This window comes from Phocoena sinus, chromosome 10 (genome assembly GCF_008692025.1).
Source record: "Phocoena sinus isolate mPhoSin1 chromosome 10, mPhoSin1.pri, whole genome shotgun sequence".
Taxonomy (NCBI): domain Eukaryota; kingdom Metazoa; phylum Chordata; class Mammalia; order Artiodactyla; family Phocoenidae; genus Phocoena; species Phocoena sinus.
Window position 1 is genome coordinate 34,065,143 of NC_045772.1, and position 72,089 is coordinate 34,137,231.

The following is a 72,089-nucleotide window of genomic DNA, read 5'->3' on the forward strand; positions in this document are numbered from 1 at the left end:
AACTAGCCTCAATTCAACGTGCTTGTTAAACATGAGCCAAACATAAATGGTAAGAAATACTGATCAGCAAATGTATTAGTATGTTTGTATCTTTTTTAACATTAATAATTTAAATATTTTAAACCTTTGTTAAAAATCAAGATTTGTCATTCCATAATATTCTCTGAAAATTACCACAGATTAATTTGAATCGCTCACATAATGCATTTCAAAGGAGAAACCAGATTTCAGGCTTTTATTTTGGGTATTAGTAATATTTGAGGCAAACTCCAGAGTCTTAAACCAATAAACGATTGCTCTTTGTAACATTTTTTAAATGCTCTGAATTGAAGGATATTCTAATTATTTCCTGTACTCAGCATACAAATGTAAACTCTTTTTTAATATTTACTGATAATATCTATAACCCAGTCAGACCTGAAGACTGACAACCAACTTAAATTTTTCACAAGTAATAATTCTAGCAATTTCACGTGTGAATAGTTGAGGAAGTGAGAAAAGAAGAGGTGATTCCAATTCTGTCTAGAACAATCCAACCAAGAGGATAATTTTAGCCTGAATCATACACACCCCAAGTGGTAGGGCCCGCAGGGTGATGGAGCTATCTTTTATTGACCATGTGTAATGGACTTGGAACGTTATCTCTGTTACTACATTAATTTTCATGATAATCACATTAGGTATGGATTCTATCCATTTAGGTTAGTTAGGAAATTATATTACACGACGAGAGTTCTCTCTCTTAGAGCTTTTGAGCCTTCCCGAAAGGAAGGGAATATTGGCTGGGAGCTTTTATTACCAGTATGAACCAAGTCTTGAGCACCCACTGTTACAGTTTTCTGTTTACATCAGTCATAAGATGGGACATACCAACAGTCTGACACTTTACTCAGCCTCTCTCTTTTAGACATACATACCACGTTCCTGAATTATTTTTCTCCCCCATTTAGTTCATACACAGAAAGCATGTCTTTTATCTCTATAATCTTCCAGGTAGCTCTACACTGAAAAACTATTTACCAAATGTCAAACTGTGTATGATTTAATTGTTCTTGACTCCATATCATTCTCTATTTCCCCCTGTGCTGACAGGGTTAGACGCATACAAACTATATTTCTGAGATGCTTTGCCAAGCTAGTGGCTTCAGTGCCAACTTTCTCTTAAGTTCTCACATTGAGAAATATGGGCAGAAGTTTGGAAAGTAGGAGGAGCTGAGAGATTTGCAAATGCTGACCCAGCACTGTTGGAGTTTTCACCTGGAATAGTTGTAACAGTAGTGGAAGGCTGAAGAAGTTTCTCCAACAGCTGAGAAGCTGTTGCTGGCTCATGGGTTTCAGCACAAGCACGGTAGCAGCTTCTTGGTATTCTGCTTATGTTTCTCCATTCTTTTTAACACCCCTGTAAACAATTCGCTGCATCAAATCTTGCTTGGCTTGAACGATCTAAAGTGATGTTTAATATCCTGACTGGAAACATATGGTATCACCTTTTCTTATCCATTCCATTTCATATTTACTAAAAGAGAGTTCCAAATTTCAAAATTATTGTCTTTGACACATTAAAATTTGAAGAGTAAATTTCTAGTAATAAGCATAACATATATCTCTATAAGACACTATTTTTTCAAGGAAAACTCTGCTAGTGCTTCAAGAGCAAATGAAAATTCTTGTCACTGGATTAAAACTATTTTCTTTCTTTATAAACTGTGAAATAGATGTAGTTTAGGCCTGTGAGATTTGAACCCAAGTCATTTAAATGCTTGCTAATAGATTAAGCACATACAGTTATATAATTTTAAAAGAATACTGAACTGGGGGCTTCCCTGGTGGCGCAGTGGTTGAGAGTCCGCCTGCTGATGCAGGGGACACGGGTTCATGCCCCGGTCTGGGAAGATCCCACATGCCGCGGAGCGGCTGGGCCTGTGAGCCATGGCCGCTGAGCCTGCGCGTCCAGAGCCTGTGCTCCGCAACGGGAGAGGCCACAACAGTGAGAGGCCCGCGTACCACAAAACAAAAACAAAAACAAAAAAAAACAAAAACAAAAAAAGAATACTGAACTGGGAGAACAGAGTTTCAAGCCTAATATTGCATGAAGTATGGAAATTAATTTATTCTCTTTTGCACTTAGAGTCCTTGGCAGTAAAATGAGTCCTTGCATGGATGAATTCTAAGGTCCATGTTAGGCTCTATATTTTTTATTTTGTTCTATTTTAATGTTAATTGGAAAGGTATATCTGAGTTATTAATATAGCCAACAAGGTCTGTTCTTGGTTCTACTTCATGCTAACATATGTTTTTGAGCAAGTGCATTTATATCTGAGTCTTGTCTTCTTTATTTACATAATGAGAGAATTGAAATAGAGGGTATCTATGATTCTTACCTACACTAAAGTCATCGTTTGTTTTTTTTTTTGCGGTACGCGGGCCTCTCACTGTTGTGGCCTCTCCCGTTGCGGAGCACAGGCTCCGGACGCGCAGGCTCAGCAGCCATGGCTCACGGGCCCAGCCGCTCCGCAGCATGTGGGATCTTCCCAGACTGGGGCACGAACCCGTGTCCCCTGCATCGGCAGGCGGACTCTCAATCACTGCGCCACCAGGGAAGCCCTAAAGTCATCTTTGATTCCAGTTTGTTCTTTGTTTTGAGTAATAGTTAAATCATCACTTGGCTCTATACCTCAGTTTTCTTATTAATAAAACTAAAATAATATTTTCTCTTCTGCTGACCATAGTGGAATCAGATATGAAAATGCTTTGCATAAAGCACCAAAACACATTATAACTCTATTATTTTATATAGCAGGTGAATGTATATTTGAGGGTGTTTATATATTCATATGCACACATTTTATTAAAGTATCTTTGTTTCACAACACTTTCTTTGAAGTTGAGCGATTTTTTTTTTAATTTTTGGCTGCTTTGGATCCTCATTACTGAGCATGGGCTTGCTTTGTTGTGGTGTGTGGGCTTCTCATTGCAGTGGCTTCTCTTGTTGCAGAGCATGAGCTCTAGGCACAGAGGCTCAGTAGTTGCAGCATGGGAGCTCAGTAGTTGTGGCACACGGGCTTAGCTGCTCTGTGGCATGTGGGATCTTCCCAGACCAGGGATCAAACTCATGTCCCCTGCATTGGTAGGCAGATTCTTAACCACTGTGCCACCAGGGAAGTCCCATGAAGTTGAGCAATTACTAGTAGCAGCCTTCCTTATATGGATTTGTCACTTTATCTCATTTAGAATTAATAATAGCCATGGCTACCAAGTGAAGAAATTTGGCCTTTTATTTAGGACACAGGTATCTGGCCAACCCCCAACCAGCCAGCTATTCAAATACTGTTTAATTAATTAAAAGCTTGGAGCCACCTATTAGCTGGATGACTAATTAGACATGATTATGTAAATCCTACAAAAGTTTAGACGGCCATTCTAAATTTTGTTTGGAGAATCAAAAGAGTACTGCCAGTAATAGAATCCTAGAGCTGAAATGGGATCTCTGCTTCTGGGCTTTTCCTAAACCATTCAAAATTGTTATCTCTTCCTTGCTCAAAACTTTTAGAGAGGTTATTTCATAACCCATGACACCTACATTCATTATTTAAAAGATTCTGTGAGAAAAAAAATACATCTGTTCCACTCTTTAGACATGTTTTCTATTTCCATGAGCAATCTTAAGATAGGAAAGAACTTTAGAAGATAGACACTCATTGGAATAATAATAACAGCTCTGGAATTCAGTTTAACCGTATCCTCCACTAAGTTTTTTGAGATTTTCTACCTTTTGCTATAAACAGCTCTGTTCTACATGGTGCCCTTTTGCCACATCTTGATTGTCCAAAGATTCTCATTCAAGTTTGGATTCCACTCTTCTGGCCAGTTTTAATTATTTCTGAGTTATTTGTTGTCCAAACAAAACAGGTTCTCTATCTTACTCTTTTCCCCTTAATTGAAAATGGGGTTTTCAGTAAATCAGATAAACTGATTGATTATAACAAGCTCTGTAGTATGTTATTTCCTCACAGATTACTATATGAGTGGTGATAAACTGGCTCAGAGTCAAGTACCTGTGTGTAATCCAAGATCTAGAACCTCAGCTCTGCTATTTTTTTCATGCAGGCCCTGGGGAAAACTGGCTCTTACCAGCACAGATGTGTATGATAATTATACCAGTAAGCCAATTTAATCATTAAAATGTGAAGAGTAAATTTCTAGTAATAAGAATACAACACATCTGTACAAGACAGTATTTTTTAAAAAAGTTAAAATTCTCCTAAACTTACGTCTAATGAAAACTGAGAATGCATTATTATTATCAGAAATCTGAGGCTCAGACACATCAAGTAATTTATCCAAGATCTTTACTAGGAAGTGGCTAGGATCTTTACTATGACGTAGGTCTCTGCGGCTACAAAACTTATGCTCTTAACCCCTATACTTACATCTGCTACCCTTTTAGTGAAGTCATATGTGCTAAAGCTAAAAGTCAGAAAAGTTCATATAATAAAATGTCTTGAGTGTGGTCACTAGAAGTCAGGATGGGGTTGGGGGGAGGGGGAATTGGAGGTAGGCGGTACAAACTTCCAGTTACAAGATAAATAAGTACTAGGGATGTAATGAACGGCATGATGACTATAGTTAACACAGGTATATAATGTATATTAACGTTAAGAGAGTAAATCCTGACTTCTCATCACAAAAAAGAAAAAATTTGTTTTTCTTTTTTGCTTCCTCTTTTTATTGTAGCTATGAGATGATGGATGCTGGCTAAACCTATTGCAAGAATCATTTCACAATATATGTAAGTCATTATGCTGTACACCTTAAACTTATACAGTGATGTATGTCAATTATATCTCAATAACACTGGAAAAATTCGATTTAAAAAAGATTTCCTAGGGAATTCCCTGGCTGTGCAGTTGTTAGGACTCCACGTGCTTCCACTGCAGGGAGTATGGGTTTGATATCTGTTCGGGGAAATAAGATCCCACATGCTGCGTGGTGCAGCAAAAAATAAACAAAAAACCAACAACTTCCTAACATGAAGAGAGGCTATGAATGAACTAGACAAAAAATTGATACATTTGTTATACCTCCTTCAAAAACAGGGCTTTCTATAAGAATACATGTTTTAACACTGTTTAGCTTCTGATAACACCTCAACCACAGATTAAATAATGTTCATTTGATTGAGGAGAACATTCATTCTTTTATTATCAAGTATAATGTACCATCTTCCCTGCTGATTTTTCATGTTAATTTAAATATGTAAGGAAATATACCTTTTCTATTTATTTTGGCTGAGCTGTATACTTAGAGATGATTGAAAGAACATTCTATTTTCTGCCATCAAAACACATTTTACACATAGGGAAAGATAGGGATTGTATAGATAAGTAACCATCTTTCTTCTATGAAGATTTCCTATTGGTTCAGAAAAGGACAGATGCATGTTCAGAGTTTTTCAAAGTATAATTTTCAAAAAACTGCTATTATGAATCTCATACAAATATATAGTGGGCAAGTGTCAAAGATTGACTTATTAATGAGGAACTCAGCAGAATTGTAAAACTGGCCCAAAAGAGGATAGGGAAGACTGCTATATATAGTTAGTGAATTAAAGACAGAAGGCTGAAATAAAACTAAGTTAGATGTAAAATTGGTTGATGTCCTACAGTGCAATAAAACTATAACCTTTTGAGTTATCTTTCTACTTGCATCTTTCCTTTTTTTTTAAACACAACTTAAACCTTAATTTCACAGAGTCTGGGCCTAATCAATAGTAAAGAGTAAGTTTAAAAAATTGCATTCTGCCAGGGGACTGGATTATCTTTGGGAAGAACTATTAGACAAGGCTCCATTATATCACTGAAAGGACATGCAGTCATTAGTTTGCCTTATTTTCACTTTGAGATAATTTTTTATCTACTTTCTACCCTGTAAAGAAAAATAGCCAGTTCCTTGTCTAATACTATGTGTCAACACTACTCTGACCATCATACTGACAGAGCTGAGAATCATCATTTTAAAAATCAGGCAATTTGGTAGATGCAAAATAAAATCTCATTTCAATTTACCTATACAATATCTGGTTACTAGTTTTTTTTTAAACATGGTTTTGTTATTTTCTTTTCAAATTGTTATTTGCCTACTTTTCTATTTAGATATTAGTGCCCATGTTTTTGATTCCTTTCAGCTTTTAATATCTGAGAGATATTTAATTCTTACACATCAAAGAGCTTGTCATAAATAGTATTAATAGAATATTTTATGTGAGGAATAATAACATCCTAAATGAGGTTCATTTGTGCGAACTTGAAACTCAGCATAAGATTATGCTAGTAAAGAAGTAATGTTGTTTCCTCTTGTTCCATTAAACTCCTCTATTAAAAATTGTTTTATATGAAAACTACATACACAAATAATGTTAATAAGGGTGGAGAACCAAAACTACAGGAAATGCAGGGATATTTGTAAATGCAACATTCTTTGCAAATTGGCTGTAGCCATCATATTAATAAGCAAGCAGTATAGCTTTAGGGGATTCTATTTTGAACAACTTAGAATAACTGGGCAAGTTTCCATGATAGTTTAAATCACTTTTTGTGATGTGCTTGTAAAATAAAGTCAAGAACTGAAACTGAAGTACACCCAATATGGTTTTATTTATGCTGCATGTAAAGTGTGTATGTGAGATATATACATTATATATATATACACATACATGTATATATATATAAACATATAAAACAAAATATGTCATTACTACTTACAACTTTCAGTATTTTAAAGGTTTTCTCTGGTACCACTACCACAGATCCATTTAAAAGATGACTGTATTTTTTAAAAAAATTATCCTATCTTCCAGGAGTAGAAAAAAGGTAACTGAATTAAAGCACTGGCTATTGTAATAAATTGGCTAATTTATAACAGTTAGGGATTTTATATATATATATATATATATATAGCTTATATATAATTTTTATGTACAATTACAAATAAACAACAAATTTTAGATAATAATGTTATATAAAATACATATATGTGTATACAGTATAGAGGACTAGAGAAGAGTTATGCTAGTAAATTTTGGAAAAATGATTTTTTGATCTCTGTATAATTCTACATAAATCAGAACATATAAAAATTATAGAAACCTTTAAGACCACTTTTTTTGCTTGCTTTTGTTGAGGGTGGAGGGTGTGCTCCCAAAGAAAATCTGAGCCTTTCGCGTTTCTAGTGGTCCAGAGATCCCCTGTCCTGAAGTGGTATTCAGAGTGAAGCCACAGTTTCTTTTCCCTCCCTCCCTCTGCTACGGAAGCCCAAGATTAGAAGCGCAGCAGGCAGGGCCTGGGGCGGGCAGGAGTTGGGGCGAGCGGGCGGGGGCAGATGAGAGGGGAGTAGGAGGAGGGGAGTGGAAACGGAATCCTAGAAAAAATGTCTTGGGAAGTTTCTGCAGGGCCTCGCCCCTGGACAGCGCTTTCCCACGGCGTCGCGGGGCAGGGGAGTTCCTCCCGCACTGCTCGCTGCCGCCCGCACCCGCGTGCGCTCGCCCAACTCTGCCGGGGCTGCCGTGGGCCAGGGTTCGAGATCACGTGAGATTAGGCGATGCAGCCAGCCCCTCGACCTGCACCGCACACTTCAGTTCCCTGAAGTCCTCGCGGCGCGTCCTTTCTCAATTTACTACTCGAGGGGCGAGAGCCAACAGTTGGCTCTTCGTTCAAACTCCCGTGGTCTAAAAGGGCCAGTAAATGCCAAAGATGCGGCGGGGTCGGGACCCCAAACCCTGGCTGGTTCCTGTGCCAGTGCTGTGATCATTCAGCCCTGGAGCCCTTTGGTCCTTCAGGTCCTCCAGCTTTTGGAAGATGACCTTGAAGAGTAGAGGGACGGAGTTGGGGGATACTCGGGGCTCAGATTCCTCAGGGGTCTGGGAGTCTCCCTCGATCCAGCCTCCAGCTTCGCTCCTTGATGTATGTTACAGCACTGACACCCCGGGCGGGGGATTTTTGTGTCGAATCGCTGGGCAAATACTTCTTGGCCCTCACTCCTGCTTGCCTCCGTCAGATTACTTTTCACAGACTGGAGCTGGATGGGAGGTGGAGGTATTCACTTTTAAATCTTTTATGTGTGTTCACTTCACCCTGTGTGGTTGGGCGTGGAGAGAGGAAGAGGGAGGTTTCCATAACCGAGTGAAATTCCCATTCCGTGGGTATTACCATGCCTGTGGGGTGGCAGCTCTTTTAGCAAGTCTGCAAATAACTATAGAACACAATAGAGTCCTCCTCCCTTCCTCTCGTTCTCTCTCTCTTTTTTTTTTTTTCTTTTCCTTTTCCTGCCTCCAGACGCCTCCTTCGAGGCTGAAGCTGGGCAGGTCTCCAAAGGTGCAGCAGCCACAGCAATCCCGCAGTTCAAAGTTAAGCAACAGTTGCACAACTTCCAGCAGCTCCCTTCAGACGGATACTAATGAGCTGAAAGCCAGGAGAATCTGAGGAGGTGAAGAGGAAGCTTCCAGGTCTCTTCCCTTCACCCTAGAAATCCAGATATCTCCCCCATCCCCAGAGAACTTTGAGATACTGTCCTTGCTGTTCGCTGGCCTGGCGGGCCATGGCTCCCTTTGGAAGGAACTTGCTGAAGACTCGGCATAAAAACAGGTAAAGTCCAGCGTGTGTGTATTCGGGAGCTTCTGTTGTGAAAGTATGCGTTTTGTTGCAGTTAGATTCTGATGAAAATTGCTCCTGGGGAACAAAGCTCTAGGGAGTTAGGGCTAGTGTGTACACTCAACTGGTGAGGAGATTGTTCCAGTAACAATGATTGCAGTGACCAGTTCAAGGATCTCTGAAAATAAAGGATGATTATTTTGACTCCTTTTTTCTCCCTTTGGCCACTTCTGGTTTCCACCACTAGCATCACCTTCTTCTTGTTTGTTGCCTCGCCTATTTGAGAGTAGTGGGATGGCAAGTTTTATTTTGCTTTAGACAGAATTTTAGTATATTATAGGAAGAGTTAACATTTTGATGAAGGTATAACTAGAATTTATTAGCCACTAATTAGAACAGAAAAACAGAGCTGCTGATACAATCCGGAAACAATGCTTTGGCTCCCTTTTTGAGTGGGGCATTCCTAAAACCTGGAAAGTTCCCAAAGTGAAAATACTCTGTAGAGAAACTTTTTGTGAACTCATTCTTTCAAAAATCTTTGAGAAATTTAGGTGATTTTAGGCACTAAAAAAGGATTCAAACAGCTGTCCTTCTTATTCCTTATTATTACTATTTTACTTTGATTTAATTTGCTGTTTTCAAGCCGGCAATGCCCATTGTGTAAATAAACATTTCACACACACACACAGATTTTTCTTGAGTCAGTATGTGTGTATCAGTCCTATTAAATATTTTATTAACTCAAGTGCTACATTTTTATGCCTAAGAAAATGTGAGGATAATTGTAGACACAGGCTTTACTTTTTAAACATATTTATTTTGGCATAAGGGCTTTTCCACAACTCTTCTCTCAATCACACCTGTTTGTACTTGTCATAATTTACTTAGTGTCAATTTAAAAGCATACAATTACATGGTAGGAAATGATACAATTATTTTAGAGAGTCTGCATGACAATATAGTGGTACAACTTTAAAGTAAATCTCCAGACTTTATTTTGGGCATGAATGTCTACTTGAAAAATTCTGTTATTACCTCATTCCAATGTCTTTATGATTTAGTTGACTAGCTTAAGAAACAAAAGCAGCAATAATTAATACTATCAAACTTTCTAAACCTGTTTTATTTTCTAATAATCTGATATGTCACAAATATGGTATTTATGATAATTAATGAAACTGTATGTTAAAATAAAGAAATATGTCTGGGTAGTATTAAAAAATATGGTAGTGATAGTTATCAAAAATAGGCTTGTATTTTCGTAGTGTCTATGCATTAAAAAATATTTCAGACAACTCCCCTTACCAAAAGAAAATCCTTCCTACTTTTTAAAGGATTTTTCAGTAGCATCAATTTTGAAGTGTGTTTGTTTAAATGCTGTAAAAATATATTAAAAATTACTTCAGGAAAGTTCATGGTATTACAAAACAAGTTATGTTTTTGGCATAGTGATCTTTCTGAATACTATCCCTGTAGTTCAGAGTTGTTGTGTATTTGTGTGTGTGTGTTAACTAATTCAAGAATTCTGTCATTGGTATGCCAAATAACAGTGCAATAAAACTGCATGCACCCCTGTGGTTTCTCATATGGTCACTTTTGTTGCCTTAATTTGCCACTGCAAAATCTACTCTGCCCATAAAACTAGCTTTTGTTCAGGGAGGTGAGTATACAAACATTTTAAAAATATTTTTTCTATGCAAAATTATGAAAAAGTGGAAGGAAACAATAAAAGATGGGGAACTTAATAGTATTTTAAGTTGCTCTGACAAAATGGAATGGGGCTTCCTGAAGGTGATGCTTTTTTATGAACGTGTGTTTTGGCGAAAGTGGTAATAGTGAGGCTGTGCATGAGTTGCTGTAATAACTGAGTGCCTCCTTTTCAAGATTTGTATTTTTCCAATGCTTATGGTTGCTTAAACCACAGGGATAGCTAGGGACATAAAAATATGGGTATTTCAAACTAAGCAGTAAATACGCCACATGGTGTGTTGAAATAGAATTAATGTATATTTGTTTTTTTCAAGGTTTAGTTTTGATATAGATGAGATATTTTTGTTTTGTCTGTTTTTTCACCTTCACAAAGGTGAAACTACAGATGAAACTAAGTTACATGATTAAGTTTATCAATTTCATTTCCTGGGTTCCATAATGATTTAAATAATTCCACTCCAAAATATAGAAACCAATAACTTTCATTAAATGACAAGTGATTCATCCTTTGATAGATTCATTCTTCGATTGATGATAAAACAGTTATCTGATAACAGCCAATGCATTCTTCAAATATATCGTATAAAATTCCTTGTAGAATGTAAAGGAAAAATTTGAGCAATATATTTGTATACATTGTGATATAGCATTTATACAGTTAAAAGAACAACTTGAATATAATTGTATCTTTGTCAGCAGGAAAAAATGAGGATTTTTCGAGGGAATATTAGAATTTTGAGAAAGTTTATTGAACTTTTCTGCATCCTGTTCTGTCTTTTCAGTTTTGTTCACTCAGAATATTTATCACCCAAGATTGAACGTCCTAAGGTAGCTCTGTAAATAGTCTCATAATACATGGATATTTGAGAGTTTTAGAGACAGGATGGAAAACAAATGAAACTTCAAAGTATGAGGCATAAAAAACTTTTAGAAAACACACACTGTAAAGGTTAAGGAGGGCAGGGCCATATCTGTCTAGTCCCCATTGTGTTCTAATTCCCAGGGCAGTGCCTGGTATGTGATGGATGTATATAATACAGTTGTTTATATAATTTTATAAACTAAAATTATAATTTGTATTCAAATCAAAAACACAGTAATCATTTTATTCTCTAGCATCATCTGAGATCAGCTGGTATTATATAAAAGTGAATATAAAGGATTGGTCGATATTTGATAAAATCCAAAAACCAGGGAGATGGACAAATAATTATATGGATTTGGACACCAAGCTAATCCTCCCCTGCCAGAAAATATTTTCTAAATGTTAAGAATCATTCGATTTAAAAATCTGGAAAACAGTCTTCAGGAAATCTGAAAATAATACTTGGTCACAAAATGATTTTATTTGGACACACAAACATTTTATGCTTTTCATTTCTTTTTTTAATTATTATTATTGGGGTATAGTTGTTTGACAATGTTGTGTTAGTTTCTACTGTACGGCGAAGTGGAGTTCCCTGTGCTATACAGCAGGTTCTTACTAGTTATCTATTTTATACATATTAGTGTATATATGTCAATCCCAATCTCCCAATTCATCCCACCCACCCCCGCCCTGATGCTTTTCGTTTCTAACTTTCATGCAAATAAAAGAAATGGAGCCAACGTAAAATCTTTACGCTCAGAATTATTTTTTAAAAATTTTCTAATTTTCATAACATTTAATAGGAAGAGTACAATTTTCAGAAGACCTTTTGGTCTCAGGAGATGGATTGTTTACTTTGGTTCCATAATAATGAAATGTTCTGTGACTGAATCCCAAAGATTGATAACTACCTTCTTAAGCAACTTTATGTTCACATGAAGAATAAAAACGTTGGAGAGTCTAGATATTTTCTTTTCAATAAGCTATTCAAGCTTCTGAAAATATTTTCTAAAAGTCACTAGGTGGCTTTTGTTTCTCATAGAAAACCCAAAGAAGGAAATAATGAAGCATGAATTTACTCGACATTCATATGGTCATTCAACAATTGAATTCAGATTATTAACATATTCAAGTATTCACATAAGTTCCATCTGTAGGTTCTATTTTCAAAACAATGATTGCTTTTAAAAGCTAATGCTTCTAAATAGCAATCAGCAACATTTTTTTTTATAAGTTCAGAAAAGTGGAATGTCACTTTAAAGATCTGGGGGATTCTTGGTTGTGAGTTACGATTCCTTGGTGTTTTAATTAATAAAATTTGAGGGCAGAAAATTGGTTGGACTTTTTATCAAACCTTGCTAGGAGCAAAAAATTGCCAGACTAAAGCAGTATTTCATATGTTTGTTGGATATATAAAATCAGAATTGTTCTTTCAGGTGATTCATTGATAATAACAATGAATACGAAAGGATCTAATTTAGTGAATAAGGCCTTATAATTATTGTTAGGTACCATTCAGTCAGCTCTTGGCTTTCTTTTGGCTTTTCCTATACCTGTATCACAGGTGATAACAAGCATTGTCCTAATATCAACTTGAAATCAAAAGTCTCCAAAAAATATATTTGTAATAAAATTATTAGAAGTAACTAACACAGCTCTATTGTTGTATAATTGACACATAAAATCTGCATTTGCTTTTGAATGAATTAGAACATATCTAACCAAGTTGTTTTAAAACCAGGTGCCTCATATCGCTCTCTTAAGCACCTCATGCCGCAGTTACTTCATCAGAAGGAAGAATTGAGTTTTGCAGTCATGGTAGAAGTTGCTGGCAAGCTGGATGTTTTCTCTTTGTAATTAGAAGTATGGTAATTTATGAATTCTGCAGAACAGGAAATTATCTTGTACTGTTTTGTCTAACCTCCAATAAATATTTGAAAGGGCCCTGAAATTGGCTTGAGAAATGCTGGATATTTGAGTACATACATCTTTTTTTTTTTTTTTTTTTTTTTTGCGGTATGCGGGCCTCTCACTGTTGTGGCCTCTCCCATTGCGGAGCACAGGCTCCGGACGCGCAGGCTCAGTGGCCATGGCGCATGGGCCCAGCAGCTCCGCAGCATGTGGGATCTTCCCGGACCGGGACACGAACCAGTGTCCCCTGCATCGGCAGGCGGACTCTCAACCACTGCGCCACCAGGGAAGCCCCATACATCTTTTTAGTTCCCAGGTGTTCCTGAAAGAGATTTCCCCTGATAATACCTGGTAACTTAAGTAGTTATTACTTGACAGAGACAGCGCATTAGGAACAATGATTGGAATGCTCTATCCCTGGCAAAAATATCCTGAGAGCAGTGGCAGCGGTGAAATTGAGCTCTAGGTTAGATCTTGAATTGTCACTCAAAAAAACTATAACCCAACTTAATATCCACTACATAAGATGTTTTATTATGTACCGTATCAATTCATGAAGAATGTCAAGGTGAAAATCTTAAGGATTTTTAAAAAGTTTTTAAAAGTTTGTAGCTGGTTAACAATTTTATTTACATAGCCTCTTTATTAGCTGGACTGTATAACTTAGAAAGTTTTGATGTTATTTGATTGGTATGTCGTTTGGGAGATCTGATAATGGCTCTAGGTAATTCACAAAAGTATGGCTCTCTTCTTTTGATTTTAGTTCTAAAAATGAAAGAAAGTTGAAGTAGGAGTATGAGTTTACCTCTTCCAGGTGAATGTGTATTCCAGTCCTTGACAAGAGATCTCTTTGTCCCTAGCATATTGGCTTTCTAAAATAAGGCAACATGCCATCTGCACCAAGTACATGTGAAAGGAAAAACTTCAGCATACTTCTGTGTGCTAATGTTCTTTCATGTATACTTGCTTAGGAGTTTTAAAAGACATCCCTTTGGCAAAACACACATAACACATACAACACTGATTTCTTAAGAGTCAATTAATTGCTTTTTCAAAATAGATTGTGATTCAATTATTGTGGAGCCTGTTGTAAGGCTACACCTTCTAGAGAAAGTTTGCATATCTGTTGATAGTAATTTAAAGCGATTAGTAATGTGAATGGTCACCCAACGTGACCATTACTTATATGAATGGAATAGAGCCTTGGGGAGACATTTTAGCATTGGCAGTGATAAGAAAAATATTTCAAGAATAAAAATGAGCAATGGGTATTAAATATGCTGACAAAAAAGGCAAATTATTCTCAAAGGTTTATATCTGCAGGCTAGAATGCCCTCTGTTTTTATAAGTAAAGTGACTTAAGATAGCTATTAAAAAAATTGAGTATACACTCAGTGAGATCAGGGACCTCATCTATCTTGTTTCTTTCTAGATAAACAGTGAGTAGATGCTCAATAAATATTTGTTGATTGAACAAATGAATTCAACATATACTTTCCAAATACAGCTGGTCCCCATAAAGCACTTGTGTCAGAGTAGTAAATCAGTATATTTGTGGTGAATGGATTCATGGGTAAGTTAAAGAATGAATCCATAAATTCAAGGTTGATCTCTCATCATCCCTGCTTCTAGGCTTAACTCCTTGCTTTCAAATGGTTAAGGGTCACATTTGACAAATAGATGCTGTAAGAGACTTTACTGGACTTCTGGTAGAGAACAAACCAAGGTGCAGGGTTATTCTTCTCTAGGGAGAATAACTCATTCTTCTCTAGGGATGCTCTCACTTCCTTTCATGCTCCTTGAATGCAACCATGTATGTATGTGAGTGAGGTTTGGTGGATGATGGTAGTTGGCTACTATAGACCCCACTCACTGTTGAATGTGGAACATTTCCTCCTTCTTTGGAGGTAAGAGGGAAATACAGTTGGGGAAATACTTATTTTCTCACATGAAAGGAGGATTTATGCTCTTTCTATAAGATAATTACAGTTATAAGACAAAGGGAAAATGCTAGAAACAGGCAGAAAATAATCTTAGTTAAGAACTCCAGCTCTTTCGTCACCTAGACTTTCGGTCATATCTCAGATTTGCCATTACTAGTTGTATGCACTGGGGCAAATATTTCATCTTTCTAATACGAAGATAGCAATAATAACAACAAGCAAAGGCAAATTTAAGTTTGACAATTGAAGGGGTTGCTCTTTAAAATGAGCAATAGGTATTAAATATGCTGACATATTTAATGGGTATTAAATAAGTTGCTCTTTAAAGTTCTGATTCATAATATCACTAAGGTCGTTATGGGGCCTCGGAATGTGCCTGTGCAAATGAGGAAGCCCTTATGCTTAAACTTCGTTAGCTTCAGGGTAAATCCACCTCTGCTAATACTTCTTATAACACTTACTATGTGCACGGGTCTAAGTAATTTACATAACACTTAAAATTACACTGTGGGGTTTCCCTGGTGGCGCAGTGGTTGAGAATCTGCCTGGTAATGCAGGGGACACGGGTTCAAGCCCTGGTCTGGGAGGATCCCACATGCCGCGGAGCAACTGGGCCCGTGAGCCACAACTACTGAGCCTGCGCGTCTGGAGCCTGTGCTCAGCAACAAGAGAGGCCGCCATAGTGAGAGGCCCGCGCACCGCGATGAAGAGTGGCCCCCGGTTGCCACAACTAGAGAAAGCCCTCGCACAGAAACGAAGACCCAACACAGCCAAAAAAAAATAAATGAATAAATTAATGAACTCCTACCCCCAACATCTTCTTTAAAAAAAAAAAAAAAAAATTACTCTGTGAAGAAGTTACTACTATTTCTCCTATTTCACATGTAAGCCCATTAAGACCCAGAGCAGTGCAACAGTTAGTAAGTGGCAGAGACAGAATTCGAATCCATGCTCTTAACCCTTACTCTGTATGGCCTATTTAGTATTTAGTTTTCTCATCTCTATAATAGAGTTAATCCTAAACCATCAAGAATTTGGATTAAATCTGATTATATATAAAAATTTAGCACGGTGCTAGGACATAATAAAAGCTCAGTAAATATTCACTCCTTGTTCAGGCCTCTTGGATTAAATATGTTATGAAGTATATCTAAGTTTTTAACACCTAAACATGATATTTGTGGCTTCAAAATCTCAACCTTGACTCACTAGAACTTCTGTTCTCTTTTCCTGATCATCACTGATCTCTTTTCCTCCCTAGATACAAAGAGATACATTATAAATTACTGAATATAAAGAGAAATGAGTCTATAAATGTTGTGCAATACTATCCTTGGATCTTGATGAAATATTTCAATTCTGACAGCTTTTATGTTTAATCCTCACACCGCATCTGAGCAAAATTATGAGACTATTAATGATTTTGCAATGCATAGCATAGTTTAAGAGACAGTTCCTTATGTGTCTTTGTGGACTTTTGATGAGAACAAAGGATACATAATTTGAATATTTTAGTGTTATCTTTGTCTAAAAATATGAGAGATTGAATTGGATACTTAAGGTCCCTTTCGTCTCTAAGCTTCTGTGGTTTTAAAATTTCCTCTGCAGAGTAGAATTTAATTCTCTTGTCCTGCTCTTTTTCAAGAAAACTTTAAAAAATAGAATTGAAAGAAGGATTTTTTTGGTAATTTTATTTTACCTAAACATGATGCATTGCCACATAACCTCCACCAGGAAAGGTACCATTACGGTAAAAGTCAAATGTGTTTATTTCCAATTATAAAGACATACGATTAGTTTATAAATTATAATATCTAAGAATTATTGAGTGTTTGCTAAGCACAATTTTAAGTTTAGTAATACAAATATAAGAATGTTAGGAGTAGCTATCTTTTTATTTTATTTCTTTAGGACTGGTAAACTCTGTGTTTTGTATTATACCAAACATGCACCTTGCACCTCTTAAACATGCAAAGACACCACCTCATTCACCTCACTCTTAAACTCCTAATTGAGAAAAGAGCACTATAGTTTAGTATCTCATGCCTGAACTTTTTAAAAAAACACTCTTCCATGGGGAACTACCGTTGACAGGGTAAATAAAGTTATATTTATAATACAATTTATAAAATGAAAGTGTAATGTCTTAGGAAGGCTGTTCCTCTATAGAGTAGGTGTCACTAAATGTTTTTGATTGACTCTAAGTAGAAGTATATAAGAGATAAGTGAATGGAGATAAAGAAAAATAAATGGAGCATCATCACATTAGATAGTGTTTATGAAACTTCCACAGTTAGGGGACAGGCTTGGACAAGAGAAGGGAACACAACAAGGTGCACAGAAAGATGTAGGAGGGGCTGAAGCACACAAAGCTAGGAATGACTCAGGATAATCAAAAGAAAAGAATTCAGGAAGCAGGCAGTAATATGGTCAGTTTGGTGAGAATCCAGAATCTTGCTTGGTTGGTGAAAACAGTATTTTACAATTGAAAAAATGTTAAGGATGTGTTTATATAACAGTAATAGACTTACAGTCAACTGTATTTGACTGCTATTTGTTCTAATAATCCTATTAAACTAGTCAGTGTATCAGCTTATAGAGTTAAGTTATTCTACTATTTTGTGGATCTTTTAAATGGTAATTCCACTAATGCAGATAGTGGTCCAATTTCAACAAATTTTTATTCTTACTAATGATGGTATATAATCGGTAGGAATTTTGTTTCTGGGGTTTACTGATGTACTGCAGAGTGTATGCTTGCTGTTCTCAACCAATGACTAAGACATTTTACAGCCATCTCCAATACCTTTGGTTACTCATTCACCCCTCATTTACTCTGACATTTGTCAATCCTTCTGGAATTCCCTGCAGTTATGGTTAACTGAGAGTACTTTAAGATCTAGCAGCAACACATCAGTTTGGGGGAGACCACAGTCCTCAATAGTAGAAACTGAAGATACCTATTTTTAGCTCTGCATAAAATTACATTTGCGTGGAACCTATGAGAAGTGCTACTGAAAAACCATGGATGTCTTCATGGAGTAGACATACAATAACTACAGTCTCATATGAAGAAAAGAGTTGTGCGCCATTAGAGAAAGCACTTATGAAGCTATACTGGACCTTTGAGATTTCATATTTTTTCAGAGCACAGGAAGTTAGGCACTTTACAGCAGTGGACCACAAAGTATTAGCTTTAATTTCTTGACTTCTTGTTCTTTTACTCTAGTAGTGAAAGTCAAAGAACATTTTCCTAGAATTATTAATAATCGGCATGAAACTTAGACTAAGTTATTTGTTTTTAAATGATCGTTTTTAGTGGTTCTACTTTTAGTTAGGAGACCTTGCTGTAGTCACAGTTTAGAGAATTAAGTAAGCTGGCAGCTTGTGCTATATAGTGCTTTACACAGTCTGAGCATACTACAGTATTGCTTTCTTATCTACCTTAGCATCTTAAAACAAAACTATCCCACCGTATCAGGTTGGGCATCTACTTGTATATATTTCCCTTTTGGGGACTCAAGATAATGGTTATGTGATGATTTTTAAAAATTCAGAAATATCAAATGAACCTCATACTTTGAGGACATTATTAAGATTAAATGTGAATCAGATATGGACCATACTTTAAGGAACTTGTTGATTAGTAGACACACAGACATATATAAATAATTAAAATACAAGGCAGGCATTTTAAAGTATCATAATAAAGTCCATGTGTTCAACAAAAAATATTTATTTACCTTATAATGTGTGCTACATGTTATTCTAGGTGCTGGGGATACAGCAATGAGAAAGGCAGTCAAGGTCTCTATTCTCATTGAGCTTACGGTACAGTGGTGGACGGGCAGACAGTAAGGAAACAATAAATGAACAAGAAACTTCAGATAGAGATTACAGTTATAAGAGTCACTATAGAGGCGGAATTTATAGGAATTCAAAACTGAGTGTATGGGGACAATAGAAAGTATCAGGATGGAAAAAAAGATTCAGTGATAACTACAATTTGGGGTCTGAGTAAATAGGAATATAGTTGCATTATCATAGAGAACAGAAAAAATGGCAAGGGTAACTCGGGGGAAGGAAGAACATCAGGGTTCAGAGTAGAAAAATTCAAGGTGTCACTTGAATGTTTCCAAATATTCCACCTCCAAACACCTGGTGTTTGGACACACTGCGCTGTGAAAAGCAGCCTTTCATCCAACCTACTGCCAGCCCTCCTGACATCCATATGGGACTGATTAATATGGAACACACTGCACCTGGAATGGGACTTTAAAGGCAAAACACACTGGTTTCCCAGCCAAGGCCTTCACGCTGACTAATCCTATGTTAAACCCACTCATTCTCCATGAAGCATTTCACAGCCATCCTCTTAGTGAGCCTTCAGTCATTGCCTTTGGTTGAAATTACTTCCAAACAAGGCCGTGACTTCCATGAGATCATACATTCTTCTGTTTAAAGACCACATTATTTTTACTTTCTTGTCCCCTAGAGAATAATACACAGAACTATTATATAGATATTGGAGTTCAATAACATTTTAGTATTTAAATAAACAAAATCTAGATTTTTGGTGCAGGTAAATCATCTAGGTCAGGAGTTGGCAAACATTTTGTGTAAAAGGCCTCATAATAACTATTTAGGTTATTCCAGCCATAATGTCACAGTCTCAACCACTCAACTCTATCAATGTGGTGTGAAAACAGACACAGGCAGTACACAATTAAATGAGCATGACTGTACTTAAACAAAATTTTATTTACAAAAATATATGGTGGGATAGTTGTAACCGCCAGGCCCTAGTTGACTGAAAAATTCCCTTTATATACCTCCCCCCCAACCCCCTTCCTCCTCTCATGCTCCAAAAAATAAAAGAACATTTAACATTTATTGTCTTAGGCTCTTAGGCTTCAAAGATGAAAGAGTCAGTCCAGGACCTGACTGGCAAACTAGCAAAAAACGAAGGTAGAAAATGCTACCACTCATTGTACAATGGGTTCTGTAGAAGCGTCAAGAATGGGCATCCATTTCCATCTGGAGTGGTGGGAATGAGGTTATTCAGAGATGATAAGGGAATTTTCCTAGAGGAAGCAACATTTGAAACAGAGTAAGAGTTAGATGAAGAAAGGGGAAAAAAGGTGTTTCAAGCCAAGGAAATAGGTTATGGAAAAGCCCAGAGTGAAAAATAAAAGCATGGCAGATACAGTGCAATCCAGTCTAGCAATTCATAGGGTGATAGATGTTACAGTGACAGCCAGTTACCCTCACATTAGATCTGTCAGAGATCAGCAAGATGTTAGGAATAGCTAGCTCAAGGTGTCTATTACAGAGTGCTTGGCTATCAGTTGGAGGAATCAGATCATGGAAGGAATTCTAGGAACAGGCAGGAGAGAAACAGAGAACAGAAGAGAGAGTAAGAGAGAGATAGAGACAGAGAGGGGAGGGGTGATGAGGGAGAGGAAGAAAGGTAAACAAATTGAAAATGCAGGACTTGGAAACCATTTAAGGATTTTAAACAAGGAAGGTACACAGCTAGGTTTGCAGTTTAAAAAGGGAAGCCTGACAGTATTATGGAGCACAAATGTGAAGTGGGCAGGAGTTTATCATAATATAATATGTCCTAACTTACTACAGTAACATTGTAAAACTGGAAGTTGTCCGAATCGTAGTAGTGGTGATAGATAGGAGGGCGTATATTTGAGACATTTGGGAGAAAGAGTAAAACAGACATGGGGACTGGTTGTTAAAGGGGAATGAGATAGACAAAGGAATCTCGGAAGACTCCCAGTTTTCAAACTTGAGAGAAAGGGTGGGGAGATAGTGATTACATTTAGTAAGATGGGAAATCAAGAGGTGGAATAGTTTGAGATATGAGAGGAGAGGATGGTGAATTAGTTTTGATGGGCCAAATTTGAGGTGGCTGTGAGTAACATAATGATCAAATAAACATGTCAAAACAAAGTTTGGAATATTGGTCTGGAGCTCAAGGGAAAAAATAAGTAAATTTGGGAACTATCATCATTCAGTTGGTCAATAAAGTTGTGGGTGATTACAGTCACCCATAAGGTGTATATAATGAGACAAGAAATGAGTCATAGAAACCTGAGGGATGCCTATTGTATCAGTTATCACTTACTGGCAATAAGACATCATAAAAATTAGTGGCTGAAAACAACAATGTATTATTTGCTATGATTTTCTGAGTAAACTGGGGTGGTTCTTCTGAGTTTTACTTTGGCTATCTCACGAGCAGTGGGTTAGTCAAGGCTTAGGTTCCGATGGGACAACTGAGATGGCTGGGTCTCTCTCTCTCTCGATGTGGTCTTTCATCTCAAGCTTTTTCATCAAACAGCAGTCTCAGGACAGTATTACAGGAAGAAGAAGGCAGAAGCTGCAAGGTTTCTTGAAGCCTGGACTCTAGAACTTGCACACATGGTTTTTACCATATTCTATTGGCCATACTTAGTCCCAAGGTCTAGTCGAGCAAAAAGAAATAGACTCCATCTCTCAATGGAAGGAGCTACAAAGAATTTGTGGCCACCCCTGCATGACACCTACATTTACTGAATATGCAGAGGAAGCAAGGCCCATGTCAGAACTGAGAAGAAGCTAGAAAGGGAGAGGAAGAGCCGTGGAGAGTGAAATCAAGGAATGGACTGCTGCAAGAATGGGAGGAAAAGGTCACAATGCATAATATTACAAAGATGTCGAGGCAGATCAGTTCCAAAAATGGCACTTGGGTTTGGAGGTTAGATCTCTGATAAACCTAGGAAGAAATATTTCTGTTGTGGGTGTGTGTGGGGGGGGTGGAAGTCACTTTATGGTGGTTGTTCCTGGAAAGAGGTAAACTAGAGAAACTAGTGTGTGGGTTATTATTTGAGTCTGTGAAGGGAAGATAGTTGAGGTGTGTATGTGGTCAAATGATGGTTGTTATAATGTGACCTGGTAGTAGGAAGGCCCAGAAGTAAAGTTAGAAGATAAAATGAGTTTAAGAAGGGATAAATTATGGAGCAAAGTCCTAGAGGAGGTGAAAGCAGTGAAATTCAGAGCATATTAAAGAGTTAAAAACTTTGGGAAAGTAAATGGATGTAAGATACTTTTGATGTAGATGACCAGTATTTTTCTCTTATCAGTGATGTTTTCAAGTAGCTCCTTTTCCTTAACAAAATGGCATGATAGGCCCTGGTATGTTCTTGTTTCTAAAAGTTATTAATTTTTTGTTGCTCTTTAGGTAATTGATTTGTGACTAATGTGAAGAGCTGATTATTTTCGATGAAGCTTCCAATTGGAAGTCACAGTTTATTACTGTTTATTATAGAGTATGTTCAGAACATGGAAATCAGGGATAAAGGAGGTCATCTTGTATTTTCAGCTATCCTACTGGATAGTTCAAATTCTTACATGTTTCTAGTGCCATTCAAATCTGCCAACATATTTCAGAATACATTTAGAGAGGGAAGAGTAGATGGCTGCAGGCGGATACAAGCTGAAAGTCACCATCATTAGGAAATAGCTTCCACTAAGAAGGCAAAACCAATTACGAGCTTAGCTGCCAAAAGAAAAACTGTTAGTAGCTGACATAACTACAGCTATCGTTAAACTAAATATTCAGGCTAGGTAACTTTCCTTTAATAAATACGCTTTGTTATTATGAAATATTTCTTTACAAAGTATAAATCAATAAGGAAACTTTAGGTATTTGCCAGGCACAGGTAACACTTGGAAGTTAGCCCTAGAATTTCCAATGAGAGTAGATATTTTCTCAGCATTTCATCTAGTAAATACTACATGTTAAATATTTACATTTTGAGTATAATCAATTTCTGGAATCTGAACTATGGGCTTAGTTTACTTAACCCCCCCCCCAGTAGTCCCCAATACACATTCTTTACATATTCCCTTCCCTTTTCTCTGTTTATGGGGATTATGTACAGTATTATAGCTACCCTGCAGGTATGGAATGTCTAGGGTTTTTCTTGTCCTACGTGACTGACTTATATATATTATTACTCCCTAGAAAATTAAACTGGTGTTAGTAGAGCATAAAACTAGTGATTTTTTTTCTATGCGTATATATGTATAAAATTTTAATTTTCAAGGTAGTTTTAATTTTTGACTGCCCCAATTTTTCATAGAGTGATTAATTTTCTGAAGGACTCCAATTTTAAAACTGTTTTAATAAAATGTTAATAGTCTCTGTTTCGTGAAAATTATTTGATAGCATTATTTTCATGCTTCATCTATTAAAAGAGTGATCCAGATTTTCATAGAGACCTAAGGAAAGACTTGTATTATTTGTGGCTGACACGCCCTGTGATTATCTTCCTGAGACTGCAGTACTGTGATCTCAAAAAAATGTTACTTCAGAGGGCATGTGCCATACTCTGTGTAAAATAACCAGAGCTGAGTTAGCTTGTGGGCCAGAGAGTTTCCTCACCATTTGCCTGCTTCATTAATTTTAATTTTGCTTAAACTTTATGTTGTGTGTGTCTGTGCGTGTGTACTTTACAGAAGGAATCAAAATTGTCACTTAATATCGTTTGTTTTTTTTTAATTTTATGCACAGTGTAGAGGAATAACAAGTTTTCCTTGATGCTCTTAAGGTCCCTGACTGGCTCTGAAAATTAAACCGACCAAAACAGACTAACAGGAGAAAAGAATTCAAGTTGACTTAACGTAAGTTTCACATGACACAGGAGCCTTCCTAAGGAAATGAAGACCTAAAAAAATGGTTAAACCTGTGTTGTTTTATGCTAGGTTTAGTGAAGAGTGGACATTCATGGAGAAGTGTGGTAGGTAGGCCAAAGGATATGAAGTAAGCGTAGTAAACTGGGAGACATTTAGCAGGGCCTGTTTGGTTGGATTCTTCTCATCCCTTTGTCTTCAGAGATAAGGACACTCCTTTCCTTCAGGTATAGGAAGGGTATCTCTCAAGTGAGGGTGTTAGGACCTGTTTCAGGGGAGAGGCTTGGGTGGAAAGTCCAAGTGAACTCCCTGTTTCTCCCATTTTCTAAAACACCTTCAGCTTACCATATTCAGTATACCAAGGTGCCATATTTTGGGGTATCATGTCTTGAATCCCGTCAATAGTATATTTGGTTTACATTAAATGCCTTCAGGGTGCCTAAGGTGATCAATTTTTAAGTACAGAAAATAGCCAAAACAGGGGATTTCCCTGGTGGCGCAGTGGTTAAGAATCCACCTGCCAGTGCAGGGAACATGGGTTCAAGCCCTGGTCCGGGATGATCCCACATGCCACGGAGCAACTAAGCCCGTGCACCACAACTACTGAGCCTACTCTCTAGAGCCCGCAAGCCACAACTACTGAGCCCATGTGCCACAACTACTGAAGCCTGCGCGCCTAGAGCCCGTGCTCCGCAACAAGAGAAGCCACCGCAATGAGAAGCCCACGCACCACAACCAAGAGTAGCCCACACTCGCCACAACCAGAGAAAAGCACGTGCGCAGCAATGAAGACCCAACGCAGCCAAAAATAAATAAATAAAATAAATTTTTTAAAAATTAAAATAAATAAATAAAATAGCCAAAACAACTTAAAATAGGTTTTTTTGTTTTGCGGTACGCGGGCCTCTCACTGTTGTGGCCTCTCGTTGCGGAGCACAGGCTCCGGACGCGCAGGCTCAGTGGCCATGGCTCACGGGCCTAGCTGCTCCGCGGAATGTGGGATCTTCCTGGACCGGGACATGAACCTGTGTCCCCTGCATCGGCAGGCAGACTCTCAACCACTGCGCCAGCAGGGAAGCCCAATTACTACATCTGAATCAGATTTGGTATCTTGTTTTCAGAGATAAAACTTAATGAAACATGTTGATTATTGTATTAGGCAATAGGGAGTTCCTCAGTGTGGATTCAATTCTAACTCATTTACCCGAATTATTCTTATTTTCCTTAGTTCCACATTATCCTTATTTTCCCCCACATATTAGCTGAGGGTGGTATTGAACAAGTCCTTAATCTCTTGTGACTCAGCTTTTTAATCTGTGAAATGGATTTTACTATAGGACCTATCTGATAGGTGACAAAAATTATATGAGTTAGTATGTATAAAGCACTTAGAACAATGTCTGGCACATATTAAACATTCAATAAATGTGAGCTATTATTATCTAATGTCTCCTTTTATACACATCCCATTGTTCTTCTCCCTAGTCGCCTTACTATTTTTTTCGAAGTAGCTTTTCCTCAACTACCAGGCCCAGACATAATCATGTTAAGTAAAAATCTTAAAGGGTCTTCCTTACAGACAAGCTCCAAATCAGCATCCTGTCCCAAATGAAATCTCGTGAGGCTCTTTTACCTAATCTGACTTTCTTCAAAGGGTTATGGGAATTGAGAATGAACTGAAGACACTGAGGTCAACTTCTGCATCTTATTATTGTTTATTAAATATTACTCAACTTTGATAATTGTTGTTTTTATTTAAATTTTGTAGCATATTTATACAGAATGTATCTCATGATTTCCAATAATGTTTAAGACGGTCTTGAACTTTTAAAATCTCTTTCTCTCTAAACATATCTTTTCTCCTTCCTATGTATGACACATTTCTGAACGTAAAGATCATCTTCTTTTTTGTTTTTAAATTTACTCCCTTAGTATTTATTCTTTCTTTTTTAATACATTTTATGTGTAATGTGTGATGTGTATACAAGCGTTTTTACACAGAAATGATATAATTTTTACATACTTCTTAATTTTTCAAAATGAATAGTTTTACAGTGTATGAATGTAGATCTTGTTGGATTGTTAATAAACAATGCTGGATGAACAGTTTTATAAGTAAATTTTGATGCACTTTTTTTTTTTCTTATTAGTTATCCATTTTATACATATTAGTGTATAGGTGTCAATCCCAATCTCCCAATTCATCACACACACACGCCACTTTCCCCCCATGAGATCATCTTATTTTCTGTAGCATTTTACCCTCAGCATTTGTTTACATTTACTAAAACTACAGTTCTGTTAAGAAATGAATGTTGAATCCAGTTATAAAAAGTTGTACCAGGGACTTCCCTGGTGGTGCAGTGGATAAGGCTACGCGTTCCCAATGCAGGGGGCCTGGGTTCGATCCCTGGTCAGGGAACTAGATCCCACATGCATTCCGCAACTAAGACCCGGCACAAACAGATAAATAAATAAATAAAATTAAAAAAAAAATAAGAAAAATATTAAAAAAAAAAAAAAGTTGTACCATAATTCAAAAGGACAATTTATTTGGAGGATAACTAACTTAGAATGGATTCAGTTGATTTACGTAGAACTTTTTTGTCAATCGTTTATTTAAACTTTTATCTTTACCAAATTCTGTCTTGAAATTTCCATGTTTGGGTCATTACTTTTCTCTTAATAAAAGCCAATTATAGTACACAAAATATAAATTTTTCTCTTACATAATCACAGTGAAGCTAAGTAATTTATTACCTAAACTCACTGTAGTTGTACTGTGATAATTTTGACTATTGGGAAGAGATGCTATTAAATTTGGAAGTTTGATCTTTTAGTTCGAAAATAGCTGTGACATGTAATTTAAACCTTCACCATCCACACTATTTGTGGCATCCTCAGGATTTTAAACTTCATAATTGGTATAGAGCTGGGTTTGTAAATTCAAATACCAGTTTATAACATTTGGTATGGAACATGATTCAGTAAACTTGCTCTTCATCATCACCCATCTTTATTCTTTAATTAATTATATGCTTTTATTCAAAGCAATGTGACTTTCTACAAGGTATTGTTAGATTTGAGCCTGCAATAAATATACTGAAATCAAATTTCTTTTATTGCTGTTTTATTGCTCCCATTCCTAATCATCATTTCTGAACCTTGCATTGTTGAGTTAGTCTATTCCAAGTGTTATTTACTGACTTTTTTTTTTTTTTTTTTTTTGCGGTACGCGGGCCTCTCACTGTTGTGGCCTCTCCCGTTGCGGAGCACAGGCTCCGGACGCGCAGGCTCAGCTGGCATGGCTCACAGGCCCAGCCGCTCCACGGCATGTGGGATCTTCCCGGACCGGGGCATGAACATGTGTCCCCTGCATCGGCAGGTGGACTCTCAACCACTGCGCCAGCAGGGAAGCCCTCAAATACTATTCTTAATGAAGAAGGAAGATTTACTATTTCTTAATGAAGTCTGTGAATGCAAGTTTTTTCCTGAACTAAAATTAACCCTATTTTGAATATTTGTGTTTCTATAGCATCTTAATGCAAATATTAGTATTCGTAGGACCAGCTCTGGGATTAACAGAGGGAAGTCCAGTTAGGCAGATTAATAATAATAAGCATAAAGATTGGCTATGGAGTGAAAGGAGAAAAAGTTCCATTTGCATTCCATTAAGTAGAATACCAACTTGTATTGTTTGTTTTAGTCTACTTGAGATTGGAAATGTCTCCCTTATTTGTTATTTTTATTTTCATGTATTTTACTCATAGATTCTCCAGAAGATGTAAGAAGAAAAGGCTATAGATAAAGCTGTGATGAAAGTATATTTTGTTGTAAATACGGATCAGGATTCCTCAACAGCACAACTGTTGACATTTTGTCTAGATCATTCTTTGCTCTGCCCATGCTAGTGGCACCCCCAGACCCTAGTGTGAAAAAAAATGTCCCCACACATTGCCAAATGTCTCTTGGGGGGCAAAATCACCCCTAGTAGAGAACAACTGGTTTATAAGGAGAGTATTCAGTTTAAATAATAAGTAATGGTAATAAAAAGGAAACAGAGAACTGTCTTCGGGCATTGGGCCAACATTCAGATATGCCCCCAATATGCCCCCAAAGCTTCACAGGTCTTTATCCTTTAATCTGTTGGAGACTTGTGCATCACTCTTTGCAGACACAGGTGCCACCAATAGCTTGGAACTGAAAAAGTTGTAACTCTTGATTTCCAAGCATGGAATATGATTCTGCAGAGAGCCAAGCAATAAGAGCATTTCAGAATCACTCCTATATACGGCAGCTGGATTGTGTTAGTATCATACTTTCCAGGCTGGCTTAGGAAACAAAGAATTATAACATAGGTTCTATGGAAAGATGCACTCAGAAATCCAAATATTTTCTATAACTACCTATAGATTGCTAGTTTTCATATACTGTGTTTTAGAAGCATATCATAATGTAATTATTCTTAATTAATAATTTATTATTTTGATGATTCTTATTTTTTTGAAAGTAGGGGTCAATATGAAATATTTGTCCTGATAAGTTTTATACATCAAATTTCAATTAAACCTTAATGTCTGTGATACTAGGAAGAAATGTTCTTTGAGTTATTCTCCTGGGCCCCAACTTCAATGCCTTTTATTCTTTCTGGACAACTGAATAAAGATAACCAAATATTATCCATTTTTATTTTTCTCTGCCTTCACACAATCTTTTTTCTGTAAATACTTATTTTGTGGGATCTTCAATTTGATATCAAAATATCCTCCTTAATACTTTATCTTAACACTGCCAGATTTAAATAGTTGATTTATTCCCTAGTGCTTTGTGTACCATACTCAGTGAAAGTTTGTTGAAGAAATATTTAATTGTATGAATGTTGCATTTGTAATTCCTAGCCAACTCATCTTAATTCTGTGTGTTTTTGTGGTACTAAAACTAATTATCACTGGAGAAATATTTTTAAGTTCCTGATTGATAATAGAGTAAATGCAAAAATTCTCACAAAAATTCTCATATATTTCACTCTGTTTCAGAATAAATATGGAAAAGTGCCTGTAAGTGAGGCTGACACATTGTTGAAGAGCTTCATTTGGCATATAAATTTTCTTAATTGTCTGATGAAGATACTCTAAAAAGGCAAAAACTGAATAATGAAATAGTCATAGAAGAATAATCAGATAAATATATAAATGTATGTATATATTTATTTTCAGTGTAATATGCTTCATTAACACACTCAGTCAAAATCAGAGAGCTATAAATCAGAGAAAGATTAAAAGCATTCTCATCTCATCTGTGATCCAAAGATTATATTAATGATCTTTTTAAACATCTCTTATTAGCTAAACAGTTGTGTTATATTGGAAGTGTACATGCAAAAATATTGACTAGTCAAAGCAGGTGAACAAATATTGTGGGATAGGTTGGAAAATATTTATAAAATAATATTGTTAACTACTGTGGCAAGCTCAGTAAAGTTACTGAATAACAATACTAAAAACACTATACTCTTCTCTGCATTAAGTAATAATAACAGTAATTTTACCATTAGAGTTAATAACCTATATTTAGCCAGTACATTTTTCACAATTTTTAAAGCACTCTTTTCCTTTCACTTATCTGATATTTGAAGCACTCTTGTGAGAAATGTGAGTCAGATATATATATACTGCAGTATTACAGTGAAGGGTACAGGGGAGTAGAAAAAAATGATTTATCAGAATTCAAAATGAATTAGTGATAGTTAAGATGAAATATATTTTAAAATATCAAGGATTGTTCCCACCATATCTATTTTGCAAATCTTCACAAATAAATCTTGTTAATGTTTCAGAGGGAAAAAAAAAGAATTTAAAGCATTAGATAAAAATGGATACTGTAGCATTATGAATGTTTTTTATTTTCTTCTGTATATGTAAATAATTTTCAAACATATTTTGTGATTATAAACTATTTTAAAATAAATTAAACAGAGCATGCTAAGCCACAAGACAATTCTTCCATGAGAATCTTAGGATATATTAATATTATCAAATTTAATGAAGTGTTTAAATACATACACAATTTTTAAAAGTATGTGCATGAGAAATGTCATAATATATACTACATAATCATAGATGTAGTATAATATATATTTAGAATGTGTAGTAAAACCTGTTGAACAGTGTTTCAAATTACTTTTAATTCAGTTTCCAATGACTAAAGCGTAGTTAAAGATGATTGGGTACAACAGTTATGTGTTGGTGGGAGTCACAGTTTAGATATCAAGAGCATTTTCTCTTTTCTTATGAACCATTCCTGAAATAAACAAACTAGTTCAAATCAAGACAAAACACAGCCATAATCTTATTCAATTGTTAATACTATTTCATGGTAAAATTTCTTAAGCTTTATTGGTTTTTGTGTGTTTTGATCATGAGCAAAATTTGAGGTACCCTACATAACATTATGCAAGGCATTTTAAAACACTTTATGTCTCCTTTGTTTCTGCCTCCCTGAAGTGGATGTTAAAGAAAATATCCTTGCTATATGAAACCATGACCTGATTAAATTCTGGCTTATCAACTTTCATATCTACTTTCGAATTGTATACATGAACATTTAGCAAATTAACCTAAAAATTTAAACTGGTGTGAATTAAATGTCAGTGTGGTAGTTACTTTATTTTGATTAACGTAGTATTTTTAGGTAAATGCTTTTACCTTATAATGTAACATAGAAGTTATAAATTTTTTTTTTTTTTTTTTGCGGTATGTGGGCCTCTCACTGTTGTGGCCTCTCCCGTTGCGGAGCACAGGCTCCGGACGCGCAGGCCCAGCAGCCATGGCTCACGGGCCCAGCCGTTCCGCGGCATGTGGGATCCTCCCGATCTGGGGCACGAACCCGCGTCCCCTGCATCGGCAGGCAGACTCTCAACCACTGCGCCACCAGGGAAGCCCAAAGTTATAAATTTTGAATCCTCTAATCCAAGCAGTTCCCAATTTGTAGCCAGCTGCACTGTAAATAACCTATACTTGTGAACAGCTATCATATTCCTATATAGCCTCCTATCTCAATGTCCACCTGCTGTTACTTTCTCCAATAGTATCTAGAGAGAACCACTCCTGCAACCTCCATCCATGTTAACCTTACATCTGCTGAGAATCTCTTTGTCTCTACTCCTTTAATATTACAGAATCAGATACATGGGACTCTCTCAATACTTGCCTTTATACTGGGTGTTCAAAAAGAAAAGAATGATAGAGTTGAAGGAACCAAATTTATACTTTACCTAAAAGCATTCAAAATGGGGATTTCATTGATTATATAAGGTGGAATTTTAATTTTACAGGAAAAATGCACTGAGTTTCAAGTAATTAAAAAAAATCACGTTTGAAATGTAATCAGTTCACAAATTGGGAAATATTTGTGAGTGGGTAGTCATAATGGCTATTGTAATTTATTTTCAGGGATTAGTTGTAGGTTAACATCTAAAGCCAGAGTTGGAAGGAACATTTCTACTTTCTAGCTTTGTGACTTTAGGCAAGTTACTTACCCTGTCTTTATCTCAGTTGCCTTATCTGTAAAATGGGGATGATATTAGTAACTACCATGTACATAAGTAAAATCAAGAATGCTGCAAGCCAAGAAATTTCTAAAATAAAAGTAACTTTGTTGGATTGGAAATAGTAATTATCAACAAACATATTCCAACATACAGAAAAAAAATTTAATTTGCACCATTAAGTAACATTGAGTGAGCAAAGCTAAAATATGAAAAGAAAAAAAAAATTAATCAGATCAACAATGAAGTTATTTATAAATGGAACTAAAACACGGATAAAAATAGAAACTAGAAGTAAATTATTGGAATATACGATTATATGAATTAAAGCTTTATGATTTTTCAGTCTTTATGTGGTTATAGTATGTTCTCTGGGAAGTTTAAGATCCAGTAAAAATCTTTATCCCTTCCTTCCAATAAACATACACAGAAGCAAAGCAGAGCAAAACAAAACAAACACTAAGTCATGCAATGGATGTGTTTATTTTTATTTTGTTGCATTAGAATTGGAGGTTATATGTCTCAACTGCTAAATTTGAATCATTAGGTAAGAAGTTTGTTACATTATATTACATAACAAACCAAATTATCTAGTGTAAGTTTGTATTTTTAACCTTTGTTATATATGTGTTTGGGGATGTCATTACTTATACTAGATAGTAAATTTTCAAAGGTTGGGAAGGGAGCATTTTATTTAGTCCCAGCTCTAGAATTAAATTCCTTACTTATATCAGATGACTAGGTTTACATGGATCTGGGACCAAATGAAAACAATTACTTTGAAAAAGTAGTGATTCTATAAGATTCCTAAATTGGTTTATTTTTAATATTTATTTTACATCTTTTATATATTTCTAATTTTTTTAATGAAATAATACCGGGGGTCATCAGTCTAACATTTGGGAACTGTTGATGTAATAAGAAACTTAGCACTAGAACTGACACGTAAGTGTTTCCTTCCCAACCCAAGCAGTGTTTCCCACAATTAGCCAGGGATACTGTCTAATAAATCATACAAGTCTTTCTATGATCCACATTTCCATGACAGTGTCAAACACAGAGGAGGTGCTCGGCAAATATTTGTCAAATGAATGAATGAATAGAAACTCAATTGGAGCCATACTATAAAATAAACACAGTTTTCAAAATCCTAAGCCTGCTACAAAGTAGAATTAAACATGATGAAGTTTACACTAGGTATGGAAGATTTATTGCCTACATTCAAGAAAGGATGGTCATTACTTTTAAACATGCTCAGTCAAGTGGCAGAAGTTTTTGAAAATTATCTGGTTTGAATGATGGTTGTAAAAATTCCTCAAAATATTTAGAAAATAACTGACTCAAGAAAATACAAGGACGTTTAGAGTAGACTTTTTTAAAAAAGGGGTTTGGAACCAGTTGGACTGTGAGGCTATCAATAAAGGCACTAATTTTCTCATATGTCATATGGAAATAATAATATCTTTCTTGATTGTGCATAATGACTGTCAGTGTTACATAATCCACATGAGCTGAAAACTAGCAGATCTCTAGTGGAAGCTGTAATATATAAGAACTTGCTCCTTCCAAAACAAGAGAATCCCAATTAGAGCGGGGATCCTGGAAGTATTGGGGAATTGTCATGTATGTCCTTATTATTATTCTAGTATACATAAGGACTCCCTGATCCCTGCTTCCCAGTCTTCACAGCTGCAGTGTAGAGCTGAAGCCTTTATAACTCATGTGTCATCCTTAGCTACAGACCCAGAACTGATGTTTCCTGAGCCAGAAAATGGAACAGGACGTAGGAATTACTCTAAGGAGATAGCAGTAGGGCTTTTATATACATGAGAGTTTTGTCAGCTAAGGGAGGCATCCAGGCCAGTCAAAATCCTTTATTACTGCATCGAAGCAGGAACAAGATTAATAAGAAAAAGGCACAGAAGGTAACACATTCCACATACTTTTCTCCATGGCCGACCATTGGGAAAAGTCCTTCCTTGACCAGTTAGGTGCTCTAAAGAGGTGCTATGGTTCCATTGCTATCAAAAGCGAATTTATATTATGAAGTTCCTCTTTTAGAAGTAGTTAATGACGTTTTTCCAATTTAATCCACACGTCTAAACCATCAAACTTGTAAGCTTGTTTTTATAGTGTATCTGTTAGAAGTATACTCTGGAGCCAGCTTTCTTCCTTGGGTTGAATCTTCACTTGCGTCACTGCTAACTGTGTGAATTTATGTTCCTATTCAAACGTCACCTTCTTAGAGAAGTCTCTCCTAAGCTCTTTAAATAAACTAGACCTCTCCTTAAGTAATTCTCTATCCCTTCATTCAGTTTAACTTTCTTCCTAGCATTTGCCACTATCTGATATTATATTAATTACACATTTATGTCTGTGTCCTTGTCTCCCTTGCTTATTGCTGTATGTTTAGCATCTTCTGATATGTCTGGCACATGGTTGGCATACAATAAATACTCGTAGAATTAAATAATCACTAATTTCAGTAATGGACTATTTTCAGCTCTATGACTTTAATAACATCCTACTTATGCTTCCATGGTTATTCCCCAGTCCTAAGGCTCCAGCAAAACAGTCTTATTCTACTTCTCATTAATCTCCACTTTGATTCTTGTCTTAACTCTGCCAGTTCTAACTGTAGTTATATTGTGGCTGACTTCTAAAGATAAAATAGCCTCCGCTGTCTTTGATGACAATTTGCTCTTTCCAGAGCCCACTAGGAATTAAAAAGGAAATTAAGATATCTTTCATGGTCTTAACTTTTTTTTTCTTGCCATAAAACTTCTGATTCTTATGTAGTCTCAACCTCAAAATGCATCTCTCATTAATGGTAAAATCTAGAAAGGGTATTAAAGTTAAATCATCTTTCTGAGTTTACACAGGTGATGACAGTAATATAATGTACTTTGTTTTTCTTTCAGATCTCCAACTAAAGACATGGATTCAGAAGAGAAAGAAATTGTGGTTTGGGTTTGCCAAGAAGAGAAGATTGTCTGTGGGCTAACCAAACGCACCACCTCTGCTGACATCATCCAGGCTTTGCTTGAGGAACACGAGACTACGTTTGGAGAGAAACGATTTCTTCTGGGGAAGCCCAGTGATTACTGCATCATAGAAAAGTGGAGAGGCTCTGAACGGGTTCTTCCCCCACTAACAAGAATCCTGAAGCTTTGGAAAGCATGGGGAGATGAGCAGCCTAATATGCAGTTTGTTTTGGTTAAAGCAGATGCTTTTCTTCCAGTTCCCTTGTGGCGGACAGCTGAAGCCAAATTAATGCAAAACACACAAAAACTGTGGGAGCTCAGCCCAGCAAATTACATGAAGACGTTACCACCAGATAAGCAAAAGAGAATAGTCAGAAAAACTTTCCGGAAACTGGCTAAAATTAAGCAGGACACAGTTTCCCAAGAGCGAGATAGTATGGAGACATTAGTTCATCTGATTATTTCCCAGGATCATACTATTCATCAACAAGTCAAGAGAATGAAAGAGCTGGATCTGGAAATTGAAAAGTGTGAAGCTAAATTCCACCTCAACCGGGTAGAAAATGATGGAGAAAATTATGTCCAGGATGCATATTTGATGCCCAGTTTCTGTGAAGTTGAGCAAAAACTAGGCTTGGAGTATGATGAAAACCAGATTCTGGAGGACCTGAGAGAAAGTGATGGAATTGTACAGCTGGAGGAACGACTAACATATTATAGAAAGCTCATTGATAAGCTCTCTGCCGAAATAGAACAAGAGGTAAAAAGTATTTGCACAGAGATAAATGAAGATGTGGAAGGGGCAGCTGCAAGTGAACTTGAAGGCTCTAATTTAGAAAGTGTTAAGTGTGATTTGGAGAAAAGCATGAAAGCTGGTTTGAAAATCCACTCTTACTTGAGTGGCATCCAGAAAGAGATTAAATACAGTGACTCATTGCTTCAGATGAAAGCTAAAGAATATGAGCTCCTGGCTAAGAAGTTCAATTCCCTTCATATTAGCAACAAAGATGAATGCCAGCTAAAGGAAAACAGAGGAAAGGAATCTGAGGTCCCTACCAGCAGTGGGGAGGTTCCTCCTTTTACTCAAAGAGTATTTAACATGTATTCAAATGACACAGACTCGGACACTGGTATCAGCTCTAACCACAGTCAGGACTCAGAAACAACTGTAGGAGATATGGTGCTGTTGTCAACATAATTTGAATGGCTTCTTTCTGACCTACTTTAATGTTCGCGTTTGTTTAATTTAGTAGGAAACGTTAAATATTCCATTCTGCAAAAAAATGTAAATCATGTTAAAGTGTTCGGTAGTTAATAAAAACTAGAGAATTTTGTAAGTTTGTTTTTGATTTAAGAGTTCCAGTGTGACCTAATTATTGCAAGTTCAAACAATGAACTCTTTATTAAGAATGCAGCACAAATAGCTTGCAGGTATATAACAGAGAAATAATTTGATGGGAATTATCATCTCATAGCTTCTGTGAGAAATGATTTATTCAAAACTGCAAACTAATTCTTGATATTAGTCAATATATTGAAACTATACACATGAACAAGTAAAATTAAAATGTACTGTTATATATTTTTCAACAATGTATCATTGGAATTTTATAATCTGTAAAGTACATGACAGCTACTATATTGTAACTGTATTAATTCAAATTCTGATTCTTTTCATTGATATTTAGAATGTGTATCATCTCTGTTACTTCCTGAACCCCTCTACCTGTTAGGCCTAGATGACAGGAAGTGGGAAGGGTTGCTATTGGGACATGTACAAATACCAGCAGTGGATCAGAGAGGAGTACAGAAGCCTAAAATTATTAAGGGATATGTATGTGCTTTCTCTCTCTGATATGCAAAACTTTGGTCAGACCAATGGTCTGTGCAGTTTCATTCCTTGAATGAGATATGGCGTGGGTTACAGAGAAAATCACAGGGTCCTAGTCCTGTTAGATTATACCTTATCTACAAAGGTTGAAGGGATGCAACTTGGGGTCCTTCGTGTGGGTAAAATAGAGTTCTATGTGCCATAAGTATTAATATTAGCATTTTGTCTCTGAACATATAGATAGGACCTAATATGGACAAAAATCTTTTATTCTGCTACACTGTAATTCAGATTATCTTTGTAGTACTTCATCTAAGGTGCAAACTGAAAAAAAAACAGTGCTAGCTCTACTCTACCCCACCCTCAAGCATGATAGTAAATATTCAACAAATTGAATAGATTATTTAGATCCTATCTTGACTGACAGTCATTACCGTGCCAGAAGAGGCTTGGTTTTGCTCCATTTTTAGTTAGGAAGTTCCTTTCTCTTTCTCTCTCTTCTCTCCTGCTTCTTTCCCTTCTTTATTTCTTGCTATTGAACGTATATCATATTGAAAACAGTTTGTTTTATTGTGCTGTTCAATGAATACAGCTGCAGTTTATTTTTTCTTTAGCTAACACCTTTCCCATATGTCAGTGCACATGTAAGTAGAAATATTATTTTACTTAGTTTTAATATGTGGATATTGGTTAAGATTCCCAGTATTTCTCATTTCTTCCCTTTTATCCTTATGTTTACTGTAGTGTATGTTTTAACTCAGTTTCCTAATCTATTTTAAAATTTCTCCATCCCCCAGATTTCACCTATCTTTGGGAAGATATTTAGAACTTTCTTAATATTTCACTTTTGGAGAACATCTAATGTTATTATTTTTCATGCCAAGATATTGCTGAAGGCCTCATTTGAAGTTGGATGGTAAGAAAAGTAGGAATTTCCATTCTAGGGAAACTAAGGTGATAAACAGTAAGTAATAACACTAACATGGGTTTAATTTAAAAGAAATAAGAAGGGAATTGAATAGTCATCTGAGAAAGGGAAGTTTATTTGCCTAATATCCCATTAAATCATTCAGCACTATGGTAAGCTATTGAGATATTTATTGTTCACTACTGGGGATTAAACTCAGAAGATCATCATCAAAGATAAACCAATCGTAATGTTTTTCTAAAGTGAATGTAATCTCTTTGTATTACTCTTTAGTGAGAAAATAATGAAAAGAACATTGTTATCTGCTATATAATTTGATTAATTATCTGAATTCAAAAGAGGTTCTGATAAGAAACAGGGCTAGACAGATAATTTCATTTTAGAAACTGCATTAATGTCTGCCTTTATACAGTTAAGCACAGTGATGCATTCTAGGGGCCAATTCTATATTTTTAGAGTAGATAATGTTAAAAACTCTTGTCAGGAAGCAAGACCATCAAGTTTTAAATTCACATTAGAATTTCTATTTGTTCTTTAGTTATATACAAATGTTTTTGTGCTTTTGATTCATTACAATATTAAATCATCAGTTACCATGGTGAATCTCTAATTTAGAGTAATAATACAAATAAAAATACTAAAATACGATGCACTCATCTCTGGATACTGAGCTATTCTTTATCAAATTAAGTGAGACTTTATATTATGAATTTATAACTTGATAGAAACCTTAATGTTTTAATTATTTATAGAGGCTTTAAAATAAAATGTTTATAAATTCTTGAGTAACCTGACAGGTTAACTATGAAATTGCTATATGCAGCTAGAAGTAGCAAACCAAAGCTGACTAATCTTTCCTATAACAAGACAGATTTTCATTGACTGTGCCTTGTTCATCCTCCCACTTGCAATGTCTTTTTCCTCCATCTGCTATACACTGAAATCCCACCCATTTCAGGTTTTTAACATGTTATCTCTTCTATAAAGCATATATTGTTCCATTCAACCTGTTGTAAATCTCTGAACCCACAAATATTTTAGTGTATTTTTCATAGAGGAACATTTATATTCTAGCTTAGCTTATGTTTATTTATGTACTTATCTAACTTCCCTCCCCCAATGTATTTTTGATTGTATTACTTTGTCTTCTATCTTGTTGACCTTATTCCCTACAACAACCTCTTTGCCCCTACTCAGTTTTGGAATTGAATTGCTAAATTTTAGAAGATTGTAACCTGTTAAAAAAGTTATTTCCATACATGGTAAATGATCTTGTGCATTTTATACAGAAATATGCATTTTAGAAGACAAAATATTAACAGTAATTCTACTTATATATTCTTTGGGGAAAGCACTAAATCTTAGGGTTATTATGAAAAAAATTTTAAAGTAGTGTCAATTTTTCTATTTACTTTTAATCACAGAGTACTGATTTAAAACAATGGAAATAGTCTTTTTTTAAAGCCCCCTCAATGGTTAAATTATGGTATTTTCCTCTGCATCCCTTGCATATAAGAAAAATTATATTTTATAGAACTAGATTTTAAGTGGTAGACACACAAAATAACTCAAAGTCTCTTTTAAAAATATCTATTTTATTTTCTTTTTTAATTAAAAACATAAATGGCCCTCTCAGCGTGCAGAAGCTATTCTAATCCATTGAAATTTTATTTTTATATTTATTTAAACATCTATTGTACATGACAAAATATATTTCTGTGGCTGCATTTCATAATTTTTCTAAGTAGGATTATTGTTTGATTTAAAATATTTTTCTAGTGACAAAGGAAAACCTTTTAACATAGATTTCTTTTAAATATTAGGCTATTTCATTTCATACTACCTGATTGGTTTAATAACCTGATATGACAAATATAAAGTACAAATAATTTCTTCAAGTGTAACTGATTCAGAATAATAAAAGGAATGGTTGTATTCTTTCATGAGATATTGTTTGTTTTTCTGGGTGTGTTACTTGGCTATATTAAAAATAAATTTTGTATCAGTTGAAATTATATAATTGCTGAGCTAACTCACACAAGTTAAGATCAGATATTGTTTCATGACAATATATATAGCAAAAAAGATCTAACAAAACTTTTTTTTTTTTTAACAAAACTTTTTGTTAGGTTTCATACATATTTGTTTCAATTTGTCATGAAAGTGTGTCCTCACTTTGACATTGGATAGCTGGTTTTATGGCCTGGTATGTTGCTTTCTAGAATGAAATCCATTTTAATGTAAAAATACTCAAGTGTAAATCTTACTTGCTATTATTCAGTTTGTCACTACCCTTATTTCTCAAAATAGGCCTTTAATTTTGACTGTCTTTGATAACTAAATCATTTGAAAATTAAGGAAAACTCATTTGCTCCTTCTATAAATGACCATGAAATTACTCTATTAAAGACTGTATATAATGTTCAGTAATGACACATAGAAATAAGTTAACACTATTTTCTTAGCCAGTGTATCTCAATAGTGAGAGAAAACATACAATAGTCATTTTGTTAATCTAGCATTAATTTGTGTTTTCAACAACTGTTGGAATCACAATTTGTAGGTTTCATAATTAATAGTTCCATATCAGGAAGTGAAAAACTAAATGATTACCTTCATATTTAAAAAAAAGCAACTTAAATGTATATTTTTCCTAAATAGAAATATCAGACACCTTTTTACAATAAGACTAAGTCTTTCCTTACATTTCATATGTATATATAATGCATGTGTAATACCACTGAATTTATTTTCAAGTAAAATAGACACATGATATTCAAATTATTATTACTATAACTCAAACTACTCAAAAAATGCTGCACCATGAAAAGTAGTCTCCCTTCGTCCCATGGCCTAATTACCCAGATATCCTCCTCAGAAATATCACTGTTATTTATTGTTCTAGAGATAATTATGCATATACAGATCTATACATATATATTCCTACATTATTCATGTAGAGATTCCTTATTCTGTTTGACTGGCAGCAGGAATTTCACTATATCAATTATCATGATTTTATTTCACCAGTCCTCTTTTGATGGGCATTTCTGTGTCTCCCAATCATTTACTATTATAAACAATCATTTACTATTATCCCATCAATGCATTTCCTGTGAGGCTAGATTACTAGATGTAGAAATGTGTCAAAGAGTGACAAATGGATTTTTAAAAATTTTGACAAACATTGCTGGTTATTCTTTATGGAAATTAACTCTTTTAAGAATGAGTTGGAAATGTACTCCTCCCTCTCACGGTGTGTGCTGTTTGTCTTTTTTATTTTATTTGAATGCAAAAATGTTTTTGAATTTGAATTTATGGATTTTTCTCATTAATAACACATGAGGGTTTTTTTCTTGTTTTTGGTTATTCTTAAAAAGGCCTTTCCATTGCGTGATAAGTAATTTTAAAAATAAGTTTCTATCATGTGTTTTTTATACTATGTTTTATGTTTTACTTTTAAACATTTGAACTATCTGAAATTCAGTTTGTTACAATGTTCAGAAGTAGAAAGAGTTATTTTTGATAGTTACCAGTTATCCCACATCACTTACCAAATAAATTTGTCCCACCTTTCTTTGGTGAACCAATCTTTGGTATGTATTTGGGGTCTATTTCTGGACTTGCTATACCATTCCATTGATTTGGCTGTGTATTTTATTAGAATTTGTGCTATTACCATGTACGGGCCCCACCACTCAGATTACTGAAGAACTTCTCACTTTGGAAGTAGAATACAGTTGACTCTTGACCAACACTGGTTTGAACTGCACAGGGCCACTACACTTACATGCAGATTTTTTTCATTAAATATGTACTGCAGTACTACATGGTCCACGGTTGGTTGAATCAGAGGATATGGAACTGTGGATAGCAGAGAGCAGACTGTGAGGTTATACGCTGATTTTTCAACTTTTGGGTGTCCGTGCTCCTGACCCACGTGTTGTTCAAGGGTCAACTGTAAATGAAATGGCCTGCTAGTCACCTAGATTTACTTAAGGCGATAACTAACATTGGAAAGTAACTTGCAAATATTGGTATCTATCAACAACTCTCAATTATTCACAGCTTTCAGTCAGTACTCCTATTGTTCATAATAAATGGCAAGAAAGTATTCCAAAAGTTATGAAAACACATATGCATTTAGGTTTTATAGTTTTATGAATAATAGCAATTTAAAAGTCCAATAATAGACGAATTATTAGGTAAATTCTGAGGTATTATTTGTGTGAGAAATTTATAAATATTAATTCTGATGTTTAAAAGACCATACAACAGTGAAATTCTAGTTTAAAAGAAAGGAATTAAAAATGTATATAGACCAACCCTGTTTTAAAGAAACCCATGCATACCAGAAAGCAAATCATATAAAAATGGAGATGCATAATTTTTGCTGGGTTTTTATATTAAAGTGATAATTTGGGGCACAATATGCTTCATATATATATATGTATATATAATACATATATATATATATATATAATCTTTATAATTTAAACACATTAAAAATGTTTTTTGTATAAAATAGAATACCCCTCTGACTCATTTCTTTGCTGAGGCTTTCCAGAGACCTTCATGAACACCAAACAGCTAGAGAGTGATGAGTAATGACAAGGTCAACCAACTGGGAACAGAAAGCCTGAGTGCTGTAAGCAAACCATTTGAATCCCAGGATGTCAGATACCTACCTATAAAATAATTTTAAAAATATATATTCCAAAGTTTGTGAAAAAACATATGCAAAGTTTTGTGAAAACACACACAAACTATGATATTTATCCTAGTTTTAGGGCTAATAACAAATTAAAAGCTTTAAGAAAAAGAAAAGTTAAAAAATAAATTAGATAATCCTTAAGGTTTTATTTTAAGCTAGGTTAAGTTATGTAAGGTAATGTGTTCAATGGATTTGGTACATGCACAACACATGTTAGATATACATTTATTGTTCTTGGCTCTATTCTCTTTTTTATCTCTGGCAGAGTCTACAAAAGGTTAAATTAAAGTAGCCCACTAACTGACAAAAGAGGAGTTAAAACTCAAAACTCTGCCTCTCCCAACGTTTTCACTCTTATCATTTCTTTCCAAATTAGTCAGGGCAGGGCTGTAGGGCTGTTAGTACCAGTCCTGATAGACAAAAAAGTCATGGTTACATTAGCTAAACAATATATGGCCAGGAAAAAAGAATATCATTTGTGTTTCCAGAACAGAAAAACTATGCTGGAAATAGAGATGGAGAGGAAAAGAGCCTGTATTATTTATTTTTATATTGCTTTAGTGTCTAATAGAGATTAGCACCTAGCATTCACCAAAAAAAAAAGTGTTAGTAAAATCAGATTCATAACTCAAAGTGCTAGCACAGTTCCTTGAACATAAAAGTTGTTCTGTAAATGTTAACTATTATTGTAAGTAATGAAAAAAGTGAAACTTCTATCCTTGAGTAAAATACGCTTACATACTATATTCAAAATGAACACTACTTCTTTCCCTTTCTATAAATTAATTATTTCCATTGTATAATTTAAATATCTTGGAAAGATTATATCAGAACTCTCTATCACTCAGCACAAATACACTGGCACTTATACAGATGCATATTCAAGGTAAGGTTTTTCCATTCTGAATCCTATTTTTAAAGTTTATTTTTCACTCTAAGTAGCATTCGTCATACTCCACACAAGACAGTGGAGAAAGTTTTATACCATTTCAGAACTGAAACTAAGATTTTGAAAAGCTTCTTAGCGTTACATTTTATGTATATGAGTTTCATGAATCACTCCTCTAGTAAGTGCAGCTATCTGACACGGTGATTGCCAATAATTTTTTTGCTTTTCAAGTATTGACAGAAAAGATAAATTACCTTAAGGGGAAAGAGCTCAAAGATGGACAGGAAGGCTATATATCCCCTTTTCAGCATTCACCCACACCACTCACTCCTGAGGTCATCTTCCAAAGGATTACAACATGACAAATGTCAAATATTGAGAGGAACAGCAATTTCCCGGGATGAAGGGTGGTAATGCTAACCGGGATTTATAATTCAAAAGTAGGTCAAACTAGGGAGGAACATGCCCTGGGTTGGAAATTTAACTTTTTTGGCCATTCTGAGCCATGAAGCTTTCTGCAGTAATTCCCAAAGCTGTCTCCACAACAGAATCACAAAGAGTTCTCGTTAAAAATAGAGATTCCTAAATTTCACCCTGGAGAATTTGACTGAGGAGGTCTAGATGGCAACTTTTGTGCTTTAAAATAGCTACCTGAATGTTTCCAAAGCAATGACATTCAATTGCAGTTTATTAATTCTAACAGAGATGGTGAGTAACTGAAGGCTTTACCAAGCAAAAATGAAAGGATGTGAAGTGTAAGAATTCTCAAAATGACCAAGAGCGGTCACTGGCTTGGGAAAGACAGGAACAGTTCTAGGGTCAGAAGCCAAAGGAAATCTGGAAACAGACACTTGTTAAAAGTTAGCTCCAGAGATGGCAGGTGCCCAAGGACAGAAGCCTTATTGTCTCATTCTTTAAATAGTGCTTATTCTGAGGCAAAAATGATAGAAGAAATTAGACTATTGTGTGGACTACTGTTGCCATATAAGTACTGCAGATATTTTTGATGTGTCTTATACTTTTTTCCTCAAACAGGCCAGTAAGTAGGCTTGCATATTAAGAATAATAAACTATCCAAAAGTGTTGTGTTTTACGGGCTTAAATTAAATATGATTTCTTCTACAAAATAGCTAAGACACTTTTTATTCAAGAAGCCAGATCTATTCAGTTCAATTTGGATTCCAGCCTTTTTTCCTACATGAGCTTAGTTAAGTTATTCAAGCATTTCATGCCTGAATTTCCTCAACTAGAAAACAGAGATAATAGTATCTGACTTTTTGTAATAATTTAAGGATAAGTGATGTAGCATGAAAAATACCTAGCATGCATTGTAAAGTCACCATACTCCAATAAAAATTAATTTAAAAAAATACCTAGCATGGCACTTGACATAAGTAGGCTTTTATTATTATAGCAAGTATTATTATAACAATATATTCTTGATCTTATTACTTTTTAATATGCTAAGGATAATAAAAGAAGTATGCATCATTTTATTTGTCAAAAAATTTAAATGCCCACCAGGTTGAAGAGTAGGTTATACTGTAGTTTTTGCTGTGAGTTTTTGGGGATTATTTACAGTGTCTATCTATTCATCCCATTGCCATTTCAGCTATGCATTTATTTATACAGTTTGTGCTACATCATAAAAATTCACTTTACATACTTGACCACAATCCAGCATGAAAATTAAAAATTTTTGTGTGGAAGAAAAAGGACAGAAATAGAGCAATGAAATGAAATATAATAACTACATGTTTATACTGAATTTGAAGCAACAACCAAAATTTTAATAAAAATAAGATAAAGTTGCACCATATCTGGTCATTGAGACAAATTATGAAGGGATTGTCTATTCACAGAACAGACAGTTAAAGGCAGCAAAAATTTCCAAGAATCTTAGAATAGACCATGGAATTTTCAAAGTTAAGAGATGTTGGTGTGAGTAACTTATGTGTCGTGAAGACTATCTCTCAGACACCAAATGACGATTTGTCAAAAACATCTGACTGATTTTCAGGAAAAATTAATTTCCAGTAATATTTAATTGTTAAGGAATCAAGTTATTACAAAAGAGAGGTGCAGAATGTTTACATTCTCTGTTTTTTCTCAAGATAGAGATCAAGTTCATAAATACTTTTATGAAAACCGGCATTTTTATATACATAAGAAGGAGTCATAATTTCTAATGCTTCGTGACTTAGAACAATTTAGGAGCTCTTAACAGGAAGACAGACCTACACTCCTGTTATAACAGAATAAGAAAGTGATATAATTTTTGGCTAAAGATGCTATCACATGAAGTGTTTCTTTTATTTCTCAAAAAACATTATTGAGCAAATATGCATTATTCTATGTATAGTACATTTTACCTTACAACTATTATTTCATAACAGACAACATCGAGAAAGACATAATCAAGATCCCAGTTTCCAAAGGAAGCAGGGGATTGCTGACCATCTTCCTCTAATGTTACTTCACTTAAGCTGAGCTAGAGAGAAGGCAATTTGTAACTTTGGCACGTGAGGAATTAGATGATGTTTATGATACAACTGGAAAGAGAACAGCTCTGACCTCTATCTCGATGATACAGTTTTTAAAAAGATTTTTTTAGCAATTAATATTTGGAGATACAAGTGATAAAAATAGTATAGGAAAAAAATTACATGGCTATTACATTATAACAAAATATCAATGATAATGATTCAGGATGAAGAATCCCAAAATACTATAAAAAGATAAAATGATCTACTTATTTTGAACTAAAATCTTTCAGCTTTTCACATATACACACATAAATAAGCAACTTTCCATATATAATGCAGTTAGAGCGTGTGATGCGAGTTAAATACTTTAAAGCCTTGATGCAGTGCTGTGTCATTACAAATAGACTTTTACAAGCACTCTGTGTAGGCCTCAGTCACCATGGAAGCTCAGCTGAAACTGGCTCTGTAAGTCTCTGTCTCTACCTTATTGTACTTAATACCACCATTAGCTGGGATCATGGGTGGTCACTATTTTATGCTTTACTCCACTATCTTAAAATCATAATTAGAGCCCATGCTGAGCATTCATCATTCCTTGTAGACACAAATTAAATGAGGCTTGAAGAGTGTATGCTTACTCCATGCTAAGTGAGTAATGAGTTTTTATGCATATGCCAGTGGAATTTTCCTAGATGGGTAGAACAAGATCACACAAGTCAGGGAAAGGAAAAAAAAAAGATTGATTATAGTTTTCTTAGGCAATTAGTGTTCAATTGTCAAATATATGAATCATCCTGGCTGCTGCTTTCTCCTCAGTTCGCCTGTATTTTGAAGGAGTTAGCAGTTAACTAACCTCTCTAAAACTTTTACCCAGACACAGGTTATCCAAATTGGAATCCTCAGAACCTCCTTAAACTCTTCACTCTACCAAATCCTCATATTCCATGTCCCATTGCTTTTTGTCATCCATGTAGTTCTCAAAAATCCCATCTTTCTTTTATTATGGTCTTATTGCAGTTAGAGTCTGAGACAACTTTAAGGGTCCATGTAGTCCAAACATCTCATATTACAGAGTTCCAGATAGCTGAAGTTTTATAGATAGTTAATGGTGGAATTATAACTGAGATTCAGACCTTTGAATTCCCAATAGAGTTCTCTTTCCACATGTTGCCTTTAGGAAAGTGGATTATTCGCAGTCTGTGTTTATGTAACACTTACTGTCCCAATTATAATAGTCTAAGAATATTTATGTTAGTGTCATTTCCTTCTTTGGAAAAAAAAACAAAACAGAACTGATAGAAAAGTGTCATGTAGCCTTGGAAGAGTTAGAGCCTGGGATCAAATCTCTCTGCAACTCATACCAACGTACCCACAGAAGCAACAAATGGACAGGTGAAGTATCTTGTTTACCTTTTCGTCCTTAGTAACTAGAAAATGCCTGGAACTGACAAGTATTTCATGAATATTGGTTGAATTCAAATGAATCAATCATTCGACAACTGGTTGTACGATTAGAAGGTGTGCACCTTCTCCCGTCTCAATAAACAGTTTACAATTTTCAATGTATCTACTACAGAAAATCAACAGCAGTTTCCAAAGGAACAGAAGAAATATTGATTTGTTTTGTTTTTTCATAAATTTATTTATTTATTTATGTTTTTGGCTGCGCTGGGTCCTCACTGCTGCGTGCAGGCCCTCTCTAGTTCTGGGGAGCAGGGGGCTACTCTTCGCTGAGGTGCATGGGCCTCTCATTGCGGTGGACTCTCTTGCTGCAGAGCATGGGCTCTAGGCGCGCAGGCCTCAGTAGTTGCGGGATGCAGGCTCAGTAGCTGTGGCTCGTGGGCTCTAGAGCGCAGGCTCAGTAGTTGTGGTGCTCGGGCCCAGCCGCTCCGCGGCACTTGGGATCTTCCCAGACCAGGGCTTGAACCCATGTCCCCTGCACCAGCAGGCAGACTCTCAACCACCGTGCCACCAGGGAAGTCCCAGAAATATTGTTTCTGAATGTCATAAATATTGTACAATCTTTAAAGAAGTAGTATTCCATATTTAGCATTGATTTAAAAATATTTCGTTATTATTTGTTGCCTTGTTGCAGTGAATATATTTTACAGAACATATGACAGAAATGTCTCTCATGGAAGTCTAGCTTCCTGAGATAAGAGTTTGCAGTACCACAGTCTTTCTTTAGAGCATGCATTTATTTACTCCAAACTTGGGATGGAAGTAAAAGAAGAGACCTCTCCCCTGCTGGAGCCACACCAAGTCAATCCTCTCACTCACTCGTTTGCTCAACAAATGTTTGTTGCTAGAGGCTCTCAGCTTTGTCAGTCTTCTCATCCTCGAGGGTGGAATGACACAGGGACATTCCAGAAGTTATCTGTTGAGCCACCCTCTGGAGCTCCAGTCATTATGAGGAGTCAGCCTGCCTGTTCCTCTCACCCTACCCTTTCTGCCACTCCCAGGGGACACCCTGGGAAAGTTTACTCAAAGTGACAAATCTCCAAACCAATCTGTTTATATAGGCTCTCCCAGTAACCCACTATCATAGATAATTGAGAGCTTACTGTACTCTAATTATAAAAAAACATCTTGAGCTTTAGACACTTAGTACACACAGCCTTTAGGGATGGGTGAAACAGCTGAACTTGGAGACACCTGAACTTCAGGGAGCACATTCATCAAGAGAGCCAGGGAAGAAAGAGTACATCATCTCAGGTATAATGAATGCCATGTAAATATGAAATCATGACTAATAAGAAGTTATAAGAATAAATTAATATTATAAATCTGTAAGAAACACATCTATACAATATTTACAGTATACGCAATGATGATCTCACTTTATATATAGCAGTTCTTTGAAACTTTCCAAAAGTCTCAAAACATTTCCACATATGATATTGTCCTACCATCATAACTCACGTGGAAGAGAGTTAAAAGTGAATTTACCTGCATTTTAGAGTTGCTGAAACTAAGGCATATCAAAGTATTTTCCTCCAAGCATTACCATGCTGTTCATGTTGTAGGCAGAGAATAACACTCGTTTTCTAGCTCTTTCATATCAGTTTCTCATCTTAAACTGTATATACATTTTGTTTTTCAAAAACCAGATTTTAATTGTTCTTCTCTTTCTCCCTTCCTCCCTCCCTTCCTTCCTCCCTTTTGTGTTTTCTTTTTAAATACCAAAAGTTAGATGACTTTTTTTTCGTCATCTACAGATTAGGAGCTCACATGAAATCCTTCACAATTTAAATTTTCAAGATTTTAGTTTGTACTTCAAGAGAAGATTTTATAACTTATGTAGCAAAATCCATTCAACTAATATTTGATGACCCTAACAATGAATATAATACATGTTATATACTGTGGTGGAGACAAAAGAAGTATGATTCAAGATGGGTGCAGTCTCTAAGAGCTTACTGAAGAAGCAAGACACACAGCCATGAAAGAGTGGAAGTGATAATTATAATAAAAAGTAACATGACAGAATTTTAAAGAAAACCTATATGGAAGCGAAAATCAGTTAGGAAAGGAACCTAACATTTTTGAGGATCTATATTTAACAAGGGATTTTGCAATCATTATCTCATTTCAACTGCACAAGGGTGAGATAGATATTATCACTTCAAACATACAGATTAAAAAAACAAAACAAAACTGAGGCTAAAAGAGGATAAGCAAATTTCCCATGATAATATAGTCAGATTTGAAACTAAGTGCATGATGTCAAAGATCTTATTTTGGACCCTGAAGGACTTAGAAAGCTGTAGGTAGAGAGAAAAAGCATAAGCAAAGGAATACAAAGATTAACAAATGAACAAGAGATCTGAGCCAGTCTAGTCTGGCTAAAGGAAATAGACTTGGCAAAAGTGATATATAAATGTTGCATTTGCTTGTATTTAATTTAAGTAGTCAATAAATTGGCTATAACATGATCAAAACCTTTTTGAGACTATTATTCTGGAAGGACACACGGAATAGATGCTATTGCAAAAGTGTAGCTAGGAGCGAATGAGGTACTAAATGGTGGCTGCTCTTGGGATTACAAAGGGAAAGACAGGAGAGATATTCAGCAGTATTAACTGTAGGAAAGTGTTTGAAACTTTGGGTTATGGTTGAGGAAGGAGACAAAAGGTATATAAAATTGTAAATTGATTGGGACTTAGTAGAACCAAGAGTAGATTAAAAAATAAAGGTTCTGATTTGCTGATTTTGAGATATTGTTAGAATTGAAAAATTAGTTTCTATAACTAAGAGAAAATTCACAGAGCAGTGGCCTTAAGCCTTGGCTATCCCTTATAATGACTTTAAGAAGAGCTGTGACTGGTTATATTGATAAAACCAAAGAGGAAGAAAAAAGGAAGAGGTGCATTGAAATACCGATGTCTAGTAATTGGGAATTTGTTCAGTCAAGTAAAGAAGTGAAAGAAGAATAGAGGAGGTGATAAAAGAAAAATATTTCAGAGTTTAAGATTAAGCCGTGGAAATTAACATCCAAATACCTTGGGGACTAAAGAGTCAGAAAGGTAAAGATCACTGAATTTAAAGAGTTTAAAGGCATGTGAGGCTATCAAGTTAGAAAATTTGCACAAGGCTTCTAATCTAGTTTACATAGACCACTAAATAGAAGCTACTAAAAGAAACAACGTGCTAAACATTCAAGGAAAATCATTTCTGTTATTTGTACACAAGCATTTGTCAGGAATTGTTCATTGAAACCCTTGTCAGTTCTTCTAAATAAAAGAAGTGGAGGAGTTCCATGGCCCAAAATTTGGGAAAATATTGTATCCTACTTTCTATTATTGGATATTTGCAATGTATATTAGCATATTAGAAGATCTGAGAATATCTGTGTTAAGAACAAACAAAAATACACAATAACAAACAACAACAAATAACCTGCTTCACTTAAGATAACTGAATATGTCCAAAATTATTTGGTTTCTGAACTCCGTTTTTTCGATTACACCTAAAAATTATCCACTAAAGTAGCATTTTATGAAGCATTTTGGGAAACACTGGTTTGCCTAGTCCAAATTAAACTGTAGTCTTAACAATTTTTTTTCACATTCATTGAGAAGTAATTAAATTATTCGGGAATTTTTTTACTTTTTCTACTTTTACTTTATTTATTGAATTAAGTAGCCAGCTAATTTCTATTTTGTCTTTAACTTAGTAGACAAAGCTTCATTTCTATTATGTTGGATTTTACATGAGTCGAAGCACACTTTTGTGTACTTGTGTTATAGGAATCTACAAATACTCATGTTTCTAAAACAGTGTGAGAGGATAGGTGAGTGTTTGCCTCAAAATGTCCATAGATGCAGAGGAGTAGAGGATACTACAGTAATAAGAATTCATAAAGAGAACATGTTAACAGGCTCACCAACCATTTATTTTTTTCTATGCAATTGTATATACATACATGCACATACACAAAATATACGATACAAGTGCATATGCTGATTTATGTAAATATAATATAAGGGAAGAAAAACTAGAAGAGCATACATCAGAATAGTAACCTAGGTATTCTATGTAGAAATTGGTTTTCATTTTTTCCATTTGGTCCAATTATACATACTAAGTTTTTTACAGTGAGCATATTCTATATCTGTAATTTAAAAAAAAAATCAGCTTGACCAAATGTACCACTGATCACAAGAGAAATTCAATCCTGGCTTTAAAAGGCTGATTTATGTTCTCATAGAAAATTACAGACAACTGAAACACAAATGTAAACCTACACCAGCACAGGTCCACACCTGGGTCAGGAGGTAATCTAGTTGGTGTTATATATAATATTGTGTTGTTTCAAGTCTGGAATATGCTGAAAAGTATGATTATAAATGAGTTTGGAAAAGATAAAATCTCATATGCAAAGGTGTTCAATGGATTTTAAAAACAATGTGGGAAACAAATAGCTCCTTTCAAGTGAATAATAACCCAAACGTAGGTTAACATTTCTTAAAAGAATAATTGAAAATCAGGTATCCTGCTAGGTTAAGCAATATAAAGTTACTGCTATTAAACAATTTTTCACTTAAGAAATCTGCAATTTCATTTGGCTCAAACTAACACTTGAACATGCATGTCATCAGGATGTTAATAATTTACAATAGAATGCATCTACTGAATTGAGAGCTAGTTCCTGTGCAGAAAATAACTTGAAAAAAGAAAGTAAGTAGGATGTTTGTTGTTGTTTAGGACTGAAAAGTCATTTTGCTGTTTTCCTTTTCTTATTTCCTTATATCTGATGGACTTCCAAGGACAAATAATAATTTGATTATACTTAAGACATAAAGCTCCAGGGTGTAGTTATACACAGAAACACATATTACTAAGTGATGGGCAGGGGATGGGGAGGATACAGTAGTTTTCTTTCAGGAATCTAATGAGATGAAGGGTTTAGGTCAGATTACAGTAAACATTTAATTATATACAGATGCAGTGTAACTCACCAATAGGAGAAAAGGACACAGTAATTGTTTTCTTTCTAGGATGAAACTATCTTAAATTAATAAGATTCTCTCTGTTCTCAATCCTCACCTGTTGAAAACTGAGCATATTTTATTTGATCCCATGATTCTCTTCCTAGTCAAGATATTGACCACCTACTTCTTTCATGAAGGTTTAGAGACAGAAATTCTAGGTTAATGATGCTGGTTTTGTGACTTATAAATTCTATTAACTTTAGCTATATTCAATTATTTTTCCTTTAAAAAAGCTGTTCTTGAGTTTCTTGTTTTTACAAATGATCTGCTATTGTGTTGTAACACAAATGTGCTGAGGTGATTTTGTTGAAGTATAATAGTATCCCCTAAAGTCTTGGTAGTCTTTGTGGCCTTTTTGCTTGTTTGTTTGTTTTAGTTGTAGTTTGTTTTGCTTTGTCTTGTTTGAATACAAGTTCTTAATTACATAAAGCAAAAGGAGAAATGCTAATATATCACTGTGAAGGGAAAAACATCCAGTAAATCAAAAGAAAACAGTAGTGACTCACAAAGAAAAAAAGTGGTCATAAAACTAGGTGAGAGATTATGTAGGCAAAGAATAATCTCAGAGATGTGCCAAAAACAAAAACAGAATAAACAATCAAAAAGGCTCTACAAGAGACAGGAAATGGAAAGTTCCACAGATAAGCAACTTCTCTTAGAAACAATAGAATAGAATATGTGGAAAACAAACTGAGGACAATAAATAAATCAGAGCATATTTAACCTTTACGTATAATATATGATGGAATAATTTCTCTAACATCTCCTTTATACTAAAAAAACTGAAAAAGTTTTCAAAAAGTTTTGATTATTCTTAGATCTGGGTGATGATGCCTGGATGATGAAGAAACTATACTTTGCTAATGATAAATTGCTGCACTGCCAAAAGAAGAAAATATGTCTTTAGAAAACACCAGAAAAACTTATATTTCAAGTTCTATGCATGGATAAATTCATGCAAAATTACCTAATCTGATTATTTATCTATTGGTACATAACAAATTATCTCAAAGCTTAGCAGCCTAGAAACAACACAAATTTATTATTTCACAGTTTCCTAGAAACAGCTGAGCTGGGCACTCTCCTTCAAAAGCTCTCACAAGACTGTAATCAAGGTGATCTTATCTGAAGGTTCAAATTAGGAAGGGTACGTCCTCAAGCACTAACCTGGAAGAAATACGTCATATTTACCTTAAAGTCATGAATGTAACTCCAACTGTAGAATTTGTCCAAATTATTTAGAATAAAACCCATAAACTTTGAAATGAAAATGATAGAAGTAATGAAAATAGTTAGAAACAATTAAAAATTTCTTAAATGCCTCACTATAGATTTTACTTATTTATTTATTGTTTATTTTATTTTGTTTACTTTTCGCTGTTTTGGGTCTTCGTTGCTGTGTGTGGGCTTTCTCTAGTTGCAGCAAGCGGGGGCTACTCTTCGTTGTGGTGCTCGGGCTTCTCATTGCAGTGGCTTCCCTTGTTGCGGAGCACGGGCTCTAGGTGTGCGGGCTTCAATAGTTGTGGCTCATGGGCTCTAGAGCGCAGGCTCAGTAGTTGTGGTGCATGGGTTTAGTTGCTCCGTGGCATGTGGGATCTTCCTGGACCAGAGCTTGAACCCGTGTCCCCTGCATCGGCAGGTGGATTCCTAACCACTGTGCCACCAGGGAAGCCCCTCACTATAGATTTTAGATGCTGCTACTCCATTCATTCATTCATTCTTTATTTATCTATTCTTTCATCCTGTAAATATTTTTGAACCCTTACTTGTTTCTGAGGATATGTCAGTGAACAAAACAATGTCCCTGCTCTCATTCAGCTTGCACTGTAGTTAATGGAGATAAAAAAATATTCAACATTTAGCTAGCGTAACTTGCTATGAGAAAGCAAAGCATGTTACAGAGGTGCGGCTAATTTTATGTACAATGGTCAATCCAGGTCTCCCTGAACAGTTGAAATTTGTGCAGATGCTTGAAGAAGGAAGTAAGCAAGATGTATAAATAACTGGGTGCAGAGCACTTCAGAGGGAAGAGAGAGTGCATAAACTGCATTGTGGGCATGCATGATGTGTTCGCAGAACAGAAAGGAAGAAAGGATGGTTGGAAGCATGGCGAGGAGGATTCAGTAATGGGAAATCGGAGAGGAAACTGCTAGACTGTGTCAGCCTGATAGGCCATCATAAAGGTTACCATTTCTCTGGGTAAACTGGGAAGACATAGGAGGGACAAAATCAAAGCAATGTTTTAATAGGATCCCTATGGATATTGTATGTAAAAGAGAACATTGGAGGTGGGGTATACAGGACAGTAAAAATCCACTGAAAGAATTCAGGTGGGAAATGGTGGCTTGAATGAAGGTGACAGCAGTGCAGATGGTGAGAAGTGACCACATCTGGGGTATACTTTGATGTGTGGTGAAAGTTTTACTGAAAAAATTAGATGTGGTGTATAAGTAAAACAAAGTAGGTGTTTTTTTTTTTTTTTTTTTGCAGATACTAAATTAAACAGATAAAATTCATCCCTAATTTTACTGATGAAATTTTCATATAAACAGCTTCAACTAGTTTTCTTAAAGGAAATAATATTTTTTACTGAAAAAATAAAGAATTTTGCCCTTTTAAATTTCACACGCTCTTTATCTGATTTGGAATTTTTTTCAACTTTAAAACATTCACGAATATTTCTGAAATATTTCATTTCTAAGTACTCTGTGAGAAGCCTATCTCAGAGAAAATTTTGTAAGACTGATTCACATCAACTTTCACTGTTTATTTCTAATAAAGAAAAAAATCTTTAAGAAGTCTTGATGGATGATGCTCAGTATAAATGTAGGGCAAATGTCAAAAGCTTAAGAATCAATTACATATCCTGGAGTGTCATATTGACAGACTCACTCTCTTCTTTACTATTGATTTACTCTCTGTTGGACAAACATAAACACATAAAAAAGAAAGAAATCTATTTTTTATAGTGACTAGAATTTTAATTCCTGGGAAATTTGAAACAATACATATAAATAAAGGAAGCTTTAAGTAAATGAAAGCAATGACACTGATAAAGATGACTAAGTAATGTTATCTAATTTAACTCATTGAATTACTTTTGCTTGGATATTCCAAACAAATACTATAAAGCTTTTTTTTTTTTTTTTTTTTTTGCCTCTTGTCTGGATAAGGTTGAGAAGATTGCCACATATCAACACTGTGATCTTCGTCAAGTTTCATCACTTTGGGGCCTATATCTTTCATCTGCAAAATGGTAACATTGGGCTATAAGACTACTGTGGTCAAATATTATAAGTTTATTTTGAGAAAAAAATTTAAATTGATTTATAAATATTTATTATTTCAAAATCCATAATTATATATAGTTTAAATTTGCTTTATTTTCAAAGCTTTGCTAAATTAGTGATCTGTTAACATATTTATTCAACAATTATGTATTATTTACTGTGTTAATATTTGCAGAATCATGTATGAAGCATCACCCTCTCCCCTCCTCCATTAAATTTTCAGTCTTATTTGGGGAATAAAATACACAAACATAAATCAATAGAAAATGAGAGTGCTCAGATAGCATGTGGTCCAGATTGTGTATTTTTATAGTTAGGACTCTGTGGTTGTGAGTGACAGAAACCCAATTAAGTTGCTTATACAAAAAACTAGATATGTTGTAAAGATAATGAAGATTCTGTGATAATTAAAGGAAGATCTGCTGCAATCTTGGCATCTCTGAAAACTTTAGAGTTTAGAAGAGGAATTCAACTCTGCCAGTACTACTTTTCTACGTATCTTTCCTCTCCACTTAGCATCATTTGTTATCTTACAGACAGGCTTTTTCATGTGATGGGGGCCATTAGCTGACCCAAGACCCCATGTTTCCTGTTCCATGTGACCAGGACAATAGAGTTTCTTGTTAGTACCATAAGAAAAACATCGGAAAGAGACTCTGATTGGACAGGCTAAATCTGTTCTAGACCAATAACTATTGCCAGTGGAGTGAGGCTATTGTGACTAGCCAAGCTGGGGCCATCTGTCCTCCTACTTTTGTGAGAGGTAAGGAAAGGAGTCTGAGCAGAAAACAACAACAGCAAAACAATAATTTTCCTAGTGTTTAACCCAGGATATGGACGTTCAGAGCAGGAAATATTTCATACTCATCTTAAGGAGTGAAGAGGAGGAGGAAGGTGTTGGGTCTTATTACATAGGGCCTTTATATTTAATACTAAGGTTTTGACATTCTCTGACTTTGATGGAATATTATTGAGAAAGGAGGTCAAGAGACAATCCAGGCAAAACTGCTAAGAGCTGGAAGTGAGGTAGAGATGTGGAAGGAAAGGAGCTAGAGAGGAGATGAAGAGGGATTTTGAAGTATAATAATTGGGCTTTTTTTTTTTTTTTTTTTTTTGCGGTACGCGGGCCTCCCACCGCCTCAGCCTCTCCCGCCGCGGAGCACAGGCTCCGGACGCGCAGGCTCAGCAGCCATGGCTCACGGGCCCAGCCGCTCCGCGGCACGTGGGACTCTCCCGGATCAGGGCACGAACCCGCGTCCCCTGCATCGGCAGGCGGACTCCCAACCACTGCGCCACCAGGGAAGCCCCAATAATTAGGCTTTTTGCAAAGAAGTAGGGGCAAGAGAAGGTAAAGTCTAGGATGAATCACCAGACTGCCATTCACATTGAAAGAATGGTACCATTAACACTGAAGAGAGAATATCCGAGGAGCAAACAAAACTGACTTAGGAAAACACACTTTTGATTACTTCAGAATATGAAATTCTCTTAGGCATTTGGGTTACAAGTCTTTCTTTGTGATTTCAACTTGGACAGCGTGGTCTGTTCTAATGCTAAAATCTTTCATTTTTCTATAGCTCACCTATTTCAGTTTTTTTTAACTGAATTTATCCTTGATTGGTTTGATATAGTGAGATTCCAAATGGAAGTATTTCAATCTGTGACTAGTTGATTCCAATATGGGATTAACTGTTATGATTACTTGTGTGACATAAGAAAGATCAAGCAATCATTTTTAAATTGAGTTATTTTATCTGTAAGATGATAACTAGAATTACTTTCAAAATTTGAATACTTTCTGAGTATTTTCTTAGAGACAGATTAAGAACTAATACTGTAAACCAAAACTACATTGAAAGTGGACCTATAGTATCCCATTCTAAGAATAGCCTAGGAAACAGAAAAAAGAGCCAGAATATAAAAGTCTGACCTTTCATTGCTGTCTCTGTCCATGATCCTGAAGTTTGAATTTTAATGGGAATTATCACACTACTTGTTGAGTCCACTTCCCTAGGATCTTCAAATTAGCCATCAGTCACCCAAATTCTATGTCTCTGCCCAGGTTTATGCCTTTAAACTTTATTTAAAGGTTTTCTCCAGTAGAAAGACACCCTGGGCATCTAGAACAGGGATGGGGATAAACAATAATATGAACTCACACTTACACAGTTCACACTATGAACCAGGCACTGATTTTTTTTTTTTTTTTTTCGGTACGCGGGCCTCTCACTGTTGTGGCCTCGCCCGTTGCAGAGCACAGGCTCCAGACGCGCAGGCTCAGCGGCCATGGCTCACAGGCCCAGTCGCTCCGCGGCATGTGGGATCTTCCTGGACCAGGGCACGAACCCGTGTCCCCTGCATTGGCAGGTGGACTCTCAACCACTGCGCCACCAGGGAAGCCCCAGGCACTGTTTTAAAGGGCTTTGCACTTACCCAACTATTTAACTATCAATGCAATGCTGTGCGGTAGGTTTTTATTTCTTATTTCTGTTATTTTAAAAGTAAGCACACTAAGGTAGATATTTTCAGTGATTTGTCCAGTGTCCTAAAGGCAGTGAGTGGGAAAGCCAAGGTTTGAACCCAAGTAGCTATCTCTAAAATCTCTACGTTTAACCACTATGGAATTCTACCTCTCAGGCAGGCAAGAAAGTTTAATGTCACTGGGCTTCTGCAGGAAAGAAGGCTGTGGGCTACGGGGTACAGCAGCTTTGATACACTTTAAACTTTATTTTGGTGAGAGGCAATGTCACTCACCTGGTGCATTTATTTCTGGGAGGATCTCAATCAGGAGAGAAGTTACATTTAAATTTACTCTTACAAGAAATTGACTCTTTGGTCTCAGGCTTCTTACTTCAGATAATTTTGGCTACATATTTTCAATTTAATCCAATGGTAGGTGGTTGTGTTTGAGTAATCTTAATTATTAGAATTATGGAGGGCTTCCCTGGTGGCACAGGGGTTGAGAGTCTGCCTGCCGATGCAGGGGACACGGGTTCGTGCCCCAGTCTGGGAAGATCCCACGTGCCGCGGAGCGGCTGGGCCCGTGAGCCATGGCTGCTGAGCCTGTGCGTCTGGAGCCTGTGCTCCGCGACGGGAGAGGCCACAACAGTGAGAGGCCCATGTAACGCAAAAAAAAAAAAAAAAAAAAAAAAAGAATTATGGAAATGGCTTCCTATGCATCACAGGTACAATGACACTATGTATTATATTAATATTTGCTTAAAACATGTATTGACAATGAAATATTGACAAGGTGAAACATTTGTGCTTCCAAGATTTTTGCAGTGTTGTGGGAGATGTGAAACAACTGATATATTTTAATTTTTTGTTCTTGTCAAAACAGAAAGATTCTCTGTTGGGTGACTGCATTTATTATTTATAGAAACACTGTTTTCAAAACCAGTCTGATCCAAAGATACAGTGAGTCCAACGAACACACTGTGCATAGACAGGTACCTCTTGGCTTCTTTACTTTTCCCTCCATGTTGTTTTGTGGTGATGACTGGGAACCTTTAAATGTTGGTCAAACTTGTTTTGTCACCATGTTAATATGTTTAAATACCCAACAGATTAGACATATTTTAATTATATTGTTCAATCAGTTGTTTCAAATTAGGCTGATATATTGAATTATTAACTATGTATGACCCTGATAACTATTACACAAGAAGATCCGTTGTAAATCAGGTGAGCGTATTATAAGTTGGACAGGGCTACACTGATATGTTATTAGAAAATGAATTTCCATAATGAATATTATTCAGCGCTCATACATTTTCAGGGCCGCTGTTATATGGTTTCCAGTGAACAGAATTATTGATGCTATTTTCCAAGTTAATATATTTAAGGTAACAGATTTCAAATGATTTAGCTTACATTAAGATATATTAATTCATCCTTTTAACTACTGTATTAAATTATATATCATATTATATTCATGTATTAAGCAAGCCCTACATACTTCTTACTGCCCAATTATAGATGATGCTAGAATGCAGACCAAAGCTATCAGGGGAATATTTTAAAAAACATTTAGTGACAATGAGTGAAAGAGGGGTTTTTTAGGTTTGTTTTGTTTCGGTTAAATTTTGGGGTTTGATTAAGTTAAGTACAAATAACTTATTTTAAAATGGAATTCAAAAAGCTAGATCTTCTTGTAAATAAATAATGAGACGCATTAACAGAGTTCTATTTATATGCAGTCCAGACAGACAATGTAACCCAAACATAAATGAGGGGAGATGAGTCTACACTCCATAGACCAGAATAGAATTGTAAGAGAGCTTGAAAGACTGACAGTTTCTACTGAGGCAGGTCCTTGTCTCCCACAGCTGTTTCTCCCATCCTACTGACACATGACCTTAGTCCCTAACACTTCCTCCTCATACTTCTTGAGAAATTCGAATTGACTAACAAATAACTACTAATCTGCAGAACAATTTCTCCATCTTCCCAGAACTGATTTTGACCAACTATTTCCAAAATTAGCTCAATTTTGTATAACTCCTCTTGCTAAATCTCAGCTAAAATTTTCCTTCCTTCTTTGTGACAATGGTCATTGTGAACATTCCTGTTCACAGCATTTTTGAATAAAGTGTTAGGCTAATGGTGCTCTGATTTTCTTCCAAAAAATGAACAGAAAATTGAGCAATACGTTCACCTAACAGTGTTGTTGTAAGAACCAAGGTGACTTTCTATTCCTATTGATTCAAATTAGCAATTTAATCAAGAACAAGGAAGTCTTACAGTGCAAATGGAGTCGCTGTTTCTCATTCACCAAAAAGTAATTTATAAATGGTCATTGAGATGAAAGCAACACTTGGATTTTTACTGGCTTTGGGATATAGTTGCCCTCAAAAGGCAGGCTAATGATAGTACAGAAATTTAAACAAATAAATAAGATGATAAAATGCATCAATCGCTGGACGTGCTTTCTTTTCAGTTTCATTCAAAATTTAAAAACAAAAAAAGAGAAACATGAATTGGGGTCTGAAATTCTGAAATAGAATCCTTATTCACCTTGGGTACTTGAAAAACATCACTAAATCTCAGTTTTCTCATTTGGAATAATTATAATTATAATGAATTAGATTGAATATGGAAAACCAAGTCCACTAGGCCTTGTGAATTAGGCTTCTCAGCAACAAAGGACAAAAACCTACAAACTACCTGAAGCAAATATGATGACATCTGTGAAGAAACACTTTGTAAGCTGGAAATTGTTATATATGTTCATCAGCTATTCCTGCGTGAACTGGAAAAAAAAAGCTCTTAAAATTCTGCTAACTTTTGTGAGGAAGCTAAAAAGTACTGGAAATAAATCATATCAATCTCAACTGTTCCCAGATTTAGGAGAAGGTATATGGCTTAGCTTCTCATTTAGGCCTTTTGACCAATTCATTGTCCTCTCCACAGTGACTGCTTTCAAAGATAAACACATAATTTAGACTAAACTGGGACATTCTTTCTTTGTTAGGAGGCTTAAAAGTAACTCTCTTGGGCTTCCCTGGTGGCGCAGTGGTTGACAGTCCGCCTGCCGATGCAGGGGACACGGGTTCGTGCCCCAGTCCAGGAGGATCCCACATGCCGCGGAGTGGCTGGGCCCGTGGGTCATGGACCCTGAGCCTGCGCGTCTGGAGCCTGTGCTCCGCAACGGGAGAGGCCACAGCAGTGAGAGGCCCGCGTACCGCAAAAAAAAAAAAAAAGTAACTCTCTTGCTTCTGGATTCACAGTGCAGAAAGTATAATTAAGTGCTAGCGTTGCCCGTTTTCCCCACCACATGGAGGAAACCTGATTGTATTAATAGAGAATGTGGCCAAAACTCAGAGAGAAGCAGGGTGAGTAGGTAAGAAAGACTTCTAAGGACAATGTGTGAGCCCTAGATCCACCCTTATGCCTCTGCCACCTCCACACCTATCCTCGGTTATTGTGAAATTGGCCTATTTTAAAACTTTCTCTACTTTGAGTTAGGTTTTTACCAAGTGAATATTTAATACACATGAGATTGGGTGGACTTAATCACTTTTAGTTCAATAGTTTGGTATACGATTTTTGAGAACATTTGATAATATTAATAATATTAATATCAATTAGAAAAATGTCTTTCATGGTGTATATAGGTAAAAGTGAATGGAACCAGACAGATACTGTGACAGATTTAACTAAAAATTAGAAGCAAAATAAGAACATTTAATATGTATGTATACACAGCTAATAGAGTCTTATGACTGCCTTGTCTGTTCATAAAATACCTATTTCAGAATTTCTGTTATTTTAAACTGTAATGCTGGATTCTTTTGGAAGGGATGGTGACTGCATTCTTTACAATGACTCTTGGTATATCTGTCTTCCTAAAGTTCATATCCTTAGTTGAGATCTTTTTTCACGTCTATTACATGGTGTGCCAGACTTGTTTAGATTGACTTGTGAAATACAAACTTAACCAGAGTGCATGTATTGCATGTCATTAATCAATGACCTAGGTGGGACTGTTGTTTTTGGAGTACTAACTTAGTAGTTCATCCCACTTCAAAGTATGCAGTTTGCCTTGAGGATTCCATAGAACTTCCACAACAAAAGCAATTACAAAATTATTTCTTCACTATTATCATACTGTGTTGATTTACGGATAGCTGGCTCTATGCATCAGTCAAGGGCATCTTGCAAAAACAGGTTGTGTGGAGGCTGCCTAACCATGCAGCTTGTCTTGGTAGCATTTTATAGGACATCATTCTGTAGTGTTCTTTGAGAGCTGACTCAGTTCTGACTTTCTACTTTTTTATAAGCAAATCCGTACCTTCCATTGTGATGATCTCAGCAACCCATAATCTGTATCCTACAGAACACAGTAAATCATTTATATGACTGTTCTAGAGCTATTCCACACCTTTCTTCCTATCCCGTCCTTCAAAAATGCCTAGATTCTTCATCTGGAGATGGATGAGTAAAACAATTTTAATGTAATCAAGGATTTTTTAGTAGAAACTAGTATGGTATTGAAAAAAATGTTTTTAATTTAATTTTATTAAGAAGGATTCTATTTCAGATCCTCAGACTCTAATTCATTTTAAAAAAAATTTTTGAATGAAATTGAGAACAAGGGAGGCCCAGATTTTGATTGATTTCACCAAATCTCTGTCTCTTTCTTCCATCCTTCCTTCCTTTCTCCCACTTTCCTTCCTTTTTCTTTTCTTTCTTCCTTCAGCCCTACCTCTTAGCTATGTAAAACAAAACTCAAATTTCTGAGGGGTTGAAGCTGAGGAAAGTCAGGTAAATTTATAAGCAGTAATGTTCTAATAAAAACAAAGCAAAAACTTAATTTGTAGCATTTGCCCATTTCTGTGGTGTAAAATATACCCAGGAAGGCCAATTTCAAACTACCAAGCTGACGTCATTGAGCATGGAGTTGGAAATACGTGTTGACACTTGCCTCTAATTAGCTGGCACAAGCCTGCTCTAGCTCATCACTGAATATGAGCAAGGAGGGTGGAACTGCTTAGTAATTTACAGCTACTAAGCTCCTTTGCTTCTTTTAAGGTAGACCACATTCTAGTCAATGGAAGGCTATGAAAGATATTTAACAAAATCAGTACCAGAATCAAAGGGAAGAGATAGAAAAGGAGTCTTCTTTCACAGCAGTTCTGAGGATTTGATGCTTGCATACTCTCAAACTTGAAAAAGTCTCAATATGTTGCCATCTTTAAATATGTCTTAAAATTTACCTTAAGTAATGCATTGAGAGTTTATTCCCAAAAGCATATAACAGTTTCCAGACTGGTTATGTTTCAAGAATCAGGACTTCCCTGGTGGTGAAGTGGTTAAGAATCCGGCAGGGGACACGGGTTTGAGCCCTGGTCTAGGAAGATCCCACATGCCGCGAAGCAACTAAGCCTGTGCACCACAACTACTGAGCCCGTGTGCCACAACTACTGAAGCCCGCACGCCTAGAGCCCATGATCCGCAACAAGAGAAGCCACTGCAACGAGAAGTGCTGCACAGCAACGAAGACCCAATGCAGCCAAAAATAAATAAATGTGTTTAAAAAAAAAGAATCAATGAAGATAGAAAAATAATTATTAAGTTCACTTAATCATTATTATTATTAGAAATGACAAGGTTTGCAATAACAGATAGTCTCATATATAGAAATAAAGAAAAAGATGGAAAATATTAGAAGTAAAAGAATAAAATTACAAGAAGATGAAGCAAAAAGTTCAAATAAATTAAAACACCAATTATCTTTGAACTCCACTAATCGTAATGGAAAGGATCTTCAATGAACTTTTCTAGAATTTACTAGCATTTCTCAAAGAATGGTCTGTGAACCATCTGTATCAGAATTAACTGAGATGACTCTACCCTACTGAATGAGTCTCTCCTTTTGAGGACTTGAAATCTACCTCTGATAAACATTCTAGTTGAATCTTAAGCATTCTAATTTTGAAAACTTCTGCAATCATTATAGTGTTGTAACCTATTTCTGTCAGAAAGAAATGCAATGGCAAATATATTATTTTCTTACTAAGACAGCCCTGCTTTTAGCCTGTAATTTCTTTTTTGGTGGTGTCTTTGGTTTCGGTATCAGGGTGATGGTAGCTTCATTGAATGTCCTTGGGAGTGTTCCCTCCGCTTCAATTTTTTGAAAGAGTTTGAGAAAGACTGGTATAAATTCTTCTTTGTATGTTTGGTAGAATTCACCTATGAAGTCATCTGGTCCTGGACTTTTGTTTGTTGGGAGTTTTAAAATTACAGATTCTATTTCAGTTCTAGTGATAGGTCTGTTCAAATTATCTATTTCTTCTTGATTCAATTTTGGTGGGCTATATGTTTCTAGAAACTTGTCCATTTCTTCTAGGTTGTCGAATTTGTTGGCATATAATTAGTCATAGTATTCCCTTATGGTTTTTTGTATTTCTGCATATCAGTTGTTTTGTCTCCTTTTTCATTTCTTATTTTGTTTGTGTTCTCTCTCTTTTCTTCTTGGTGAGCTTGGCCAGAAGTTTGTCAATCTTGTTTATCCTTTCGAAGAAACAGCTCTTGGTTTTATTGACTTTTTCTATTGTTTTTTTAATCTCTATATTATTTATTTCCTTTCTGATCTTTATTATTTCCTTTCTTCTACTGACTTTAGGTTTTGTTTATTCTTCTTTTTCTAATTAGGTTAGGTTGTTTGTTTGAGATTTTTCTTGTGTTTTTGAAGAAGGCCTAAGACAGCCCCACTTTTATTTGGTTAAAACACGTTTAAAAATAACTGCAAGGGGTCTGGGGTTGCTGCGTTCCAGCCAAGGTTATAAGTAGAGGTCTCTTCATAGGACAGACTGAGTTGCCCTGCCTTTTGCCCTTCTTTTCTGCCTGAAATAAGATCAAATTCCCTGGAAGTGGAGCAGTGTCCAAAATTATATGCTAAGGATGGTAGATCAGGAAGCCAGGATGAGTATTGGTCCTTGATGATTTCGTTAAGCAGCTGCACTGACCTCAATTGCCTATTTCCTGACTTGTTACTTGAAAAGAAATAATTCCATTTTGTTTTAGCCACTGTGAATAGGTCTGATACACAGACAAACAAAATCCTAAATGCTACTAGCACTAATGTAATATCAAAACAATAGAGGCAATCATTGCAAAGCACTGAGTTTGGTGAAAAATAAAGGAACATCATTTTATATCAACATATGTATGTGGAATAAGAGTAGATAATCTAATTTTACATATTTTCCTTTGGTTCACTTAATTATTCATAATTTAATCACTATTTATTTTCAATATCTCCTTTGTAGGACTTACATTTTATAGTGCAAAAATGGTAAGTGTCTGATCATTTCTATTTGTCTATGAACATTTTCAATGACTTACAATAAAATGTAATTTTAATATTCTGGTCTAATATGATAATTTCCATTGGTATGATGTCATTCCAAACCACAGAAAGCAAATTATATTATTAAAAATAAAGAGAAGCTTACAAAGAAGGAAACCAACTTTCGGAAAAATTTAGAAGACTGTGTGAAAAAAATAGTCATAAATTATGAAGCTGATAAAAGACTAATTGTAGCACAATGTGGCAGGAGAAAATGTCGCAGGCTTCTGATATAATCTCTAGAATTATTAACAGCCTAGGTAATTTAATTTATTGAAGACTTCTGAATAAAATGCTATATAGAGAAGCTAAAAAAATAATCAGTGTAGAACACTGGGTTGAAATCCAATAGACTTATTTTTCAGAATCTCTTCACAATGTTTTTTGTATTGAAAAGATATTCTCTTTAATTTTCCTGATACAATTTAAAGTGAACAGAGCTGCTGAGAGGGCCGCTGAAGGAACTAAAAAAAAAAAAGAAAAAAAGGATAAATACCTCCAACATAGTGGGATGGACCCACCCAAAGCTCTAGGTAGGAAGAGATCTGTGCCAGCAAAAACACTACCTGGGGGTCTCAATCAAAAATTCAGAACCAAAAACCATAATTACAGGATAGGGAGTAGACTTAACCTTTTTTCTGGTGAGAGGAGATTTGGCAGATGTAAATACAAACCACCTAACTATACCCTGGAAGTTTGGAAGGACAGGAAATCCCCAGCCCAGTTCCCTCCGAGGCTAGCCCTCATTTATCTGCTTATACCCCACTTTCCCCTCTCTTGAGTTGAGAAAAAGTTATCAGTTTTTTTTCAGATTTTATGCTTGAAAAGTAATGAAGAAAAGGGAAAAATCCTATTCTACTATCAGAATGAAACAACTATAAGATAAGCAATTCTCTTACTAATGCTAACCTTTTCTTTGGCATACTCTAGTGAATTATTAGGGCAGGGTAGCAAGATGTAGCCTCTTACTCATCAAAATCTTAACTGCCTTGGTCTGTTCTTAGCCCTAGTGTGGAAGATGGCAAGCACCCTAAGCTGGCTGGCACAAGGCCCAGAAAGGGAGGAATCTTTGTTCTATTACAGAGAGGAGAGGGAGGAGCAGGAAGAGTGGGAGAGAGAAAGCTTTTTAAAAAGGAACCCAGAGTGGGCTTCCGTCGTGGCGCAGTGGTTGAGAGTCCGCCTGCCGATGCAGGGTACACGGGTTCGTGCCCCGGTCCGGGAAGATCCCACATGCCGTGGAGCGGCTAGGCCCGTGAGCCATGGCTGCTGAGCCTGCCCATCCGGAGCCTGTGCTCCGCAACGGGAGAGGCCACAGCAGTGAGAGGCCCGTGTACCGCAAAAAAAAAAAAAAAAAAAAAAAAAAGGAACCCAGAGAAATGAGCACTTTCTCATTATCTTCAGCAGTAACTCCTGGAAGAAGGGGCAGAGAGACTACAAACCTTAAGTGTTCTGTTAGGGGAGATTACTTTATCCTCAATTCTCATGTTTCAATGTGGAGGGACTTCCCTGGAGTTGTACTCTTTGCCTTTCAATCCTACTCCGTGGAAGAAGAGTGACTAATTTGATTGGAGAACCTGAAAGGAGCTGAGCCTGAGACCCTACACCTGATTTTTGGGTGAGCCTGCCTGGCCTGCTCTTTTCCCTTTGGCGGGGGGCTGGGGGGGGGCTGTGTTTGAGTGAATAAACCTGGTTTCCCACCGCCATAGACGTCAGCTGAAATGACTTTATTTGCCTCTACTTTTAAGAGCCCCAACCTAGACACAAGGGAAAATATTGAGAATGTACAGTGGTTTTTATAGGCACTCCTGCTGGACTCTTACTTTGCATTTGCACTAGGGTTTCTTATTAACTAATCCCTGTACATGAACCTGTTTTCCTGATAACTATTTTCATAGTCCTTATTGCCTAAGCCTATTTTTGACTGAGTTTTCTATCTCCTACCCAAGTCCATTCATTAGTTGGAATTCTTGAATCCTGAATTCAAAAATTTTCATAGCTAGGCAGTTAGCAATTGTGGAGGATAGACTTGATGGTTCCCATGGTCCATCAGAATGTTTGTGAATCACTTCTCCTACATTCCTGGATAGAAACCTTGAGTCTCAGACTCTGTTCACAAACTATAAATCATGCGTATATACCTTTTTTTCTTTTATTCATGGATTACATGTGTTATTTTGTGCCCTCCTTTAGGCTTATGCCTACTAATCTGGCCTTAAAATAACTGACCACTAGTTTCACAGATTCCTGAGCTATTCATTGTTTTCCTTTCCTTCCTCCCTCCCTCTCTCTCCCATCTTCTCTCTCTCCCTTCCTTCTTTCCTTCCTTTCTCTTTCTTCTTTTTTAGCATTCTCCCAATGGATTTCATCCAATCCAGTCACTTCAAATAACTAGGTCTTACCAAACCTATTTCATCACCCTGTTGCTACACTTATATTTCCTACTACCTATTAATCATTACCACCTGAAAGTAATGCAGGTACCTGAAGCTTATCAAGCCAAATCTACTCTCATTATTTGCACCTGCACATCTATTATTCCTCCTATGCATGTTTCTCCCAAATCACCTACTTTTGCCCCTTCCCAGTCTCTAAACATAAGGGACTCAATTACCAAAGCTGAAAACTACAGTCATGCTTGACTCATCTTTCTGTTATTGCTAATTCCATGTTTGTGGCCCAGGGTCTTATCAAATATAAAAATCACATTAAAATATCTATTTTTTCATACAAATTTATAAGTATTTTGTTACTGAAGGAGGCTGTAGCAGATCTCAACCAAGTATCAATATTGGACCTAGATTTATATGAAAAAGAAATATAAGATGATGTCAAATCAGTTAATCTACTTTGAGAAACAGTACATGAAATAAAAAATACTTAAGGAATGTTAAGTATTATACAATAAAGGCACATGGAGAGTAAAATAGTTAAACAGTAGAGAGTAGTTGGAGAGGAGTTAATAGTATGAACCTGTGAATAAAGTTAAAAAGCTCTATTCAGAAGCCCATAAGTGAAATTTTCTGGACAAAGGATGCTTCCTCAAAGGAACTAGTACATTTTTTCTATGATAAAAATGGTTATAATGTACTATTATTTCTGGTATGCAAAGTACTTACATTTGTTTTGGATAAAAGGATTATTTGTTTATTTTTGCCTCCTTTCTATAAATGTTGGGTATCAATTTGATTCACTCTATTAACTGAAAACTTTCCATAAATTTTAATTTTTAATGAATTTCTGCTATATGTGGTTTTTTTCATTTTTTACAAAACAGCCACTTTTCATTAAGGGTATGGTAATTAGGACACAAAGTATCTGATACATGTTAGTGTAGCTTTACCAAGCACTGTACTTTCAAAAAAATGTCCTCTTCCATATGGGCACAAAATGATGTTTTAATTTCATAATAATTTCCATCGATTTGGAAATGGGACTACAAAAATCATTAGAAATAACAATTTATCTGATCTGAAAAATAAAATGGTTAATATGAAAAAGGGATAACATTCTGGGTATTAAATTAATGTGGCAGAGAACACAGGCAGGTGTAAAAGGGGTAGTTGGGCAACATGTTGAAACAAGGCAATAATAAAATGAGTGAGTGGTAATGACAGCAGAAATATAGGGTGGAGTGAAGTAACAGGGTATAAGGCATCCTTCAATTCTTTGAACAAGTGTGAGAGGCACATAGGTCATATTAGGATACAATTTTTATTTTACCAATAGGACAAATTAAACAGAGGCCACAGAATTTGCTTCATTTTGTCTGAAATAGCTTGTAAATTTAAGCATAAATAAAGTAAAAAACAAACTGAGAGTATAACAAGAGAATTTTAAACTTAAGTAAATAATACAAATAAATGAAAGAGTAGGTAGAAATGAAAGTAATTCAGAATAAACAATTTGTTAGACTGTAATCAAATCAAAGAAATTAAATTTCTATTATGAATGATTTGTATACACTAGTTTTGTTTGTTTGTTTGTTTGTTTTTTGCGATACGCAGGCCTCTCACTGTTGCGGCCTCTCCCGTTGCGGAGAACAGGCTCCAGACGTGCAGGCTCAGTGGCCATGGCTCACGGGCCCAGCCACTTCGCAGCATGTGGGATCTTCCCGGACCGGGGCACGAACCCGTGTGCCCTGCATCGGCAGGCAGACTCTCAACCACTGTGCCACCAGGGAAGCCCTACACTAGGTTTTAAATGTCACAAATAATGTTGAAGATACCTTAAATATTGCTATTTAAATTTTTAAACTGTAGTGAGTATTGTGTCCAAGTTGTTTTTTATTGTTAGAATATCAAATAATCTGAGGTTTTTTTTAAGGTAAAGCAACAAATGGAAGGCAGAAGAGAGATAAGAATATTTATGAAGTTATGCCAAAAATAATCCCTTATCAACACTTGATTGCATAAATATAACAAAGAAGGGTTTCTTCCCCTTTTCCTTTAAAACATACAAGAAAATAAAAGATGTATAAATGATGATGTAATCAGCTAAGTCCATTCTTTTACACCATGACATAGGAAACTATACTAGTCTTGGATGATGATAAGTAAAATTGGATAATTTCACTGCAATAAATGTGTGAACTTAATCAAATAATTTAATACCTCTTCACTGTTTCTAAGTGTTCTTGAAATTCTTAGTGTACTCTAAGTCTATGATGGTCAAAATTCCAATCTCTAGGCACAGAGGAAAGATGACTCTCTACTATTTCTCTCCTTGATTAGCCAAAACAGGGAAATCATCTAGTCACAGTTAGTGCATCTACAAATTCTACAAATACATGTAGCCTGAAAAATGTTATTTTACACATATGCAACATGCATGTTGTAAAAGTTCTACCAAGGCAAGGCCCATGTCTTCTTTCACCTTTGTATCATCAGCATGTAGCATAGTACCTAATGTTAAACATATAATTGTGGAAAGAATGAATAAGTTAAATGATTTACAAGATTCTCCCTCTCTTTTTTTTTTAACATCTTTATTAGAATATAATTGCTTTACAGTGGTGTGTTAGTTTCTGCTTTATAACAAAGTGAATCAGTTATACGTATGTCCCCTTAGCTCTTCCCTCTTGCGTCTCCCTCCCTGCCACCCTCCCTATCCCACCCCTCTAGGTGGTCACAAAGCACAGAGCTGATCTCCCTGTGCTATGCGGCTGCTTCCCACTAGCTATCTGTTTTACGTTTGGTAGTGTATATATGTCCATGCCACTCTTTCACTTCGTCCCAGCTTACCGTTCCCCCTTTCTGTGTCCTCAAGTCCATTCTCTATGTCTGCCTCTTTATTCCTGTCCTGCCCCTACGTTCTTCAGAACCTTTTTTTTTTTTTAGATTCCATATATATGTGTTAACATACGGTATTTGTTTTTCTCTTCCTGACTTACTTAACTCTGTATGACAGACTCTAGGTCCATCCACCTCACTACAAATCTCAATTTCGTTTCTTTTTATGGCTGAGTAATATTCCATTGTATATATGTGCCACATCTTCTTTACCCATTCATCTGTCAATGGACACTTAGGTTGCTTCCATGTCCTGGCCATTGTATATAGAGCTGCAATGAACATTGTGGTACATGACTCTTTTTGAATTATGGTTTTCTCAGGGTATATGCCCAGTAGTGGGATTGCTGGGTCATATGGTAGTTCTATTTTTAGTTTTTTAAGGAACCTCCATACTGTTTTCCATAGTGGCTGTATCAATTTACATTCCCACCAACAGTGCAGGAGTGTTCCCTTTTCTCCACACCCTCTCCAGCATTTATTGTTTGTAGATTTTTTGATGATGGCCATTCTGACCGGTTCCCTCTCTTCTTGTTTGCCCTTAACCTATGATTAACAAGTTTCCATGGGACTGCCCTGGTGGCCCAGTGGTTAAGAATCCACCTTCCAATGCAGGTGACGTGGTTTTGATCCTGGTTGGGGAACTAAGATCCCACATGCTGCGGGGCAACTAAGCCCACGTGCCTTTCTCACCTCTCCTTCCTGTACCTCAACACCTATCAGCTGAAGGGTGATGTTAAAATATTTAAATTGACATGTGCCAATGCTGACCTAGAGAAAAAAAGGTGTTGGTACACAGTAACAGTATATATCTTCATAAACAAAACAGTCCCACTTTTTCATGTTAATAATTTTGTGGTTCCATGTTAAAAAGACAAAAATAAATGGGAGGAATGTGGCAAATCTTACACGCTCCTTGATCATAAAGCGAAAGAAATGTAGTTCTGAAGAGACTTTCATCTCCTAAGCTAGCAAGAAGAGACTTTTAAAAAATGTCTTTTTTTTTTGTATGTGGTAAGTAGAATGGAGGATATTAAGGCATAAGAAAGAAAAATCTAGAAAAAATACAGAATATCAAAGTCAATTTGCTTATATGAATTGATTAATTAGAGAAAAGTTGATGCAAAAAAATCTTAAGATTCCAGAGGGTAAAAGCAATAATGCAATGTAGATTGCCTGGCATCAATCATTGAGCACATTAAATAGGCAACTATTTGCTTCTCTGTAGCTCTGGATAATTCTTTATGCACACAAATGGAAATGCAGGAGTTGAAATTGCTTGGCAGAATTTTGTTATACTCTGTCGTCCTAATGAAACATAATACAACCGCACTAATTTTTAAGTCATTATCGGAATGAAAAGACAAAATTTAAAAATTCTTAAAGCACCTGAGAGGAATTTTTAAAACACTATTTTACATCCCAATTAAGGAACAAAACCAAAATTATTTAACCAGACACTGCATCAAAGAAGACAACTTTAAAAAATAACTGTATGAAAAAATGCTCAACATCATTAATCATTAGGAAAATGCAAATTAAAATAACAGTGAGATACTATTACACACTCATGAGAATAGCTAAACTTAAACACATGTACACAATTGACCATACCGAGTATTGTCAAGGATGCAAAGGAATTAAAACTCCCATACACTGCTGGTAGGATACAAAATGGAAAATGGTTTGGCAGTTTGCTAAAACAGTTAAACATTCGCCCGCCATATGATCCAGACTTTGCACTCCTAGGTATTTACGCAAAAGAGGTGAAAGCTTATGACTACACAAAAACTTGTGTATGAATGTTCATAGCAGCTTTATTTGTAAAGGCCCAGAATGAAAAACAATCTCTAAATGTTGATCAACAGGTGAATGGATAAATTATTGTATCTCTATACAAAGAAGCAGTACTCAGCAATAAAAAGGAATGAACTACTGATACATACTATATAATTTAAGAGTATTTCAATAATTATACTGAGTGAAAGAAGCCAGGCCAAAATATTGTTCTAAAATCA

General features: G+C 35.7%; 1 protein-coding gene across 2 annotated transcripts; it reads left to right on the forward strand.

Moving 5' to 3' along the window:
- The first annotated feature begins 8,011 nt into the window (after positions 1-8,011).
- RASSF9 (Ras association domain family member 9) lies at positions 8,012-39,000 on the forward strand. Of its 2 annotated transcripts, none has more exons than XM_032647276.1 (3): positions 8,012-8,090; positions 8,331-8,639; positions 34,233-39,000. In XM_032647276.1, the coding sequence occupies exons 2-3, from the start codon at positions 8,593-8,595 to the stop codon at positions 35,491-35,493; spliced, it is 1,308 nt and encodes a 435-aa protein (XP_032503167.1). In that variant the 5' UTR covers positions 8,012-8,090; positions 8,331-8,592; the 3' UTR covers positions 35,494-39,000. The 2 variants fall into 2 exon arrangements, with proteins under 2 accessions (XP_032503167.1, XP_032503168.1); XM_032647277.1 differs by lacking the exon at positions 8,012-8,090 and adding an exon at positions 23,684-23,756 and having other exon boundaries at positions 8,529-8,639.
- Positions 39,001-72,089: the final 33,089 nt, after the last annotated feature.

Coding starts and splice junctions, on each gene's coding strand:
- RASSF9 (XM_032647276.1), top strand. CDS start 8,593: ATGGCTCCCTTTGGAAGGAACTTGCTGAAGACTCGGCATAAAAACAG. Junction 8,640..34,232: donor AAGACTCGGCATAAAAACAG/GTAAAGTCCAGC, acceptor TTTTTCTTTCAG/ATCTCCAACTAAAGACATGG.